This window comes from Pinus tabuliformis, chromosome 7 (assembly GCF_031772625.1).
Source record: "Pinus tabuliformis cultivar Carrire ecotype Pingquan chromosome 7, CPIR1, whole genome shotgun sequence".
Lineage (NCBI taxonomy): Eukaryota > Viridiplantae > Streptophyta > Pinopsida > Pinales > Pinaceae > Pinus > Pinus tabuliformis.
Genome location: NC_142293.1, coordinates 1,530,678,841 through 1,530,750,929, shown reverse-complemented (window position 1 = coordinate 1,530,750,929; position 72,089 = coordinate 1,530,678,841).

Here is a 72,089-nt window from a genome sequence, read left to right as displayed (position 1 = left end):
TGTTGCCCCATCTAAGTTGGTCATGCCCCTCTGAAACAAGAATCTTCCTTTGGTCCAAAATTGTCAGTAGTGCATCTGCTTTTGCTTTCAAGGGGTTGTCATCCCCGAATTCTATATTCTTCCAGGTTCTCCATTTGTCTTCTATACTTGTTTGTTCCCAAAAATCTTTAACCCTGAAAAGTCCTTTGGTATTCGTTTCTTTCTTGAGGTCCAGAAATTTCTCTCTTAATTGTTTCTCATTAATTATCACTTCCCAGTTTTCATTGGAGATTGAACAAATACAAATGGAATACAAGACCATAGCAATCTCAATTCTGGATTTGAACATTTAGAACTCACTCTTTTTGTTTTTTTCTCACCAATTATTCCAAAGCCATTAGATTTCTATGTTGAAGTTTTAAATATCCCATAGCTTCCATGAGAGAAAATAGATTTATGTACTGAATTTGCCTATGGATTTTAAAAATTGACGCCGCCTCGTCTTATCAGGCAACCTAGCCATATCTTCCACCTCATCCCCTTCTCAGGTAACACTCAATTTAGGTGATTTCTTCAGTCTCATAATGCAACAACAAATGTCTCTCTCTTCTCAGGAAACAAACACCTAATTTAGGCAATTTTGTGAGTCTCATAATGCAGCAATAGAAATAGATGTCTCTCTTTCACCAAGTTAAATCAATAAAGAGGTAATCCAATTTGTCCAAATGTCTAACTTCAAAATTCAGGGATTAACTCAGAGTGTGTCATCCTTATCTCTTCACATACGCTTCGTTGCAGTTAAATCAAACCAGTCTCAAGCCATCTGGGAGATCCTGGAGACACACCTCCACCCACTGATCCCTTCGGAATTCCACATGCTTTGCGAAAAAAAAGTGTTTCCTCCATCCACTATCATGATTCATGGGTTTTGGCAAGCAGGAACCTAGGAGAGGACATATGTAATAACAACCCATTTACCACACAATAAACCATGGAAAGAGTACTATGATCAAGCTTCACAATTTTTTGGTGCTAGCAGAGGAGGTTTCCCATAGTCTACTACAACTCAAAGTGCATTAGAAAATTTGATATATGAATGAATCTATGCTTTATAAATTTGCATACATACATAATCAATTATAGGCATGAGGTATACAAATCAATTTACAACAACTCAATTTTGGATACATAAATTATTATCTTTGGATATTCAAACAAATTTATAATTCCTTGTGTATATGTTTTCATAGTTATTCATGTTCTTACTTCAATTTTTTAAAATATTTTTGGATGTTCCAACGAAGTTACAATGTAAGTTTTCACAATTATTCATATTCTTACTCAGACTTTCTCAAAACAAACTATATAAAAAAAATTGAAACATCAATATTTATAGTGAACACTCCACTTTGTCAAAAACAGATAAACAAAATATCTTACCCTTTCCTACAGGATCGGAGGGTGGGGTACTTTCAAACTTTGTTACATGGGAAAAAATGACATCATACTGCACATGGGTACATATTCAGTTTAAACCTGGCTAGTTATTCACATCACCCTGGTTAAATGCAAAGCCTAATCAACAAGAAATGTTGCATCAAAAGTAAGTGCAAAAACCCAATCTAGATTCTATTATATGAGGAGAGATAGAATCGTTCCAAGTTAGGAAGAAACGATAGCATTGTTGATCCAACAAGTGGTACACTAAGCCCAAGATAAATACCATTACTTGGAAATTGATGGTGACAATAAACTTCAAAGGGGGAGGTTTAAATCTCTAAGATCAAGTTCAAATATTTGCATTACAAAGGAAGCTACAGTACAAGACATTGTGACCTTGGGGGTCAGTTTGCAAGTTGTATAAATCAACTTCTGAAAAAAAAGATAGTCCTGTAGGGTGTTACTGCAGGTTTGGAGAGTAAATTTTTGAAGGTACAAGGTGATGGTTTGCAAGTGGAAAATGTGTGATTTGTTTCAACTCTTGGAGAAGGGTTTCTTGCAAATCTTCTGCATATTCTCAACTTCTTACTTTTTGCATTCAATTGCATCTTCACATATATGATATGTCCATAGAAACAACCTCAAAACCCCGTGAAAATGTTCATACTAATGGTGAATATCATATTTAAAAGCATGTTACAAGTTTAGGATCCATTGCACGAGGAGATAGTGGGGATTGGGGCTGCAATAAGTATAACGATGTCTACTAAGGGCCTTACACCTATACAAGGGAAAATTGTTTGCATATACAAGGTAATGGTCTAAACATGTGAATCACATTTGACCCCCATGTCCCCCTGTTGTGTAACACAACCCTCCCCCTCGCCCCAGTTTTTTTATGTAGTTTGACCGAGTCAAAATGATTTGAGGACAGGATAAGACAAGACATTAAAACATCTCTACGATACTGGTCTAGAGAGCGGCTCTTAAAGCAACTAGAAATATCAAGGTTCATGTGAAGCACATCTTAGCAAAAATAGGGCTTTCCCAAAACCCAACTTCCCAATCCCATACATTTACAATGATTATCCAAATTTTCATATACTTTTCACACATATATATTCACATCAAAAGTTATGGCATTCTTATGTAGACCTTGCACATATATAACAACAATGTACTTTCTATATCTAAGATTTCTGCTCTGACTTCTCTGTAATTTCAACCTATAACAATTAAACTTTCCCCTTCCTGAACGTAACAAGTATCCCCTTATTTGGATCTACTAGTGGAGGTATGCTCAATTTGCCAAGCTCTGTTGCTTTTAGTCTCTCCCGCAGAGGGAATTTGAATTGGCTGAATCTCTGTGAATTTTGCATCAACTGAAATGAAAATTGGACCCATAATCTTCCTAGAAGTCTAATTTGCTATGGACTAGGTTCACTTTAATTTTATCTTGGCATCCCCTAATAGTTTTAGCACTAGGTAGTAACACTAACTTGTATTGATTGCACCTCCATTGATCTTATGCCAACTCTGAAGAAAGTTTAACCAAAGATTGTCAACGGTATCTTCTATCCAAAATTGTAAGAAACACCTAAACCTGGAGGTGGTCCCTATAAAAAGTTCACTTATTTCTTGAAGGTGTCAAAACAAGAAACCCCTGCCACAAATTATCAAAAATGGAGCATGCATTGATAGAACAACATAATAAACACAAAATAACACATATATTTATGAAATAGCAATAAAATGGCATTATTCGTGAAAGAACAAGTGAGATAAATAATGATTAAATAAACAATGGGAGGTGCCACTTCCAAAAGAGATGTGTTGCATGCTTCTTGCCTTGGGAATGTAAAGAGGCACCCTACCATAGAAAATAGGTGTGATCCTATGATAACAGTTTTCAAGAAACTAAAGCATCAGTGTCCATCATTTTATTGCACATATGATGGCACTCAATGTAACAAAAGGGTTGCCCTGTCCCAACAATTTGGATAACCACATATAAAACACGTAGATTTAGATTGACTCTAAATAAACCTGTTGAAACAGTACCCGTGTATGGCACATATCATGGACAGTTTGATTAATGCCCAAGATTCACCATGTTGACTTCAGGAGTTCAAGGATTCCAAATAGACAACTTTTAAGCAAACTAGATAGAGAGACTGATCAAATACAATTCATCCTATGTAATGTCTATTAAGAGAGATTAGTGAACAATGTATGAGATTTCAAAAAATATATGTTTATATCACATCCAATAGCATGTCAAGTCTTTGCACAATACAAAATAAATAGAAAGCATCGAACACAATATGGTGCCTAGGTCAACAGGAGTTGGACAGGAACTCACTCATCTTTACTAGTACTAAGAAACTGCTAAGGTCTATTGACATTCTCCAGCTTATATATATATCTACATATATATATATGGGACCTAACAAGCCCTATAAGTAGTTACTAATCTGTAGAACATGATTCTCCATAGAATCATAAGTTCTAGACCTCACAGGAAAATAACCAATCATTTCATAGCAGCGACCCAAAACATTTGTCACAAAAGTATGTCTGTGTAACCTCAACTACCTTAAAAGTTAAAACCATCTAGTATGGGTTATATGTTATCAAGCTCGCCATGAGTAATATTACACCAATTTATCACTACCATAAGAGAAAAGGTCATACTTCTTGCTAATATGAAGCAGAGTTTTGAGAATTCAGAACAACAAGATAGAGCAAAGCACACACTCAGAGATATATTGTCACCAACATACACATCAATACAACAACACCCATAGATGTATTCATATATGCTATATCACACAGTTGTATACATTTTTTTAAGAAATCTAAGTGTCATCAAGACGTGATCATCCTTGCACATTAAGAAGATGTGTCTCATGCAGTCATTGGACACAGTAACAATTTCAAGAATTATAACATAAGGTCAGCTAGAGTGATAGACACGTATCTCTGGGTGACTGAGCTGGAGACTGCAACTCTCCTCCCAACCTTAGATTGGACTGCACAGTGGTCCTCCTTGCAGTCCAATAACCCCCAATCCAGATGCTAGAGCATTGTGAGAAACTTGCTGATGGTTTGCTTGGCTAGAACCAGGTCTCGATAGGGCTGACCCCCTCCACCCTCCAATTACATCATGATACTTAATTTATTCAATCTCACATCCATTTTTGAGACCTTATAAAAGCTTCTACACTCCCAAGAGCTATATGTCTAAGTGTCATCCAAACCAGGCTTGGATATACTGTCATGTCAAGATGAATGGGCTTGCCACTGTATTTTCTATTAATTTTTGTTATGTTATCTCTGCATTCAAATACTTGCCAGTGAAAGTAATGTGGGTTGACTGCAATTTTAACCCAGACTAGGAAAATGGCTATAAGGCTGCATTTATTTTCCATATTCGAGTACATGGAGGCAAGGCTTGACCCTACCCTCCTCCTTCAGGGCTCCTGATATTTCTCAACAAAATATGGTAGTGAAAGTTTGCTACATGTGAATAATGAATGAAACCAATATCTAGTGGTAACAACAACCTCCAAACACGTTAGAAGGCAGTGAAGTTACAGGGCTAACCTGGTCATGACAAGGGTCTCTAAGATGCGTTTGGTGTGGTGAGACTCCCACAACACGTGGAGATATTTCCTTAACAGAGGCTGATCATGATGCTAGCTTGGTTCAAGGTTCATATACTTACTCTGCCTGTTTTGCTGCTAGGTATGCATGTATATATGCTCTTAGGTATACTACTAGATATACTACTAGAACTAGAACTGCTAGTGCTGCTTCAAAAAAAATTAGTGAATTAGAAATAACAAAGTAGTGAGCTTGAGTGGACCCTCAGGGGGACTCTACAACAGCTAGGATCCGTCCAAGTTAGATATCAAGCACACTTTCACAACCCAACACTGGATATTCACTGAGTTTGGAAGGAAATAAACTTTAAATAGATTACAGATCTATTTGATTGAGAAATCTTCGGAAAAACATGCAGATTTAATTACAGTACAACACATTCCTTGTTGAAAAATGATCCTTTAAATAGAATGCAGATCTATCCTATTCCCCACTATTTTCACCATCTTCGCATACACTATCAACAACTCAAAAAACAACAAGGAGATCAATACTTTTCATTTCCAGAGAAATACCACCTACCACATTATCAATAGTTTCAAAAGGGAATCAGTTTATTTATACCATAGATGGCAAAGTTCCTTTAAGGGGTACTCCTTTGAGGATCCTATTATTAGACTTTGTGGGTGGTCCATTTATTGGAAACACCGAATGAACCCTATCAAACTTACAATCTGTGCCTCCTCCTTGTAGAGTTATATAAAGTGTTGTAGAACCTTTCTTATAGTTCAACCTAGCTAGTTGTCTGCCACTGCATTTTTACCTCAAGATATCACTTCTTTGGAAATGGCTCTAAGGTTTGCATTAAATTATGAACCCATAGTTAAATAGGAACCTCCTATATCTCCTAATGACTTCGCAGTAATACATGTATCCCATTGGATTGGGAGCACCACTGAATTGTAGGGGCTGGTTGACAGAACTGGATTCCAAAATGTCATTACCTAGTGGAGCCCCAATTTCTGGTAGGCCTTTATCATTAAGTACCTCTATCATATCATGCCATGAGTGAAACTTGATTTGATGTGCTTACCCACCATTACATGCGGATCTTTTCCAAATTCATATACATTCGTGCAACCCTTTGCTCAGGCACAATCTACTCCACCACTTGTTCCAAAGATTCTTTCATGGTGTCAGTTGTGTCATTAAACTCAATATCTTCTTAAGCTCTGCACTAATCCACCTAACTATTTTCAACATCATGCAATGCCAATAAATTTTTATAGTCTATTCAAGAGTGATTAAAATCTATATTTATCTTTTTCCATAGATCAGACATTGACACACAATACAGAGTTTCGAGTCGTCATTGTGCTCATACAAAATAAAAATTCAACCTTTCTTAGACAAAGGCACAAAATGAGTTGACAATCGCAGGCATAGTAGAAAACATATTCACATTTAGGATCACTTTTGACAAATGAGGTCCATTTGCAGAGTTTAGTTACTATCCATAAAGGAGTACACTGGTGATAAAGCTCGGTATAAGGTCATACTGAGTCATTAGCAAAAGCCTTACGGCTATCTCTCTGGAAGGAAGTACTTTTGACTACATCCTTACCAGCACTGGAAACTTCTGCATCATATGTAGGTCCATATTTTATAAGTGCCTTTGTACATTTTCTAGATGGAAAGAAACAATTTGAAACTCAAGGCTATGTGCTAGTTTGTGAATTTTTTTTGGAAAAGGTATTAGGATCCTTGTCACAATGACAAGGGCATTAAAAACAACACCAGTTAGCTTCACGAGCTAAAGCAACATTAATAACTATTATATACAAGAAGAGATTGTTGCTCTCCAGTCAGTCAAGACAAAAGCTTACACGTGGACAAATTATCAACTACAAGAGTACAAATGTTCAAAATGTTCGAGCTTTTTGTTGGCATATGCATGGTATTTGGATTTTACCTCTTCAAGTTGTTATGACCTTCATTATTCTACATCAAAACCTGGGCTTGACAACATTTTCAGGGTTGGCAGCCTCATTGGCAGTTATGTTGCCAAATTTCCCAGTTACAAAATTGCAACAAAAATTTCAAAACAGAATCATGGAATAAAAAGACAAAAGTACGAAGGCCACATCGGAGACATTAAAAATTAGGAGGATCTTAAAATTGTAGGCTTGGGAGACAAGATTTCTTTGGAATCTAGAAATTTTGAGGCAAGCATAATGTAGTTGGCTATAAAAATACGTTTACGCATCAACTATCACAACATTTATTTTCTCTGTTACACCCACATTTGTCTCTGTTTCAACTTTTGGTACATGTATGCTTATAGGAGTGCCTTTGATAGCAGGGAGAATTCTTTCTGCACTTCAAACCTTTGAGAATTCTTGAGTTGACTGATATGTATATGAGATATAATTAGATATGTATACTTCAGAAAACTACAAAAATAAATATACTTCCAAAAGCTACAGAAAGAATTCTCCCTGCTGAATTGACTGATACGTATACTAGATCTACTCTCCACAATGTTGGTGCCTATGAGTGGCTTGGTATTTGGATGGATTTTCTACAAATCTACAAGTCAGGAGCATTCATGTTCTAAATGCTAATAAAACTAATAGCATGGAAGGGGCTAGTGAACCAGGCAGATAGTAAACCCCGTAGGTCCAATGTTAAATGTTTGGTATGTTCTATGCTTAAGAGAAATTTACCTCAATTTTCTTGTTAGCCCAATATCAATATCCAGTTTAGCAATCACATTAGCATGATAGTAAAATGCAGATAGAACATAAACACAAACATTAGAATACATGCCAAGACAAGAGGACACAAGATGTGGCACTAGCCAGGGACAAACCCCAATGTGGGGAAACCCTTGATCAATTTTTCTTATATTCTTCAATAGTTCGGCACAAAGAAAGATAGTACTAATATACAAATCTGATATTTTATGACAACAGCAGTAAAGCCTTGACCAGAGAAGTCAATGTTGGTCAAACAGGACAGAATCTTCCTCTGAAGATCATTCATATGGCACCAACAGGATTCTCATTAAACTGAGCCAAACATGGTCAAACCTTGACCCAATACATCTCCCAGAACGTTGTTGTCTTTGTGATGCACTTGTTGTCACTTCTTCAAGAGTTAGGGAATCAACCTTCAACCCTCATTCTCCACACAATCAATAATGCAGGCCTTCTTAGGTTGCGGTGTATCAAGGTGAAACTCCACCACTGCCACGCTGTCCAAGTATGGTTTGATTACCCTTAATGCAACCCTTAGAACAAGATTTGTTGCTGGCTATGGCCTGCGGCCTAGCCCAGCAGCAAGTTAGGCCTATGATCCTCCATCAAACAACTTACCAACACCATCAATGCAGTAGTATCTAGCCTACAAGAACTCGACTTGCTGTCAGCACATTCTAGCCCCAATCTGCATATGTATCTAGCCCTGCGCTGATTTGTTCTGAACCTATAGGGAAGATCTCTTCAATGTACTACCTCGCCTTATTCCTACAGCTCCCCTACCTTGCAAACAATCCTGAAACCATGCCTAGGAACAACCTATATCACTATGCTATAACCCGAAATTCACGTGCTTCTTTCAGGCTTCTTCTTGCTGCGACTAGGGTCTCTCCTTTTGTTGCGGCTAGGGCTCCTTCTCTCGCTGCAGCTAGGGCTCCTTTTGTTGTGGCTTAGGGCTCCTCCTCTAGCTTCGTATTAGGGATCCTTAGATCTGTGGCTAGGGCTTCTCTTCAACTGCGACTAGATCTCCTTCATGACTGAGGTTAGGGCTCTCTTAGATGACTCTTTCCACTACGTTCTCCTTAATAGAAGACAAACCCAAACAAGTGGAGAGAGATCATGAGATGATGTGTGCCTTAGATGACTCGAGGTCTCCTCTAATTAAATGCAACGTTGAGGTTGAGCTGGGGGTAATTTGCTTGTTGGCTGACCTTGACAAATTGTCAATAATACAAATAAATTCATATCTCCATAAATACATGTCGGAATCGAATGATCTTTAGATCAATCATACACCTCTTGGAGAGACAAATCCAAGAAAAAATATCAGCTGCCATAAATAAGGTGACCCACATGGAGTTTGGCCCTAGTTTCCAATTTTAACACTCCCTCTCAACTAGGGAGAACTCCATTTGCTAATCCATCTCTCAATCAGTACTATCTTTGCCATCAATGCACTCCTCTGCACCGCTCTGCTCTTCTCTGCTATGTTGAACTATGAAGAAGAAGCAATGATCGAGAATGTATCATTCCATTCTCTACTAACCTGAAGTCAGTCCCATATAAAGAGAGTGTCTCATACCACTATTACTGACCCGAAGTCAGTTCCAATTGATCACAGATCAATATAGGTCATCCTAGCATAAGGAGTATGGTAGTACACGATGCGTCCATCGATAGTACTATGGTCCCTATCCTCATTTCCCTACTCATTGGCCAGATGAGAGGTACTTCCCATCAGTCCTAGACTGCATGGGTAGGATGTCTCAGCAAGAGAAGGATGAACCACTCATCCTGCCTACATGTCGCCATGGGGTATCATAGGGGAAGGCTGAACCACTCACCCTGTACACAACAAATCACTAGGGGAAGGCTGGACCACTCACCCTATGATTGTGTCTCAACAGGAGAAGGATGAACCACTAATATACAAATCTAATATTTTATGACAACAATAGTAAATCCTTGACCAGAGAAGTCAATGTTGGTCAAACAAGACAGAATCTTTCTCTGAAGATCATTCATATGGCACCAATAGGATGCTCATTAAACTGAGCCAAACATGGTCAAACCTTGACCCAATACATCTCCCAGAACGTTGTTGTCTTCTTGTTGCACTTGTTGTCATTGCTTCAAGAGTTAGGGCATCAACCTTCAGCCCTCATTCTCCACACAGTCAATAATGCACGCCTTCTTAGGTTGCGGTTGATGAACACCAGTATTGCAGCAAGAATGTTGCAACTCCTGGGGCTACCAACTTTACTTTATCAACCCGGGGTTTGTACAAAATTGGAGGTGACAGTGTTGTATACACAAGTAGATGCGATGGGTCCACTCTTTGTCACTGTTGAGCTGGCGATAGACCACTATGGTTTCTCAAACCAGCCTTCTCATTAAGAAAAATATAATTAAAACATGTAAGGAATTATGAGAAGAGTTGATTTTAATAAGCTTGGACGTGTATTAAGGCCCACATCATTACCCAATGATTAGGCTCATGAGTGGTGTACCAAGGTGAGTCTCCACCACTGCCACACTATCCAAGTTTGGTTTGATTACCCTTAATGCAACCCTTAGAACAACCTTTCTTGCTGGCTATGGCCTGCGACCTAGCCAAGCAGCAAGTTAGGCCTACGGTCCTCCATCAAACAACTTACAAACACCATCAATGGAGTAATATCTAGCCTACAAGAACTCGCCTTGTTGTCAACACTTTCTAGCACCCAATCTGCATATGTATCTAGCCCTACGTTGATCTGTTCTGAGCCTATAGGACAGATCTCTTCAACGTACTACCTCACCTTATTGTTGTGGCTCCCCCGCCTTTCAAACAGTCCTTAACCCATTCCTAGGAACAACCTCTATCACTACATTGTAACCTGAAATTCTCATGCTTATTTCAGGCTTCTTCTTACTGCGTTAGGGCTCCCTTTGCTGCAACTCGGGTCTCTCCTTTAGTCGCGGCTAGGGCTCCTTCTCTTGTTGTGGCTAGGGCTCCTTTTGATGTGGCTTAGGGCTCCTCCTCTAGCTGCGCATTAGGGCTCCTTAGATCTACAACTAGGGCTTCTCTTCAACTACGACTAGATCTCCTTCATGACTGAGGTTAGGACTCTCTTAGATGACTATTTCCACTACGTCCTCCTTGATAGAAGATAAACCCAAACAAATGGAGAGAGATCATGAGATCATGTGTGCCTGAAATGACTTGAGGTATCCTCTATTTAAATGCAACATTGAGGTTGAGCTGGGGGTAATTTTCTTGCTGGCCGGCCTTAACAAATTGTCAATAATACAAATAAATTCATATCTCCATAAATACATGTCGGAATCTGTTAATTTTAGGTATGTTCTATGTTGATAGAAAATTTACTTCAATTTTCCATATTAGTTCAATATCAATTCCAGATTAGCAATCACATGTAGCATGATAGTAAAATGCAGATAGAACATAAACATAAATCGCAGAAGAAAAACCAAGACAAGAGGACACAAGATGTGGTGCCAGCCAGGGACAAATCCCAATGTCGGGATCAATTCTTCTTATATGTTCTTCAATAGTTCACCAGAGAGAGACATAGTACATATACATCAGAAGTCAACATTTTGACTTATCAAAATAAGAGCAGAGATCTTCTCAAAGAAGATGTCACATGAGGTAGCTGATCTGGACTCAGGTGAAGGCATACTGCTTCAACTGATCATCCAAGGTGACTCCATCACCATGTTGCACCTCACTGTGATGCACCTCATCATCATGTTGCACCCGTCACTGTGCTGCACCCATTCACTAAGTTTCTCTTATCACTGAGCTGCACCGAATCACGGTTGTACCCATCACTGTGCACTATGCTACACCACTCCATCATTGTTGTACCCATCACTATGCACTATGTTGCACCACTCCATCATTGTTGTACCCATCACTGTGCACTATGTTGCACCATTCCATCACTGTGCACTATGATGCACCACTCCATCACTGTTGTACCCATCACTGTGCACTATGATGCACCATTCCATCACTGTGCACTATGCTACACCACTCCATCACTGTTGTACCCATCAATGTGCACTATGTTGCACCATTCCATCACTGTGCACTATGTTTCACCACTCCATCACTGTTGTAGCCATCAGTGTGCACTATGTTGCACCATTCCATCACTGTGCATTGTGTTGCACCACTCCATCACTGTGCACTATGCTGCACCATTTACACTCACCAACCTTATCTACTTGCTATGGCTTGCCACATAACAGAGCAGCTAGGCTATAATTTCAGATCCCTTCAACTGGTCTTCAATGCAGTGATTACTTTCATTGTTTATTGCCTTTACCCCTTTCTCTATCCATCTAAACCAAAGTCTGAAACATACAACAATTTGTGCACTTGCATTTATGTCAACACAGTCCTAATCATATGTTGTCCAATCTTGCTGACCACACATCTTTCAGCACTCTACTTCATGTCATATGCTTGAAGCTGGACACTGTCCCTGTCCAAAACAACGTTCAGATTAGGCATCATATGGCTCTCCTCTTTCCAACTTATAGGAATCCTCTTCTTGCAGCAGATTATATCTCCTTGGTTAGGGCAGCATGGAGCCTTTCTTTTGCTGCGGAATACGACCAACATTTAAAGTGCATTCGGACTGTGACTAGGGCATACACAAAACTACTGTGAAGCCTCTTTTAGACCAGTGTGTAGACTTCTCTTTAACTGCGTTAATGTTTTCCTCCTTCATGATTGCATTAGGCCTAAGGGTAATCTCCATAGGGAATTTAGGCAACATCTTAGTATTTCTATGATTAGGGTATGACATCATTTATGGTAGCGTACTTAAGCTTCTTATTGTTGTGTAGAAAGGTCCCATTTAGGACAACGTAGAACCTTGTGTAGATCCAACATAATAGTTGTCCTCCATGTTATGCTTCTACCATATTAGAAAACCGTAGAGCCTTCTCTCCCTTGGCTACATCTAGATTTAGGGCATGCCTTCTCCATGACAGCATAGAGCTAGGGCATCTTCTTCTTAGGGCTGTGTAGTCTCTTAGGATCTCTCCTCCCACCAAAACCTAAAGACAAGTGGAGAGGAAGAGATCACAAGAAGAGTGTGTGTCCAAATGACTAGCAAGCCACCTCTTTTTATACTAAAACGTTGAGCACAAGTGGGGGCAATTTGCTTGTTGGTTGACCTTGACGAATTGTCCCATAACACAAATAAATTCATATCTCCATGAATACATGTCAGAATTGGATGATCTTTAGATCAATCCTACACCTCTCGACGAGAGGAATCCAATAAAAAATATCATCTGTCATTAATAAGATGACCCATATGGAGTTTGGCCTAGTTGCCAATTTTAACAAAATCGGATCATCTTTAGATCAAATCCTACACCTCTCGGAGAGAGGAATCCAAGAAAAATATCAGCTACCATAAATAAGGTGACCCACATGGGGTTTGGCCCTAGTTGCCAATTTTAACAGACCCTCATCTCCTAGATAGCCCTGAGATGATAAACATGGAAGCATTTACCTGCCTTCCACATTTTGTTTCCTCCCTCATTTTTGCCTACCTGGCTAAGCTCTCTTTAGACTGTGAAATCATGCAAGTTGCCCCTTGTCTCTCTGATTTTCTTCTTGTTAGTTTTTGTTTTGTCATTCTTAGTTTACTTTGTGTCTACCTACCAGAATATGCCACACAAGTCCACATTCCAAGCAGTTTTCCCCTTCCACCTCATCTCTGGAATCCGTGTACCCCAACTCGGCCCATTTAATTTACTTAAACTTTTAATGCTTAAAATAAGCAGGGAAATGCAACCAGGGTTATTACACCTTGCTAAGAAATATCTCATAGTGATGGCCCCTTTACATAAAGTAATTACAACACTCAATAGCATTATTACTTTATCAACCACATATGCTTTTTATTACAAAGATAAGTAAAACCATGATAATAGACTAAAAAGCAAAATATAATTATGAAAAAACATGGTCTCACATAAAATCAATAGTGATACCTAATACCATTAGATGTTCATATAAATTTCCAATTAATGCATAATATGAACATTGTGTCAATATTTCATAAAGCTAAAACCTCAAAAGTTATAAACAAGCATAATTAACAATATCTAAATTAAACAAGATGGTCATACCCCGTATAATAATTTTTGGGAAGATAAACATATTTTACTGGTCCAAACCTTTCAAATGGGATGCAAAGATCCTCATGCCTGTGAAACAAAAACAAACATTGTTACCCAAAACAAATTACTAGTAAGATAAAATGATCTAAAAAAACATTGATATCAAGTACGATACTGAAATATAAGGCAATAGATTTTCATAAAAATTCATAAATAGTTGTATAACATCTGGTTAAGTACAATTGAATTTTCAATCAAGTTGTAGGAAAAACTCTAATAGAACTCCTTAGCCATGTAAATACCTGACCTCATTTCCTCCTTTTCTCTTGTCAATTTTGCTTATGACGTTGAGATTTAGTATATTTCTACTTAAACATATCCTTTTATACTTTTTCACATACTTTCACATTTTTAGATTGTGATACTTATATGTTTCCTTATGTTCAATGCATCTTTTTTCTTAATAGACACAATATCTATGTTTTTAACTATAATAAATCATGTCGGTGTAGGTCACTACCATCGTGAGCATAGGTTTCTCCTCTAGAAGGAGATAATTTTTTCAGATGGCATTAGAAACCATTGATGAGTTAGTAGAATATTCACTAGATCATCTAGAGGAAGATGACAAAACCCAAACTATTTATGATCCCTCTAATTCCATTGTCGTCTTAAATGTATCTTGCTATATATTTTCACATACTTTCACATTTTTAGATTGTGATACTTGTATGTTTCCTTGTTTTAAATGCATCTTTTTTCTTAATATACACAATGTCTATCTTTTTAACTATAATAAATCATGTTGATGTAGGTCACTACAATTGTGATCGTAGGTTTCTCCTCTAGAATGAGATAATTTTTTCAGATGGTGTTAGAAATCATTGGTGAGTGTTAAAATTGGAAACTAGGGCCAAACTCCATATGGGTCACCTTATTTATGACAGCTGATATTTTTCTTAGATTCCTCTCTCCGAGAGGTGTAGTATTGATCTAAATATCATTCGATTTCGACATGTAAAAATGAAGATATGAATTTATTTGTATTATTGACAAGTTGCCAAGGTCGGCCAGCAAACAGAACAAGCATTTTAACCCCCATTTCATCCTCAAAATTGCATATAAAATGAGGAGACCTCAAGGAATTATTTCATCATCTCATCTTATCACATCTCTCTCTCCTCACTTGACTAGGTACGCTAATCTAGGCAGCGATCTCTCACACGTGCAAAGGAAGGACACTTTTTGTTTGACTGCATTGACCAAATTTCAGAAGGTTGTTTTTTGGGCTGCGTTGAACAACGTTGACCTCCCTTTGACTGCTCTTTTGGTGAGGCATCTCCCCCTTGGTAGGCCGCAAATCTGGGCACAAAAACCAAGGTGATCTGACTTCTGGTTTGACCTGCGTTGACTGCCCTAGTTGCTGGCTACAGTTTGACTTTAGTTGACCAGACTTTGACTGAGTTTTTCAAACTGTTTTGGAATGTTTGGGTTTGTTGTTGGAGGCCGAAGTTGACTGGTTTTGACTGAGCTACTTAGAGGAAGAATTCTGCATTGTTTAACCAGCGTTGACTTTTCTGGTTAGGGCTTTTCTGCTGCTGTCATAAAATATCAAATTTATAAATTTGTACTATCTCTCTCTGCTGAACTGTTGAAGAATATAAGAAGAATTGATCAAGAGTTTCCCCACATTAGGGTTTGTCCCTAGTTGGTGCCACATCTTGTGTCCTCTTGTCTTGGCTTGTCTTCTACTGTTTATGTTTATGTTCTATCTGCAATTCACTATCATGATGATATGATTGCTAAACTGGATATTGATATTGGGCTAATAAAGAAATTGTAGTAAATTGCTCTTAAGCATAGAACATACCAAAAATTAACATGATACCAGAGTTGAGGTGAAGACAAAGCCCAAGCAAGAGTGAAAGAGCAATCACCAAAGACAATTGGACAAGGACCAAAGGCTCAATGGGTTCCTCATCCCACTTCCCAGCTGAAGACAAGCTCCGTGAAAAGTCTGACTATCATGGATGGAAGATGTCTCTTGATTTGACATTGGAAGAACAAGAAGTGTTGGATTATGTGAAGGGGAAAATCCCTAAGCCTTCTTCAAATGCATCGTTTGCTGTGAGGAAAAATTACAATAACGCTGAAGTCAAAGCGAAGACGATTATCAGAGATTCCATTGATAAGCGTCTGGTTGCCTACGTATCCGATTTGAACACCTCCAAGGAGATCTACAACAGGTTGGTCAGCATGTTCAAGGTTAGTGATGCAAATCAAAATTTATTTCTCAAGAATAAGTTGAAGGATATTAAGAAGGTCAAGGATGAGGATATTCAATCCTACTTCTTAAGGATCACTGAGATCAAGAATGATCTTCTGTCAATTGGAGAGGTCATTCCTAGCAGGGAACTTACTGTCACGATCCTTGGAGGACTCCCACCCGAGTGGTATATATTTAGAACCACTATTCTCAATAATGATCAAATTCCAGGGTTTGAAGAATTAATGTCGAGATGCATTCAAGAAGAAACAAGAATTGTGGAGTAAGAAATTCCTTCTAATAGAGGCAACCCCACTGCTTTCTCTTCTCATGCCAAAAGGAGAAATAATGTAGGGTCTAAAGGTCATTTCAATGGAAAGCCTAGATCTAAGGGTGGAAGGAAGGGCAGGTGCTTTGTTTGTAATAAGTTTGGCCACTATGCAAGGGAGTGTCGAAATAGAAGGGACACATCACATGATGATGATCACAACCATTCCAGGGGAAACTTCAACAACAACAATCAAAGGAATGGTAGGTTCAATGGCAAAAGCAATGCAGAACATCAAGGAAATAGTCAACCCTCCATGAAAGCAAGGAACTCCAGGTATGAAGAATCAAATGTTGTTAACAATAAGGAAAAGGAATACTATCTTATATCAGCCCTATCCACTACCTATCCTCCAGACTCTTTGGGGAATTGGCTAATTGATAGTGGTGCCTCAAGGCACTTCACCGGATACAAGGAAGCTTTCTCTAATCTGATAGAGAAGGAGAAAAAATTGGAAATTATTCTTGGAGACGATGCCACCTATCCCATGAAGGGAGTAGGAAATGTTACCCTTCAATTGAATCAAGGTAACACGATTCATTTACAAGAAGTTCTATATGTACCTGATCTCAAAAAGAACCTTGTGCCCATTTCGACAATGGAAGACAAAGGATACAAGGTGGCATTCATCGATGGAAAGGTATGCGTTTGGAAAATGAATTTTAAAGATGATTTTACTCTTGGGTTCCAGGTTGACACTTCGTATCAAGTTGGAGGAAGTACATTGGGAGCCATGTCTTGTGACAAATCTCTACAATCTAAACTATGGCACCAAAGGTTTGCCCATCTTCATTATAAGGCTCTACCCGATGTGAGACAGATGGTGACAAGTATGCTCGAGTTCAAAGTAGAGCATGAAGGATGCTTGACATAAATCTAGATGAGGTTTTAGCACTCAACTTTTCATTCCAACTGCATCACATGTTCGATGAAAGTGTGTCTACAAAGAACCCACGTGACCGACTTCTTAGGATGGCGAAGTCTCTCAACCATAAAGAACAAGACATTAACACTAATACTACACCTTTCTTGGTCATAGTGGTAGAACAGCAAATTAACACTAATACTACAGCTTTCTTGTTCTGGTTCATGGAAGCATTAAACTGTTACTCATCAGTGTTTGAGTCTCTAGATGCTACACTTAAAAGGAATATCATAGATCGTATGAATATCGACAAATAATGCCTTGCCCGAGACATAGTGAACATAATTTCTTGTGAGGGGGAAGAAATTATTGAGAGGTATGAAGCCGCACGAAAACGGGGCGCTAGAATGACTATGGCAGGCTTTAGTGTGTATCCTCTTAGTGCTAATGTTAAGGACACAGTTAAATCTTTGCTCCATCAATCATACTGCAATAGCTAAAAGACTAAGGAAGAAGGAACTATGTATTTTGGATGGTTGGACATCTGCTTGGAATTGAGAAGCAAGGACTGTAAGAAGGTTCTTATACAATAATTTCTTACCAATTGTCAATACCATTGTAGAAACTGCATATGACTTTCATGTGTGTCAGGGAAGAGTTCAAAAATTTGCTTCCTTACGAAGGTAGAGAGGAAAAATGCTAAGGTTTGCTAAAATCAGCGATATGCCTATTTGCACAGTGGGAAACAAGATAGAGATAGTTACTATTTAACTTTCAGGAATTTATGCTTGACTAGCTAAAAAATATTGGATTTTTTTTCTCATGATCTTGAGTACAGAGTCTCATAATCAACTAGATGAAAAATCAAGTCTATCTTTCAAATGTTTGAACCAAGACTGTATCACTGATATTACAGCAATAAAATAAATAATTTCAGTTTATAGAAAGGTAGCACAGTGGCAACATACTTGAATTTTTGGGGTGCTTCGAACAATGTTGTCCTGAATATATGAATCCAGGTTGTTTGCAATTTTTAATTGGCACGGTTAGTTCTAATTTTGAAACTTTGTTGGCTCTGTTGCAGGTATCATTTTGCATCAATTCTTCGCCAGGAATTTTTCTTGGACTCGCTAAACAAGTCTCATTTTCTGCATCCTTCATATGAGTAAACCTTTGATCCAGCACTGGTTTTCCATACAAACTTTCAAAAAGAGAAACTGGAAGTTCAAAGCAGGTTACAAGACGTCCTTATATAACAGATACAGGTGATCCCGGAATGTGGCAAAAGTTCTCAACTTCAGCTGACGCTAAAGAAAACAAAGAGCTTATGTTTGAAATCTCTAACGACGTGCTTGGGCAACTTATTCCTCTACGTTGCTATTTTGTGAAGGATAGTGTTTCCCTCCATTAATGACCGTTCCGATAGCCCCTGCTTCCTGGTCCATTGATTTTGGCTTCTCCAGACACTAAAGAGCATTAGAGATTGTATTCCATTACGCAAAGATGCGTTGAAAGGGAAAATCTACCAGAGCATAGTATTTCATGTTGAGGTCTCAAATTCTTGGTTCCATACAAATAGAAACTACCAAAAGATATCTACGAACCAGCTGAACATTACAAATTTTCAGTCTCAGAACGTTCAAGTAAATATGTAAAGAATGTAGCATTAGATTTCTTAGCTTAGTGAAAGCCCTAATGTTCTATCCTATTTTTCAGTCATAAAAATCTCACAAAAACCTGTAAAGTTTGTGCCATTATGTATGCTTAGCCTCTAAAAGCCCTAGCTTTCTATCTTCTTCTGTGTAATTTGAACATAACACCATCAAATACCATAATAATCAATGTCCATTCTCAAATAACTTTGAAATGTAGAGAACTGAGACATAAATCATTCAATAAAATTACAAAATCATGATCCTTAACTCAATGCACTTCTTCCCAAACTCTGTTGTTCTTTTAAACAAAATTGAGCACAGCCTCCTCTAGTCCATTTATAGAGAGCCTTAATTTATGAAATCTTGCATGTAAGCCAAAATAGAGTCAAACATTTCCATTGAAAGCTCAGAATAACTGAACTGGAAAGAACCCTTGAATATATCTTAATGATATTTTTTTATCTCTAATTCTTCCGCTTAAAACACTGTTTTGAGCATGGCCTCTTTCGACAGATTTAGTTCAGAGAATACAATGGATTATTTAATGAAATATTTCCAGAAATCCGAAATATAGCCAATTTTTCCAATCAAGAACTGAAAATAATTGCATCAGGAGAAAGCTTATACGATTCATGACGACGACATGAAAAATAATGGCGCTTTGCGACTTTAGCACCCTTTTGCAGAAAATTACCTTTTCTGAACTCGTTTTGACGGTGAAGAAACACGAATGAATTGTTTGAAGCCATGCACGAAGAGATCTAGTCGCTCAGGGATCGATTCTGAGCAATTCTTATGCGATTGCAAACCAATATTGTTCAGATGTGGGCTTGCGAGGTCGAGGGATACATGAAATGGTGGCAAACTACCAAGAGGCTTTGAATCTAAGGGCAGGATAGGTTGTTTACTGTCTGATCATGTCATCGATGACCATAGATTTGTCTTTTAATCAAATGGATTTTCAAAGAATTTGGAATATTTTACAAATTTTATTATTTAAGCGGAATAATTTGTTTAGATGGATGTTTTTTGTTAGGGCATTGGACATTGCACATTATATAAGGAGAAAGACCATTGCCATTTTAGGGTTTACAAGTGGTTTTTAAGGTTCAGTAATAATATAGACTATGAAGATGTACAAAACCACCACCAAGTGCTTTTAAGGTGAATAGTTGGCTTAGTGATACTCGTGAAGACCATTTAAGGGATGGTTTTTAGGGCCTTAAACATTGTTCAGGTATGAAAACTAGTTCATGAGGGCCCAAAAGAGGTGTAACATAATGTTCATCGTCCATGTATAAGTTCCCAAGGCACTTCAATACAACCCCTAAAAAGAAAATATTTTTCCTAGATATGTTGTATGGAAAATGTTTAATATTTTCCTTTACTGACTAATTCATATTGACTGCTACTATAGATTTTGGAATATCTAGCATGAAAAAGTGTTCAAAAATTTTCATGTTATATGTTGATGCCTATTGCTACACTTGTTATCTTGCAGCCTTTATTCTTCTAGAAATATATAGTTTTCTCATATAAAACCTCAAGCCATAGGCTTGGTAACACCCTTTAAATAATCTTTACTCCCATTTATTAAATATTTTGTATTTCCACTTTTCAACTTCATTCACAAAGAAATAAAAATCTAGTTAACAATGAGTAAAATCCATCAAAAGTGCTACCTAAAGTCGTGGTTATTTTATCTATTAGACATGATGAAACTATTTATGAAATAAAAGATATCAATATGTGACATAGTAATCATGACCATTTATGGGAATTATTACCTATAATTATTCATCTCATACATTAGTTTGTTTCAATTACAAGAGATATTGAATAATCAACCCATGTTCATTTACCAATGATATAAAAAATAAGATGAGATTCTAGTTTCTTCTTTAGAAATTCTCATTTTGGATAGTCTAAGTAGTGGTGTTTTATTTGAACTTTGGTATTGTTTAATTTTATATTGTAACTTCTCTCCTATACATATTTATTTCTCCTAAAATTGCAAAGAGGATCTTTGGACTACATGCACATATAATTGAAATGGATGAAGGTGTCAATTGGGAGGTTGGTGAAGAACTTGCACTTGCGACTCTAATAGTGGATATTAACCATGCAAGATTGAGTGGTTAATATGTTGAGAAGTGTCTTTAGTCATTGGAATTTAATCTTCAAGTCAGAGGGGCCATATAAGAGCTCTACCATTTTCTATTGCACATGTTTATAGATATTAAATTCTACATGAATTGAAAATTTTAGATATTTGTGTCCAAGAGATCTTCAAATAGAAGAAAATGATATAGTTTCTTTGCAATGTGAGCATTTATTCATCTATAATTAGGCTAGGTTGACATAAGATTTGTAGGGAGGATATCGCAGAGGAAAATGTTGTCAAAAAGGTCTACAAAGAACTTCAAAAGAGGGTCTTGTTAAGCTTATGGATCCCAAACTTCAAAACCCCCCAAAGAGAAATTTTAATCTCCCTCGATAGTAGTGTGACCCAAGTGAATGGAGGGAAGCTTTACAAAAGAGAGCTAGAAATATTATCTATTCAAGTAAAGCTTGTAAAGGTTTAATCAACAGAAAGACATGTCCAGGACCTCAGATTAAATATCAACAAAGGTTCCTGAGTGAATAGACTAATCATTTTTTTGGCTAATGAAACCAACATTTCATCCTATGACAAGGCCCCAAAATGACCAATAACATCATTAGATAAAAACTCCCAATGAGGGAGAGAATTCTATAGTAATTGGATCCCCTTTTCCCCATCCTCCATTGATTCTTGTATAATGACAATATGAGGGTAGTGAACTTGACTAAATTGTTTATAGCGAAGTTTTTTATAGGGTTGGCTAATGCCTTGCAATTCAAGGATAAGATTTTCAGTTTGAAAGAGATTCAACGCTTGAATCTCTAAGGGGAAAAATGATATATCTATATATATATATATATATATGGAGAAAATTTCAAAGTTTGCATATTTATGTTCCATTGACAAAAAGGATTTTCCACTTCTCTTGGGGACATTTAGATGATAATCGCTATGAGGCCTCAACCCTCTACCAGAGTCTAAAAAGGGAATGTTTGATGAGTCAAAAAAGGGGGAAACAAAAAGGAGAGCAGAGCATCATAGACTGTAACAAGGGGGGAGGCTAAAGAGGAGGAGGGTAGGAAGGAAACAAAAGTAATAGGGGGAGAAGGGGGAATATAGGGGAGGGAAGGGATGAAGGAGAACATCAAGGAGGAAATAGCAAAGGAGAGTCCTGGGAGAAAAATTAGGTTGTCCCTAAGATCCAAGGGGGGGAAGTGATTCATGGAAGGACACTAAAGCACAAAAACACAATAAGAGATAGACAAGGAACTAGAAAAAGGAGGTTGTTTCTTGGGGAGGGAGGGCCCTACTATGAGGTTGGAGGAGCTTGTCTGATAGTGTATAGCAAAATCGATTGAAGTTGAAGATCAGGAGCACTATTCCGTGCATGACACAAGGGAGAAAAAGAGGCTCGAGATTATGATATTCGAGGAGTCACTTGAATGTGTGGAGTGTTGAGAGGTTTGTCATTGATGCCAAAGAAAGGGCCATTGATGAATTAGAAGTAACCCTTAATATGTTGCATGTATCATGAGTTTTCTTGAGAAATGTTCAAGCCTTCTTAAAAGACTGCCACCAAGGAATTCACTATCCCCTGAAGTTGACTATAATCCCTTGCCTAAAAGAATTCAGGATCGCATAATGTGCTGAGCAAAAGCTTCAAGGCTCTCATAATTTGTACCTTATATGAGTCATCTACAAATTTGTGAGCATACTTTTCAAATTTATGCATAAACCATGTGAGGGACATTGGTTTGCTGCAAAAAGAGTCATGAGATACTTAAAGGGGACTCAAGATTATGGGCTTAAGTACACCAAGGTGGATGACTTCTGTGTTATTGCACATTCTAATTCATACTTCAATTGGAGACAAGGAAAACATAGTATCAACTTCAGCATATCTCATGAGTCTTGGATCAACAATGGTCTCCTGCATGGGGCTTCACTCAATGAACCTCTCACATATCACATGCGTTCGTGGCATACTAAATGATACCCCTAATTTGATTACATATTGAAAAACACCTCTATAAATCACATTATATAACCCCATTATGAATGAACGTGGTATGGTATTGCTCCCCAAATGAAGCCCTCCTGGTCTCTTAGAGGTCATGCAAACAATCAATTTCGATAGATTCAACAACAAAAGCAGAATATGTGGCATTTGCAGAAGCGACAAAGGAAATTGTGTGGCTCAGGAAAATAATTGAGGGCTTGCAAGAGAAACAAGTGAACTCAACTCCTTTACATTTAGATAATACTTCTGCAATCAATTTGCCCAAGAACCCGAGATTTTAATCGAACCAAGCACATCATTATGAAATATCATTTGATTCGATATCATGTAGAGGCCAAAACTATTCATCCAATACATTGTTCTACGACTAAGAAAATTGTAGACATATTCACCAAAGCTCTAGGAAGAGAAAAATTCGAAAAGTTCAAAATGATGCTTGGGCTAACAAAAACTCCTTCAAATTAAAGGGGAGAATGTTAGACATTGCAATCCTTCAAGATTATAGTTTAAAATAATTAGATGTAAAATTAGGTGAGGTAACGAATAATGGGTTGGGTTTTAATAACCGTATTTTTATGTGATAAATTTGTTTTCATTTCTCAATGAATGACCATTAGAACTATTCAATCTTCAAAGAGTACAACCTTTCAAATCCATTTCCTTTTTATCTTTCCTAAAAAAATATCCTTGCTTAAATGACAATGAGCTTGAAAATAAATAAATAAAGCACTCTTTAATAGTCAAAAACTTAAAAAATAAAATAAAAAATACACATAATTTTTTCAAAATTCAAATTTTAAAATTTTACATTCTCTTGCACCTTCCTTGTGTGACCACAATATCTCCACAATTTGAGTAAAAGAAAAATAAAATCTAGCTATGAAAAATAGAGAGTATAATGATTCTAAATTATTTCCTCCAAATTTACTAATTTGAATTATTGCCTCCAAATTTATGAATTTGGTCAAATTTTCACAAATCACTAAATCATTGTGCAATCTGAATTAAACCATGTGAAGAGTTTCAGATTTTTCCCCAATGAGGGAGAGCATTCTATAGTAATTGGATCCCCTTTTCCCCCTCTGCCATTAATTCTTGTATAATCACAATATGAGGGTAGTGAACTTGATTAATCTGTTTATAGCTAAGTTTTTTATAGGGTTGGCTAAGGAATTGCAATTCAAGGATACAACTTTCATTTTGAAAGAGATTCAACGTTTGAAGCTCTAAGGTGAAAAACGATATATATATATATATATATATATATATATATATATATATATATATATATATATATATATATATCTATATATATATATATATATATAGATATATATATATATATCTTCATGGAGAAAATTTAAAAATTTGCATATTTATGTTCCATCGAAAAAAAGGATTTCCCCCTCCCTTGGGGACATTTAGATGATCATTGCTATGAGGCCCCAACCCTCTACCAGAGTCTAAAAAAAGGATGTTTGACGAGTCAAAGAAGGGGGAAACAAAAAGGCGAGTAGAGCATCATAAACTGTAACAAGGGGGGAGGCTAAAGTGGAGGAGGGTAGTAGGGAAACAAAAGTAATAGGGAGAGAAGGGGGAATAGAGGGGAGGGAAGGGACGAAGGAGAACATCAAGGAGGAAAGAGAAAAGGAGAGTCTTGGGAGAAAAATTAGGTTGTCCCTAAGATCCAAGGGGGAGGAAGTGATTCATGGAAGGACACTAAAGCACAAAAACACAATAAGAGATAGGCAAGGAACTAGAAAAAGGAGGTTGTCACTTGGGGAGGGACGACCCTACTATGAGGTTGTAGGAGCCTGTCTGATAGTGTCTAGCAAACTCAATTGAAGTTGAAGATTAGGAGCACTCTTCCATGCATGACACAAGGGAGAAAAAGAGGCTCTAAATTATGATATTCAAGGAGACGCTTGAATGTGTGGAGTTTTGAGAGGTTTGCCATTGATGCCAAAGAAAGGGTCATTGCTGAATTGGAGGTAACCCTTAATATGTTGCATGTCTCATGAGTCTTATTGAGAAATGTTCAAGCCTTCTTAAAATATTGCCACCAAGGAATTCACTATCCCCTGAAGTTGACTATAATCCCTTGCCTAAAAGAATTCAGGATCACACAATGTGCTAAGCAAAAGCTTCAAGGCTCTCATAATGCGAGGAAGCAATTGCATAATAAAAATGCAATAGAGTATGAATAGTGTAAACATGTGTGTAGATCAATAAATAATAAACATATGTATGTCTATGTGTTGATTGTATGCATATGGTATCACAATCTCAAAGATGTATATGGTGAACTCTTATCTAGTGGGTATTTGATCCGACCTAGTGAAGGTAGAGGAGAATTAGTCATCATGGTTGATCACATGACTTAGAGGCTTCAAGTGTCCTTGAAACACTTTGTACCTTACATGAGTCATCTACATTCTTTGCATAGAAGATGAGAATTGAGGTAGCGAACACATTATCCGATGATGGTTGGATGTCATTGTCCAAACATGGGTTGGGGGATGTCATTATTTGTATAAAGTCTTTGTCAAATTACATAAACCATATATCATCGTTAAATAGCCTATGTTCAATAGACATGAGCATCTTGAGTGTAAAATCTTCCTTGCTTTTACAAGAGGTTTATATGGTAGACATTTTGAAGTATTTTGATAAAGTTTTTTTCTTTTCTTTTTTGTAAGTATAGTTAAAGGCTTCAACCTAAGAGGATTTATGTCCTCATATTGACCAGGTTGGTGCCTGGATTGGCCTAAGAGGCTTTTTGTCCTCATTCAAGGTTGGTGCCTCGAAGAATTAAAGAACTTATATTACAAGTTGGAGCCCATATTTATAAATGAGAATCAAAGTCCTCACTATATTTAATAAAATTATTATTTTTGTTCTACTTCTTATGTCCCGGCTTAACCTTTTAACTAACATAATATAACAATTGTAAGAAGTAGCAACTCACCCCCGTAGTATTTCCAGCAAGGGTTGAGACATATTTGGACATACCAAAGCCCATGATTATGTTGTTTATGTGATAGATAAGTATTTTCCACCCGCGTGTCCATTGAGACCCTCTCTCTGGCACTGTAATTCTATAATGGTTAGAAATGGCAGCAAAACTACATGTACAAACTACTTGCAATATGTTTCAACATATATTTTTCTAAGTTGATATTCAAATATGTCATTAGGTAATGGAGAGATTTGGCATTGATTTTTCAAACTATTTATAATTCATAATTTCAAACCCTCATCATATAGCCTATATCAACAAGCTCATCTCCTCTCCAAGGTCACCTTCAAATAATTAGGAGGTTGAGAATAAGGGAGTGTTCTCCAAATAGATTTGTCGACCTCAGAGCGCAATGTACCAATTGTTCTTTCCACATACTCTCGAGGTGGGACATTCCTTCAACCAATCTAACAAACTCTTCAAAATAGAAGCATGTGCCAAGATGGTAGCTCTCATTTAATAAATCCATATCTATTTATAATGAGGTCATGATAAGCTCATTAGATTCTACTTATAATGGTTGTTCCAACTTACACCTCAAGCCTTGAAAATTCTCTTTCTAAATTCAACTCAGCTCGTAATCCTCTCAACATTGCCTCAATTATGGTGGATGTTTAAGGGTTTAAAACATGTCTAGATTGGTGCATTTCTATTCTCAACTGCTTGATTCATCTTCCAACTTATGCTGAATCCAATGATAAATATTAGCATAAATGATTCCCTCCAAGAGACTCCCATAAAAGCACTTAAAGCTGGGCTAGTGCTTTCATTCCCTCCAAAAATCTAACAATTTTGAAAATACATCTCAATTTTTTAATTTATATATTTTACTAAAAATATATTTATATTATCAAGATAATTTTTTTTAAATATATATAATTAATATATATTGAATCAATAAATTTTGATTAACACATTAAATTAAACAAAATAAAATAATTAATAAATATTAAATCAATAGATCCTAATTAACACATTAAAATTATGTAATTATTACCTAAATCAAAATCGATTGGGCACTTTTCAAACAATTTGGTGGGAAAATTTCAAATTTCAAGCGCTTCCGAAACAATTTGGTGTTGAAGCATTTTGGGACACTTTTCAGCTGACAAATAAACCGTTCGATGAGCATTAGCTGGTGTACACATTTACAGATAGATGATTAACTCCACTATCTTCGGGGAGTATCGTGGAGAATTAACAGGTGAGGTGCTTCTGGCAATAACCCCTCCACACGATAAGACATGTTTACAAGCTATCAGTTACAACCATTCCTTCTACGAGGCCCGATTTTCCATGGATTTGTCAAGGCTTGATCTTCCATGGTTTTTTTCCTAAAACAAGTATTTTTTTCTTCTTCTCACAAATTAGCTTGTTGAATAACTTATCATCTCCAGTAGGTGAAAATGGAAAACATTTCTTCGGTCTCTCCTTAATAAGGATTACGCTTTTTCCCTGCATAAAAGATAGGCAGTAGAACTGCAGGGCACTTCAATCAACAAATTTTCCTTTAAGTTAGATTGAATACACAACCAATTGCTCCTAGTAATGGGAAATGTAATGCTTCAGACAATAACAGGGGTCAAACTAATTGACCCGGAGTTTAACCTTCAAAACTAGGACTCCAGACAACCTAAACTTTAACCCTACTTTCGGAACAGGACACCACGCAGAAGGCACACCGGTCTAGATATGCTCTTTAGTAGTCCATGCCACCATACCGTCTCTCATACCTGGGACTTCCTTCTTATCCTTCAGAATCACAACAATGATGCACTCTGTTGTGGTTAACAATGAAGACACACTTGCAGCATCAACCAAAATAGCTCCAATCACTTTCAGGTGATCAATAATCCATGCCTTCACCTTATCAATGTATTCACCTTAGTCAGCATCGTAGCCAAGGTCAAGATTATATTGCTCAGTAATTTCCCAATAACCACTACACCTTCCACACCAACATTTGCAACAATTGTACATGAAAACATCTTCAATCGTATATGCAGTTTGACCTTCCTGAGACAGAGTTCGTCATTTTTTCCTGAGGCAGGGTTTGGACCCTTTCCTGAGGTAATTTGGGCCTTCACTTCCTTATTTTTATGTGATGCCAATTCATGCAAATCTATAGACTAAATTATAACATCCTTGACAATATCTTAGAGATCATTTTCTTTCAAAAAGAATGTTACCTTGGCTTTTGATGACAACTATCTGGAGGCACCATCTAATTTGTCCTCAAATCTGAGACTTGATGCTACCATATATGAGATCTATTTTACAAATGTTTCAGATATGAAAATAAAACAACAAAAATATACCCGCAAGAGTGGTTAGTCCTTCAAGCAATAATAATGAAACCCTTTAACTGCTGGTCTTTGATTCTGGTAGTTGATCTATTGTTGTAAACCCTTGAGGATCTCAATTAGAGATGATCCTCTTATACCATGTAAAATTCTTCTAATTCAAGAGGATAATTGTCCTGTGTTTCTTTCTCAAATAACTCAGATCTTGAATTACTTTAATAACTGAATAAAATTCTGAACATGCAACAGTCACACATATAACTAGAAAACCTAAACAGTGGACTCAGAATAGCTTTTCAAGTACACACATAATTTTGTCCTTCAAAGCAACTTATCATTAATGATCGAAACTTACAAGGACATGTCAAAACTAAGGTTTCCAGCTTCCTGGACACTAAGATCTGCTCTATCTCCTTGTTGGATACTCAAACCCACACTTTACTGAATTGTTGTACAACATTGTTCAATATGGATTCTGATCTGACCTTGGCTCCTCTCTTGTGCTTTGAATCTGCTCAACTGATCTTTCTCTGATCTCTTGTCTTTTTGATGTCCAAAAATGTTTGCATACAACTTCTCTCATCTTGTTCTATTTATGCTCTCAGACTCTAATTGAGAAAATTAATCTCCCTTATCTTAGCAACTAATCTCTTTAATCCGAGCAACCACCTTTTCTCAACAATTATGTGTATAGCTAAGATTAGATCAAATACAAATCAATAATATTTTGAAAATATCTAGAAAATTTCATTTAGATTTTCAAGAGTTAGGAGATCTAGTCAAATTGATCTTTCACTTTTATTTACTAAGTGAAATTACAAGATGGTATTATTTCACAGTTTTACTAGGTGGTCACCAAAAGTTGTCTTGGACCACTTCTCACACATTCACACCTTACATGTGTAAGAAGTTCCTACATGAGTTACACTTATCGACATACCCTATATACCTTGTTCCAAATCAAAGTAAAGGTCTTAGCAGAATGCCATTTCTCACATGCTGCTAGTCACATTGGCTTCTTTAAGACATATAACAACAAGAGTAATTTCTTTTAGAATGGTCTCTAATAAGAGGTGAAAAATTTTTGTTGCTTCATGTGAGACTTATTAGAGGAATAAAAGAGAGACTGTGAGAAGTCTAGGACTAATGTATGCCTTGCCCATTTCGAATAAAAGGTGATAATCCATTAACATTGTCTTTAGAAGTTTGCCTAAGGCCAGAGGGAGAATCTCCATCTTTGTTATTTCTAGGGTGCTACTGACAAATTCTCACACGTTGTTGAACTATTCATGCCACATGTTTATAGGCTTCATGGATTTAAGAAAAATCAGTTTGGAGTTAGAAGAGCCAACTAGGTTTAAAGAAAAATTTAAGGCTGAATGGCAGCTTTAGGGTAACAAAAGTTAGTGGTATTAATTTGAAATTTAAAAAAAATAAAGTTTATTGTGTAAAATTGGTTATCCCACATGCAAGAGATAAGTGAGTCTGCCTGAAGGCTTTAGATGGGCTCTTAAGCTTGATACAAAAGTATGTTTGGGAATGTTTTCATTTGGGTAATTTGTGAGAAACAGATTCCTAGGTCAAGTGCAGTGTCCATATTCCTCTTGGACAAGCATGGATTCACATCTAAACCTATCTAGGAAAGCATTTTGGGGTAATGCTTCAAAAAATGTGCCTCGAGTGGCTGCACCATGGAGCAAACTTTCATTGGCTTAAGGTGTGAATTTTGAGGGGTATTTGTTGGCGCAAGGTGTGAAATCTAAGGGATATTTATTCTGTGAACTCTGAGGGGTATTTATTCTGCCAAATTGCTCAAGACATTCACCATGGAGTAGAGTTTCATTGGCATAAGGTGTGAACTTGACGGGTATTTATTCTGCCAAAATTGCTCAGGACATACACCCAATCTAATCCCTTTAGATCAAAGTGAGAATGGAACCCTGGTGGACAACAAAACACTTGTTCACCTCACCAGTGAGTCAATCGTCCATTTGCAGGAAAAGCCATTTTATCCTATATATTGTTGAAGCATTTTCTTTTTCATATTAATAAAGGCTCTGCTTTGAGGGTTTTCCACAACTATTTGAATGTTGTTCTTCTTTATTGTCAAATATAAAACGTTTTATTCCAAAATTCAGAATTTGTTTTAGATTTCAGGCATTTCAAAACATTTTTTTTTCCTGGGGAAAAGTATCATAATTTTCAAAATCAAGGAAAATTACATGTTGTAAATGCCATAGGCATATGCAGAAAAGTGGCCGTGGTCATCTAAGAAATGTTTTTTATTGTAGAAATATATACAAAAAACCCAGAGAATGGTGTGCTGATAGTATCTGACCATATACATTATTATTTACATATTCAAATTTTTTCAAAATTTCACCCATGGTGATTACTGTTCTGTAGACAAAAAATAAATAACATAAATAGATATGTTAGGGCTTGTCAACCTTCTGTAGTTCCTGATCCATGTATGGTCTATGGAAATACTGGTAGATTTGTTCTAGTGTGTGCTCCCTAATCAACCATTCCCTCTAGGATGATGCGTTGCTGCTTTTGAAATCCGGTCCACAGGTTCATTGCGCTCCCTGTAGATATGAGCACATGAAACATGATAAAAATGTGTTTTTAAAAACAAAACATCATCCAATATGGTTCTTAGTGTATATGCATGGCATGTAGAAATGCAATTGAACCAGTTAATAAAAATCTTGGAGTCCCCATAAACTTGTAAATATCTACAGTTTTTGTTTATATCAAAATATAAAAGATGACGAAGTGTAAGGAGCTCTGCAAAGTTATTTGTGCCATCTCCCAACCCCATACAAATATGGAAATAATGTGTCTCAGATATATGGAGGATAATGCCACCGCCACAACCCTGTTCCTGTGCTGATCCGTCGAAATAGGCCTGTTACAAGGAAAAGTGTCTACACAGAACTGCTTATCCCACTAAGGTGTGGTAGCCACCTTAGAAACAAACAGTAATGCTACTTTCGTTTTTCCTTTATGAAATATAGATGAGAGAAGAACAAAGGAGACCAACCTCTATCTTGCGCTTATCTCCTAGTTCGATTCCTCTCTCTCCTGATAGTCCTTCGCTACTTGCTTCCTCGTACACCCAGCGTCACAGAGTACCTGTAGGATCAGAGTAGCATAACACTATACAAGAACATGGATCTATAATCATAAAAAATCTAGGATCAGATGTAAATTGACCATACAAATGCATAAAACATAAATGACACAAGAGTATGGAGGAAAACTTGAATAGCTTTTATTGATAATCAAGAAGAACGAAGGGAGTTACAACCAGTTGTTCTGACCCAGCATCATCCTCTCAGCAAGTAAGCCCTTCTTCACCTCATACAAAGCTTAGATCACCCAACACTATGATGTTGTCTCAAGAAACCAACAGCAATTCCTTACAAGATGCAAAAGTCCAGCCTCTGGATCTCTGGGATGAGGGATCCATATATAGATATCTGTAAGGGAGATGAGTCAGCTTGTGATTTGATTAGTGTCTTCCCTCTGATAGTTCTTGCTTCCACTTGGAGATTGATGATCTCTTACTCATCCTTGGTCGAATTCAAAGAGGCAAGTGTCACAAGAGAAGTTTCTGGAAGATTCCATGCCTCTCCACCTCGCGGATTGACACTGCCATTTGTCACTTCTCGCCCATTTCACCCCATAGAAGGGATTTTTGAAATGCAACGCACCCACATAGTTTACTTAGGTGAGATGGACCGCACTTTGCCTATGGAACAGCTGAAATGATCCTGTTTTGACCAGTTCTGAGCAATTTTTCATGGAGAACTTCTGGGAGAAGCTGTAATCAGTTGACCTTGTTCCTTTAGGGGTTAGAACAACACTTTTAGGGACTTAGGAGCCCTTGGTTTATGGACATTTTATGCTTGGGGTTGCAGTGCCCAAAAATTTCTATAACAGTTGCCCCCTAAAGCATGAGGTCGTTAATCTTTTGATGTCGGGTGAAATGCTTTATTATGAGGATCCGAAGTTCTTTCAAGCCAGGAGGAGACCTGTAATAAGATACAATACAATACATTATCTTCATAAATTTTTTTTCATGATCTAGCTGAGGCGGGCATTCCCATGCTCAGCTTTATAAATTCATTTTCATGTACATAGGACAGACAATTGTCTGAGTGTAGACTGATGATTCTGGTAGAGCCATCATCCCTTTGATTGGATGATTATCTGTGCAGCAATGATGTACATTTGATGTCTTTATTTCCCTGAATATATATCGCAGCCCGGATGGATGAAACTAGATCCAGGGTCTTCAAACCTCGTTCGATCTTCACTCGAAGTACAAGTCTATCCATGTGAGAGATGTTCTGGAGTCGAACATGGAAAGACATCACCTGATTACTAGCCAATGATGTAAGCTATTAACAGGCGCGAGAGGGATCACCGATAATGATAATGACCCTCAAGGTACTGTTGTACAATTTACATGGTGTGAATAAAGGACTTGGCATCGAACACCATGCAAAATCTTTCGGTCAAAGGTCATTGATGTAAACCTGTCGCCGAAAGTGAGAAACTTGCCATTGAGGCATGCAAGCTTCAAAGTACTGAACGGGGTGTTCCTAGATCGACTTCTTGGATAATGAGCTGATGTCGACAAGAAGCGATCCGTCATAGGAGGGCCTTAATGAATCCCACATCAATGACACGGAACGGAGCAAATGATTTTAATCGAGGTGAAAACGATTTGGTGATATAAGGTTCAGGGTGGTGATCATGAAAGAATGGAGTGTAAATGTATTGTAGCGGGTGAGACACAGGTGAATTCTCTGAATGACTTCTCTTGAACATATCGGCGACACTGACGCGATGGATTGGTAGCATTAACCCCAAATGTGGATGGTGTGATGGGACCATGGTGATGTGACCGGTGAATGAAACAACCCAACCTGACTTGGATGCGAAGTGAAAGTGTCATGTTCAAGAGCGACTTGCTACCAACAAAGTTTCTTCAAGTTTTCTTCCCAATTTTTCCCCAGTCATTGCTAACCAATACCTCTTTATTTTTGTCAAGCTTGAGGAGGATAACATATGCTTCTTCTATAATTTTCCCTTCGGGCAAACCCATCGCTATGTTTTAACGAGCCTAGCGATAGTGAAACTCGTTCTTGTCTGCTATGGACAAGTTTGTCGCTATTAAGTTTTAACGAGTTTAACGAATAGTTGGAAGATTTCAGGCAGATCCAAAGGAATCTCATCTTCAGGCAGTTAAGAGAATCTTCAAGTATCTTCAAGGAACCCAAAAATATGGCTTATGGTATCCTAGAGGTACAGATCTCACACTTCATGCATTCACAGATGCGGATTGGGCAGGAAGCGTAGATGACAGGAAACGCACTAGTGGTGGTGCATTCTTCATGGGTTCTAGATTAGTATATTGGTTCAACAAGAAACAAAGCTCCATTGCATTATCTACAGCTGAAGCAGAATATGTAGCTGCTGCATCTTGCTGCACACAACTCCTTTGGATGATGCAAACATTGCAAGACATGCAAATCACTTGTACTCCGCCTATCTCCATTTTCTTTGATAATACAAGTGCAATCAGCATTTCAAAGAATCCTGTCATGCATTCAAAGACTAAGCACATACCAATCAAGTATCATTTTCTTTGGGAACAAGTGCTTGAACAAAAGGTCAAATTGTAGTATGTTCCCTCTAAGGAACAAGTTGTTGATATTCTCACCAAACCACTGCCTAGGGAGACCTTTGAATACCTCAGACAAAAGCTGGGGGTAGTTGATGCATCATCTTGCTGTTGAATCTTATCTGTTTCATAAATTTTTGGTTGTACGCGAGTTTCATATGGGGTATACGCGTAAATTCGTTGGTTTATGGATCTGTCAGAGACCAGCTGGCACAGGTTCAGGGGGAGCATATATTCTTCTAATATTGTTGGCATTATTATGCTACTGATGTTTTGTCTCTATGTCTTATATTTCTTTTGTCAAGGTCATGTAATGGCCTATCTTGGTTGCCCCACTATGCCTGGGATGGATAATGTAATGTGCTTATCATGTATCCCCACTTGGTTGGGTGGATGAGTCAATGTTGATATATTCCCACTTGGTTGGGAGTTGTATGTATGAGTCTTTGGTGATAGGAAGGTCTGTTATGGTGTATAATGTTAGATTTCTTTTGCAGAATATCTTCTTGCAGATCTTGCCTATATGTCAGGGGGAGCTTGGACAACACAGCAGAGCAGAGATTTCAGCATGTACTCAGGGGGACCATAACCCTTTTCCCTTGATGTCAAAGGGGGAGAAAAAACTTTGAGTGACTTTGGGTTGCCATCAAGTCCAAAGGGGGACATTGTTGGCATTATGACACAGGATTGGCACAGGTTTGGCTCGATGACTTCAGTGTTTTCCTTGATGGAAACTCACTCAAAGAGCATATCACAGTTCAGGATCTCAAAATGATAGAAAATGAGATACCCACAAGTGTGCCGAACAAAAGGTGCGGACATATACGCAGGTTCTCCGAACAAAAAGTGTGGACGTAAAGTTCACACACTTTCATGCAGAGAAACGCGCGCACGTGGGAAATTTTATGGTTGGTCCATGGTATTTAGTCCGACTTTTTGATCCTATGGTTTTGGTCCGTGGTTTTGCATCTAAAGTATTGAACCCAGGTTTTGGGTCCCTAGTTTTGGATCCTTATGGTTTTGGACCATGGTTTGAGTAAGGCCTAGACTATAAAAAGGAAAGGAGATCATTTGGCTGGGTAACTAATGTGTTGAATATCTTGAGATGAACAAGATCTGAAATATTGGTGATCGGTTGGTGAGCTAGATCTAAATCAAGGAGAAACCTGAGCATTACAAGGCGAATCTACTGAGGGGTCAAGATCTCTTTGGCGCGTGATCAGATCTGTAAATCCGATAATCAGGGTGTAATTGAAGTCTGATAAATCTCTATACCTGCAGGCTCGACACAGCTCAGGTGCGGATACTCGCAGCTCCGGCACAGAGCAGGTGTGAATACCCGCAGCTCCGGCACAGTGCAGGTGTGGATACCGAAAGATCGACACGGCGGAGGTGCGAATACCCGCATCTCTAGCACAACGCAGGTGCGGATACTGCAGGATAGACACAAAGAAGGTGTAGATACATGCAGGGTAAAGAAGGGAATACTGCGGACGTGCGCAGGTTTCTATTGGTGAAGTTGCGGACTTTTTCTTTGAAATATGTTTTAGCTGCCTTTGTCTATTTCTGCTGTGATCTGGGTTCTGAATTGGTGTCTGGTTACTGGTACTGTGTTCTGAGAAGTTATTGTTTCAGTATTTGTACAAGGAAGTTGGTTGATTGCAGATCTATTTGATGTTTGATTGATATTCATGGATCCAGTTTGAAAATTTATGAAACGTGGTCCCTGGAAGAAAAGAGAAGTCTTCTATAGGTCAGCACCTACGTACTAGTACCTTAGCTAGTACAAGAGCTAAGGGGGTTGTAGCTCCCTTCCAGAAGAGTCTGGAGAACGAGAGAAGGTTGTAGCCTTCTACAGGTTGAAGCCTGCGTGCTGGTATAAGACTGCACCAGCACAGAATCATTGTAAAAGGAAGTTTCTAATTGAAAGAAGATAGAGACATATTGCAGCAGGTGGTTTTAACCCACATTAGGTTTCCACCTTATATCTTGTGTTCCTTTGTGTGATTGTCCGCTCTACTTTTCTCTTCCTGCTTACTGTTATATGGTTCTAACACACAGATTAATGATCAATATCTGAAGAATGAATTAAATTATAAGTCAGGAAGGTATTCACAAGTTTCATTAGTCAGATCTGCAAATATTTGTATAAGTTGAAAATAAGTTGATAATATTGATTCACCACCCCCTCTCAGTATTATTTCCAACAAGCTATGCATTTTGACTCCTTTACGTTGGGTTGCATTTAATTTTTTGGTCCTTTTATGTAATTTTTAGGCTCTTATATTTTATTGGAAGCTTCTGGTATCTTTATTCTTGTGAGCTTGTTGTGAAATCCTTCGTAAAAAATCATGTAAAAAATTATATAAGACCAAGGTCATGAGACACATGTTCCATGTCGAATGGTTGGTAAAAAATCCTAGAGGGGCTGTTCATTTTGGTTATTATGGCTAAAGGAAATTGGCAAAGGCAATGGAAAAGGATTTGGAAAGGTAAAGTGGCATTAATTGATGTTTTATTTATGAAAACAATGGAAATTAGGAGAAAAGGAAGGTGAAAGGTTAGAGGTTGCCTGTGAGCAGTAAAATGAAGGAAAAAAATGGAAAATTGATGAAATTAGAGGCCCCATTAATAAAAAGGCTTCTGAGGATCGTTGGGAAATATTTTTGATAGGTTTTCAAGGAGCTCTGTTCTATCATGTCTCTCTCTCTCATACTCTTGGAAACTTCGAGTTTCTTAGAGCACTCTTGCAGGAGTGTGGCATAATTGGGATTTGGAGAAAGAAGGCAAAGGAAAGTAGGAAAGTGTAAGAGGATAGTGGGATCAACAACTACGACTAGATTTCTTTTCAGGTATCGAGTTGCATGTATGGGTTCCTTATTAGTTTTGACATGCATGGCATATGCATGTGGTTTTTTGGATATGAGATGTCATTGGCATGGAGGATTGCCTCGATTGACAATGGTTTTTCCTAGCCTTTCAATTTCCTAGATAGACATGGTGTTGTGGTTTATATATATATTTATTTTTATTTTTATTTTTTTTCTAGTTGGTGCTCATGCTCCTTTATTTATGGGTTGAGTTATTGGGTCCTAGAGCCTTGGTTGGACAAACGCTTTGGAATTTTTGTAACAACTTGGGTTGAGTTACTAGTCCTATAAGACTTTGTTGGAAAAACGCTCTAGAAGCCTTGTAACAACGTGGGTTAAGTTACTAGTCCTGGAAGCATTGGTTGGACAAACACTCTGGAGCCCTTGGTGGGTTTAGTTACTAATCCTGAAGCCTTGGTTGGAAAAATTCTCTCGAGCCCGACAACAACTATGGGTTGAGTTACTAGTCGTGGAGCCTTGGTTGGAAAAACACTCTCGAGCCCGGTATTAGTACTCCTGGAAGCCAGGTTGGAACAAACGCTCTAGACCCCTAAACAACTTAGGTAGAGACTGATCTAGTGATGGTTAGTGATGTTTGACCATGAGGTGGAATCACTGGTTAAGGGTTGAGGTGGTTTGGCCTCTCTAAGCCCTGGTTTGATTTATGTTGGTTTATTCCATAAGATCCCACGTTCATGCTTGGAATATGGAACAGGGGTGACTGGCTAAAAGAGAGATTTGGTTCAACCTAGTCTATGATCGGGTGGTACATGGAAAACCTAGACCTAGTTTCATTTTTCATATGTTAATAAGATATGCTTCTCTTGGTATATTCATGGGTAAAGGTAGTTAATATTATTTGGCTTTAATGGTTATTTCCTCATTGATATATCTATGGATATTTGCTGGTTATAAGCATGTTTTATGATAGTGATGATGTATGGATCTCATCATGTTTTGATTTGTAAATAAATGAAAAATGAATATGTGGCCTAATAGATGATAATGCAACTAATGTGATAAGACATCAATTCTTCTTAGTGATTCTCATATAAGTATGACACCCATATGCTCAGATTTGTTATTATGACTGGTAGAATGCATATTTGTGATATGTTTTACAAAATTCATGTCATGGTTGGGCTTGGTTAAGTGAAGTACTTGATCAATTTTTGTCTTAGATCTTTGACTTGGTGTCATTTATTATCTTGGAAAGTCTCATAAAGTCCCGGGTAGTGGTTGGGGACTAGCCTTGAAAACGTGACTTAAATCTCACAGTCTCTGGGCCGCATAGAACTGGCTGAAAATGATTGCACTTTCTCCCTTGCAGGTATTGTCACATGCATGCACATGTCATGGGAGCGACTAGGGGTTTTTTCAGTGGAAAGGAAATTTGACTCAGGGCTTTAGCACCTGGAGGGGTGGTTTAGCTTGTGTATCGTAGTGGTATATCATTGCTTATTTTCATATATGAATTATGTGATTTTAGTTTATTTAGTTGAAATAATATATGTGAAAATAGAATTATTTGAAATAAAACGAGTTTTTATTAATAAAATTTATTAACAATATATTTATTAAAAAAATAATACCATTTTAATGTTTTTAATAAAAGCTATTTATTTCAAGTTTTTTAATAAAGGTTTTTTTTCTTTTTAATTATTAGTTAATAAAAATTTATTTTTCAAATATCCTAAAACTTTAACAAAAAAAATATTAATTCTTTTGCTTTTAAATTAATAAACAAAAATTGCATCTTATTTTTTTTAACTTCTCCAAATCAGTTACTTAAAAGTTCTAATAATGTTATAAAACTAACGGTTCATTCATTACTTCTAGTTATTAGTTTTGTTGTATTTGACTTATTTAACAATATTTCATGCTTATCCTAAAATATTTAATTTTTTTTTTTTTTTTTCTCGGTAAAGACTATTCTATTAAAAAAGTGAAAAGATATGTACAAAGTTCAGAGCCTCAAAGGAGGCCGAGGCCATTCCTCGAACACAAACTCAGGGATTTTACAGTTGATCCTGTTCACTGGATTTACAATGCAGACCTTGAGAAGTTGATTACTATCCCTGACATTCTGACAAAAAATATCTAGACTGTGATACTCCGACCCTTCAGTAATTTCAAAAATACATTGATTTCTATCAAGGCTGACTTTATAACAGAAGAAGAAGTCTGAATTGTCTAAGACTACCACTACCATCTGAAGTCTAAGACTAAAACAGACACAAGACTTAAACTGTAAGACCATAGACACAGAGTCAAAAAACATATCGTGCACCCGGAGGAGAATCAATCTGCTTGGCTTGGAGAGGCGTGCTTTTCCTCCTTCACCGGGCTTGGAGAGGCTACCCAGGTGACATATCCTTCTTCATCCAGCAGTGGCTCTCCAGCTGAGTCCGTGACCAAGTGAAAATTTCCAGAATGGAAATGAGCTGGTTCGCTATCTTTGTCGTCTTCCTTGGCAGGAGTTGGTTGCTGAGGAACATTCGGAGCAGGGGCTCCCTCGTTGATGCAGTCCGGGTGATAAACCAGCCCCATCATATCTCCGAGCAGAACGCCTTCATCCTGGGAACTGGAGGAAACCAGAGGTGTCGAGCTGGGATGGTGGGTTTCCTCCTCAGAGACAAACACAGAAAAATTCACTGTAACCGTCGGTCTATTGAGCCGACTCTGGAAAACAAATCTGGAAGACTGGTAGGAGCTGTTTGGATTGGCTCTCTCCTGGTCAGATTGCGGAGAAGAGGGCTGGACCAAGGCAATTGGGGTTATTTGCTGGGCCTCTGAAGGCGAGGGGCTTACTCTGATGCCAGATCGACCCCCCCTTCACGGAATGCCTCGACTACGAGGCATTGAAGCAGCGCCAGAGAAACTGAGATAACGGCCAAAACAGAGGAGACCCGATGAGATAAGGATGTTATTGAAGCCCGAACTATTGCAGAGCCAATCCACTGAGGTAACAGGAGATATATGATGAACTAACTGAGACCATATGATAATATAAAGAGCGAATGCAATAACCGCAGCGGGAGAATGGAGGCGCGCCATGCTGATGAGCTTGAACCAGGACGGAGGAGCCATGCGCGCATTGAATTGCAGCGCAATTCGAGACTGAGCCAGCATTAAATCACTTGCTTTGAACCTTAAAATGGCGTCGATCATGCGTACCGGATGATCGCCCTCCTGCTTGCTGTCAAGCCAGATGTCTGGACGGAAGGCCATATCATTAATTGCCAAGGTTAACACCCGCATCCGGGTGCTTATTCTTTCCCTGAGAATTGTCCTGAGTGACAATTTCCTGTATCTTGGCAATTTGTTCCCTGGAGTCTAAGTTGTCTATAGTACCCTCATAGTACCCATCCATAGCATCCACGCCAATGTTGGCAAGTAGATCAGCAAGCTTATTTCCTTCCCTTCTGGTATGTCTGAAAGCAATTGCTTGGTGCTGGGAAAGCCAATGATTTATTAGCTCAAGCCTCTGGGCCATCCTCCAGCTGTTGCTTACTTTGTGAATGGATGAACCATGTTGGAGCTTTGTGATCATTCTGATTATTATTTGTGAATCGCCTTCTATGATGAGAGGAAAATAGTCCTTTTCATGAGCTAGTTTGAGACCTCGCCATAAACCTTCCAATTCTGCTGAATTGTTGGTGTCCCATCCTATCGATCCCATGAAGATACATTGAGGGTTACCCATGTGATCCCTGAAGGCCCCCCCATATCCGGCTTTCCCTGGATTTCCCTTGGAAGCTCCGTCGAAGTTGAGCTTGAGCATGTCTGAGGGCGGCGGAGACCAAGTGGTTGCTTCCTGGCTGTGCATATTGGTGTTCTTCTTATTGATTGAGTTTTGCTTTATTTGAAGTTCCCAGTTGCCCCAGATTGTTTTTTCCAGAGGTGTATTGGGAAGGTCTTCTGAGTGCCATTCTCTGATTGAAAGAGTCTCCATGATGTTTTGATGTAATGTGTTCCAGATTTTGTCTAGAGGCATCGTTTGATCTTTGAATATTCTTCTGTTACGCTCTTTCCATATATTCCACATAAGAAGGCCAGGTATAAGTTGCCACAAGGTATTGAGAAGGTTGCTTTGAAAAGGCTTTTGACTCCATTCTCGTAAGGTGGCTTTGAGGTCTCCTTGCACTCTTCCCTCTCTTTGACAGCGGAAGGCAGCCTTCTCCCAAAGTTTCCTCCCTGTTTGACAATTTTGCATAAGATGAAGTGTTGTTTCCTCATCTTGCCTGCACATGTAACATATAGAGGGTCCCGAGAAGCTTCTCTTCCTGAGATTATCCCACGTTAAAATTCTGTTGTGACCTAGGAGCCATAGAAATGTAGAAACTTTCGGCCAGTTGGATGTGTGCCAGATTTTTTCCCATAGGTTGTCTCTGTTTATCTGCTCTTGTATTATGATATTGTAAGCTTCCTTTGTGGTGAAGATTCCTTTCTCTCCATAACCCCATCTTAAGATGTCCACTCCTTCTGAGACTGCTATTTGCCTTTTTTGTAATTCTACGTTGAGAAGATGCTGAATTTGTGCTGAGCTGTTGGGTAGAATTTGACTTGCGTTTTGCCAATGCCTATATCCTTGTGCTGTGTCTGTGGTCCAGAATTGATTGACTTTGGTTAGTTCATTTGTCTCCCTCTCAGCGATAGGAATGTCCTGGAGAATGTCTTTTATCTTTGGAAGTTGCTGCCAGGAGTCCTCCCAAAAACGAGCTGTAGAGCCATTTTTTATTTCCCAGAAGCAATGAGCTTGGATGAGATTTCTGTGTTGTATGGCTGAGTTCCAGATGACTGATCCCGTGCTCATCTCAGTCATGCGTATTCTTTCTTCCATAGGGCAGTTGTTGGCATACTTGGCTGTCCAAAGGGAGGCCCATGGAGTATTAGGGTGGGCGAGCCATCTCCACCAGATTTTTGCGCCCATTGCTTTGTTGCTATTCTCAGGATCTCTCAGACCAATACCTCCGGCTTTTTTAGGAAGACAGACTTTGTCCCATTTGATCAAAGCCCATTTGCGGTTTTGGCCAGAGCCTCCCCACAGAAAGTTGCGTTGGAGATTTTTGATTTCTTTTAGAACCCATTTGGGAGCAGCCAGAATGGAGAAAAGATAGAGGGGCATGGAGTGAAGGACTGCCTTGATAAGAACAATTCTACTTGCCATATTTAGAGCTCGATTAGTCCATAGAAATAATCTAGACTCTAGCTTTTCCAGCAGTTGTTTCCAGGATGAATGCTTGAGGGCGGAGGCCATAAGCGGGGCTCCAAGATACTTGGAGGGAAGGGAGGCACAGGTAAAACCCAAAATTCGACTTATAGCTCTCTGAGTAGGGACAGGGGTATTGAAGAAAAAGATTTGGGATTTGACTCGATTGATTAGGGCTCCAGAAGCATCAGAGAAAGTAGACAGAATGGATTTGAGGAGACTGGCTTCCTGCACCGAAGGATGGCCAAAGAGCATGTTGTCGTCTACAAATTGCTGGTGAGAGTGTGCAGGGGAGTTGTTAAAAGAGAGACCTCTTAACCGATTTTCGAGCCTAGCTGCGGTTATGCTTCTCCCCAAGCCCTCAGCCATGATTACAAAGAGAAAAGGAGACAAAGGGTCTCCTTGCCTGATCCCTCTGGAGGGACGGAAGGTAGCTGAGGGAATGCCATTAATTAACACAGAGAAGAAAGCTGAAGATAAAAGGTTAAAAATCCATCTGACCCATGAGTGAGCAAATCCAAAGGCAAGAAGAATTTTTTGAATGTAGACCCAACTGAGACTGTCAAAAGCTTTGGAAAGATCTAGCTTAAGCAACATACCTGGCTTCTTGGTTTGCTTTAGGGAGTGGATTATCTCATGAGTTAAGATTATCCCGTCCGTTATTTGTCGACCTTCAACATATCCAGACTGCTCAGGCGAGATGATGAGAGGGAGGAGCGGCTTTAATCTCGTTGCTATTACTTTTGAGGTAATTTTATAAATGAGATTGCACAGAGCGATAGGTCTGTATTTGTCAGGGGTATTGGAATCTTCCCCCTTAGGAATTAAGGCTATGAAGGTGGCATTTAAGCCTGGATACATCCATCTGAGAGTTCTGGATTCCTCCACAACCTGCCAAACCTCATTTTTTATCAAATCCCAGAATTTATGGAAAAAAATCGATGTAAAGCCGTCCGGACCTGGCGCTTTCCCCTCCTTCATTTGTTGAACAGCTTCTTCAACTTCCTGTGGGCTAATGGGCTTGATGAGAAGACTGTTATGTTCCTCTGTTATTATTTTGGGTATATTCTTTAGAAGTTTGTTGATAGCCGGCATTCTGTTGATGTTGGGTTCCTGAAGGGCTTTCTTGAAGTAGTTGAGAAATTCCCCTTCAATACCGTCATGAGTTTCAATTTTCTCCCCCTGAACATTCTTAATGTGAGTGATGCAATTTGTCATGCGGCGCTGCACAGTTGTTTTGTGAAAAAAATTTGTGTTTTTTTCACCATTCTTTAACCATCTGATTCTTGATTTTTGCCTCCATAATATTTCCTCCTGTTTGTCCCTTTCTAGGATTTTTGATTCTGTGACCTGTTCCTGTTTGGTTAGTTCCTCCGTTCGCCCAGAAGTGATGATGGTTTGCTGAATTTTCTTCATCTCTTCGTTGAGCATGGCTTGGGCTTTGAAGATGTTTCCAAACGTTTTGTGATTCCATTTTTTGATAACCCCTTTTAAATGTTTGAGTTTTTGTTGGAATCGAGACATGCAGGTCCCTTCGGGCGGAATGAAGTTAGTCCAGGATGATTTGACTAGCTCTTCAAAATCCGGGTGAGAGAACCAAAATTCCTCAAACCGAAAGGGTCATTTGAGATTATTGCCTGGCCTATTCCATTGAAGCTCTATAGGCCAATGATCGGATCCAGAGAAGGGGAGAATGGAGGCTGTGAATTCCCCTCCTAAGTGAGTTGCATTATCTGAGATGAGGAATCTGTCGAGACGTGAGGCAATCTGCTGCGAACCTTCCCTTTTGTTGGTCCACGTGAAGAGGCCATTGCTGGTAGGAATATCTATCAGCCAGTTATTATTAATGAAATTTTTTAGAATGTTGCCATCACTGTTCGCTTTGCTTCTGCCTCCTTGTTTTTCTTCCATGCTGGCTATCATATTGTAGTCACCTCCAGAGATCCATAGAGGGAATGGCCTATCTTTATTGAGTTCCGACAATGAGGTCAGGATTTGAGCTTTTTGAGCAGTGTCCTGAGGAAAATATACATTAGTTAGCAGTCCATGAGTATTAGTACCTGAGAGGTGGAAGGTAGCCTGGATGAAACTTTTATTAGCTTGCATATTGTTGAGATGGATGGCTCGGGCATCCCAAAGGATTGCTAGGCCTCCCGAAGCTCCTTGAGCGTCGACAGCTGCAACTAGTCCACCTGGCCAAGCTTTCGCTGCAATTTTTTCCAAAATTATTGAGCTGCATTTCGTTTCCTGCAAAAATAGGATACTTGGTTTTTCTTGCATCAGCATATTTTTTAATAGTCTGCCTTTCCGAGGGCCATTAAGGCCTCTGATGTTCCATGATATCAATTTCATTGGGAGGGGTGGGGGTTTGCATTAAAATATTTGGTCAGTTTGGCATACCTCCCTGACTCCACTAGTATCTCTCCAATCTTGATAGTTCTTTCCAGTGTAGTTTTTCTTCCTCTCTTTTTGTTGTCCTTGGTGATGAATTTACCATCCCATGGACTTCCTATTTGGACTCCTAGAGAATATTTTTTCTGTGCCCTGTTCAGAACTTCTACTAGGTTGTCCACTTGTGTCTCCGGTATTTTTTCAAAATTCCCTGTCTTGCATGCTAGTTCCAAGCCTAGAATGTCCAGCTCCCCAATGTCTATTGGTTCCGTGTCCTCTTCCATGTTTTGTGGTGCTTGAGAGTTATCCTCTCGCTCCTGTGAGTCTTTTTTGTTTGACTGCGAGTATTCAACCTCCATACCTTGAGATTGCCCTGGCGGGGTTTTGGTTGGCGTAATCAGGCTTGCTGGCTCGTGGGATTTCTTCCCTGCTTGCCTTGATGTCTCGGCTGAATGTTCCTGATGTTTCTCTTTTTCCTTCGCTTTTTCTTTCTCCGGATTCTGCTCATCATCTGTGTCCAGAGCTTCAAACCTATTACTGATTGTGGGCGTTGCCTTGGTGACTGGATTTGTCCGGGGGTTGCCTGTAGCTTTCTTGTTTCCCCTCCTTCGATTTATTACTTTGGTAAATCCATCTGAAGTTTGATTATCAGGGCTTCCTTGGGGAGGGGGTTGCTTGTTTTGAGGACAGTCTCTGTAGAGATGCCCTATTTCATGACATTTTCTACATCTAAAAGGCACATGTTCATAATCTATAACTTGAGTCCATTCAGAGTCTTCATGGAAGAAACTTACCGTGTCTGGTAGCGGTTGCTTGAGATCCATGTAAACACAGATCCGAGCGTAGGATGTATATCTGCATAGTTTTGTATCTTCAGCAATCTTGACAAACTCGCCTATGGCATTCCCAATCTCTTGCAGAGACTTTTCTTCCCAGTATTCCCACGGTAGTGAATAAAGCCTTATCCACACTGGCGCATAGCTCAGATCCTCCTTGTCTGGGTTGAATCTTTCTACCCAGCCTTTGAGGTATAGTCCCGCGGAGTTGAAAAAATAAGGGCCTTGATCCAGTATCCTATTGCGGTCTTCCAGGCAGTTAAAAACTACAGTGAAGAAGCCCTTGGCTCCTAGATGCAGCGAGAGGTGCCCCTTTGGGTGCCATTTGGTGCTTATCCAGCTTCTCAGCGCCCTTTCCGTCGGCCATATTCCTATGAATTTACCGATCAGCGCGTGATCTCTCATGTATTGTATTCTCGCGTTGATGCGTTCACTCGGGAAGTCCACTCTTGGTTTAATCGCTGCTACAGGCTTACAAGTTGAAGAACTTGCCTTGTTTCTTTCGTCTGCATCAATGTCCTTTCCCTTCTGCTGTCTGTTGTCCAAGTCGTCGCTGCTCATCTCATTTTCAGTCTCTTTGTCGGTCGTGTGCCTAAATCCGTTATCCGGATTGGGGGGAGGCCCCTGGCCCTCCCCCTGAGGGGGTTTCATGTTGCCCTGTTCCGTATGGGCTCTTTTCCCTGATTGCTGAAGCGCCAGACTCTGCTTTGCAGTACCACGATTGACAGTTCTGCAGATTGCAGGGTTCTCAGAAACCCTAGGGTTTGCAGCAGTCCCGCTCCTCTTGGGAAAGTATTAATTACAATAACCCCCTAAAATATTTAATTTTACTATATATAAAGAAAAATATTAATTTACCGTGTAATAATAAAATTTTAATATTCTAAAATATTTAGACTAAAAATTTTGGAATAACATAATTATACATTTTTTAATTAAATTTTAATATTATTCAATAGTGAGACTAAATTTTATATATTAAAAATTATATATATATATATATATATATAAAGCGGTTGAAATTTAAAAGTTTTTCAAATATGTGAGATGTGTAATTATTTTTCGATTCAACATGAAGTTAATACATGACATTTAATAAAAATATTAACTTAAATATAAATAAATTTAGTATTTTTATTAAATGTCATATATTAACTTCATGTTGAATGGAAAAATAGTTATACATGATTCAATTCTTAAAACTAACATCACGGACACAATTATTTAAATTTGTTAAAAAAAAATATAAAATTAGAAAAATCCACTAAGAAATTACATTTTTGTATAAAATTATATTGTTTATAATTTAGAATCCATATAAATGATTTATTTTATCGAATTTTATATTATCTTAAATAAAATTTAGATCTTATTTTTTTAATAATTTTAAATTATTGAAATAGATTAATAAAAATAAAATAATAAAAAATATATACCTAATACGCTAGTGTTCATATTTTTAAAATAATAAGTGAAGAAGTCAAAAAGGCATGGCTAACTAGTACATTATCAAAGACGAGTTCAGGTCTGGGTCTTACATCCTGATACAAACACGATCAACAGAGTTAAGAGGCCCGATTTCCAACTAGTCGTGGTCAGGAGTCTCATGTCCTCATGCAAACAATGAGCCCGACTTTCTTGAACCTGACTAGTCCTACGGCACAACATTTGGCCCGAAGGACCGACTCTGGACTTTCACATTTCACTTCCAAACGCCGATCTTGGAGAACTTCTAACATGCATATATAATGTTGAATAGATGAACTATATGAAAGTATATTAATTCATGTGTGTCCAATCATATATAAACAGAAGATCTTGGTATTTCTTGATATAACTCCAAAACCCAGGGAAGGGAGAATAGCTATGTGTTCACAAGTGTATGCCATATTCCATAAAGTTTTACCTGCCAAAAATTATTTCTTATTAAAAACGTCACTAGTTCGAACAAATATTTGTATTGAGACTATCCCCATTACGATGGGCATGTAATATTTTTTTTTTTTTTGGGAGAAAGCCCCCATTATATCCCCGTGCTTCCATAATGTTGGGAATGGGATCCCCCAAGGAGAGTTTTGGGGCTAAAAGCCCATGTTTTGGGTTGAATTTTGTAATAAAATTGTAAAGTCTCCGCATTTTGTGGTCATGGAGCGTGAAGGTGTCATGAGTCATAAATGGTTGTCTGCCCTTAATTTTGTAAAGTAAAGTGGGCTGTAAAGGTCTACACATGGTCCACAGACCATGGGATTCTATAAAAAGAGCTAAGCAAATAAGCTCTAAGTAGTAGAGATGAGTCATAGGTGGTAAAAGAAGTCTTGAGTGATAAGGAGAGAAGTCTAAGTTTCGAGTCTTAGTGTAGGTAGAGGCTCTGTAGCTGAGTGTGCAGAGGCCTAGGGTAGAATTCCACAGCTGAGTGCGTGGACCCCTGCAGTTGTGTGCACAAGGCGGATAGAGTCTGTAATCATTTAAAGATATCAATAAAGAGAAGCATTCTACAAATTCTGTGTTGTATTTCATGTTAATGCATCTTTTCATATCGTGTATGAATTTGATTTATATTGTTTATGTGATGTGCGAATGTATGTAATTACGTTGGATAATTGAACAAAAATAAGGATATTTGTTTACACGGTGCTAGTTGTGGTTGTTTAATATGATAAGTAAGGCACTTAAGGATAACTTGGAAACCTATTCTATACGTTGCTTTATCCGCACGAAATTACCTGTACTGCAGGTTAAGGCTGCGTGAAGGCCAATCATACCCCTTCATGGAGGTACTGAACAGCGGAATAAAGGGCTAGGCAAGCAGAGTCCTAGAACCTAACAACCAGTGCGAAAGTAGGAATAGGAGGAATAAACCAACATCACAACCATCTTAGGGTGCAAAAACTTGGTTCTAGCATCCCTCCATACTACTTCGAGTGAGACTTTGGTCCGTGCTCCGCACGCTAATGCTGAAAGGGCCAACAGTATAGGGATTTGTTTAGCTGACTAACACTGAACCTAGGTCAGGCCCCACCAATCCAACAAACGGTTCCATTGTCGAGACCAAAATTTTCATAAGAGATGTGTGATGTCGTATCACTGGAATCCAACTAAGAATGAGATCAGATATTGGTTGGATAGGAATATCCACGAATTCGCAGTGCAGGAGAATAGAAATTCGCGACTGACAAAGGAATAGTGGCTAGACAAGTACCTATACATAGAGATCCACGAGATCTTTTTTTGTTCCTTTCCAGTTGAGCTATACGAGTGGATCACGAAGCTAGTGGATAGTTAAGGAAGGTGGAGACTTGACATTCCTATATTTCGGACCCTGGATTTAGTACAAATATTGGAAGCCTCTGAGGATAATATCGCCTGTGCTGTCAATCATTGGCTCGATCGCATCATAGGAGGATTTGTGACTGAATTCACAGTTGATACCTCAATCAGCTACAACGAGGCGGAGTGACACTCTTTCAAGGGTCCGCGAGGTAAGTACTTGAAGTCTTTGAATACCTAGATTAAAATGTTATTGTGCGAAAAATGGGTTATGCAGCAACTTTGATTTTCGGAGCTACGCGAAGCAGAAAGACTTAGAGGAATGAAGAAAGAAAGGGTCATGAATATAGTCCATTGATTTCACCTCCATTGGGTCGCAAAGAGGGAGTAGCGCAGGCTTCTCCATGAAGTGCTATTCAGTTCATGATACAACATTACCTGTGACTGCCACCTCCACGCACACCACCTCCAAACTCACCACCATCACCTGCGACTTCACCCATACCACCTCCACCTCCACCGCAGTTCAACATGGAAAATTCAGTGAAACTAAATTTGTTTAAACACTTGGGAAATGAGGACCCGGACTAGTTCTGGTTCATTGTGAAAGTTGTACGGGAAGCTCAGGGCATTACAAATGATCATTTGAAGAAGGAAACACTGGTTAGTGCTTTGCAAGATAGTGCGCTAACCTGGTACATCAAGTACTCTAATGATAACCCAAACGCTAGTGTGGCAGACATCCAGACTGCACTAAATAAAGAGTTTAGTAGGCCTAATTCTAACACATAGTTGATTGTGGGGTTCAAGGAAATCACGATGAAACCAAGTGAGACACCTTGGGAATTAGATCAGAGGTTGAAGTGTAAAATCCGTGAAGCTAATATGAACTTAACAAATGGAAAACACCGCGAATGGTTTGTGGCTTCACTCCTACCACACATAAGGATTGCGCTGTCATAACAAAAGATAACAACTTAGGCAGAGGCCTTGGAGATTGCAATGAGACTGCATGAGATGCCAATGGAGGATTTGAATCTGGGGGTTCATCAGATCCATGTGCAGTTGCAAAATCTTTGCATTGAAATGAAGAGCTTGAAGCAGGATAGGATTGTTCGACTGCAGGTGCACGAAGAGGTATGGTGCCTGCAATGCAAGGGTTAGGGGCATGACAAGGACAATTGCTCGGTCTTTGCGAATTACATTGCAGGAGACAGACTAATGCCTTTGAGACCGGAAGCTCAAGCAGGACCAAGCGCGGGGCTTGCGTTGTGGTGTGCTATATATCAGGTAGCAAGAAAACATACGATGCATAACTGTCATTTACTACAGAAGTTGGAGAAACCCCACAGCAACTATTCTGCAACTTTTGTAGGTCAGTAGGGCATGATGAGTGCAACTGCAAAATTTATGAATTAATGGTTGTTAGGCCCCTATACTACTAGTGTAACCCCTAATTATTATTAGTACAACACCCTTATTATATTGTTGTGCCCATGTAGTCCCCATATTGTTATTACTATGCCCCATAGAAGCCCACTATTGTTATTATTGTGACCTTACATTATTATTGTTATGTCGGATCTAATTATATTATGACCCCTTAGACTCCTATATATAGAAAGGAGGTTTTGTCATTTGTATCATCTAAGAATTGTTCATTTGTGTAATGTAAAGGAGTTTGGCCCCTCGAAGAGCCATATTTCTAAGGCGTTCATCTATCTTTTCTATCTTTTTTTGACATGGTTTCCTAACATTTGTTATCACAACATTGGATTCTAGAGTTTCGCTGCTCCAAACATTTCATCGTGGCATTTTTGCCATAAATTTTTTCTACGACGTTTCAGAAGCGAAAAAAAAAGCCCATTTGAGAAAAAATCACACTGAACCTCGGGTCCAAATTTCAAATATTGTCTCGCTATATTTTCGAAGATATGATCTAAGGAAGTTAGGGTTTTTGCAAGCTCCAGAATTTCATCTAAAACAAGTCATCATGGAATTTTTGCTATAACGGTTTCGCTACAAATTTTCAGAAGCTAACAAAAAACCCATTTGTGAAGAAATCAGTCTAAACCTTGGTTCCTAATTTTAGATCTTGGCTTGCTATATTTTTGGATATATGATCTGAGGAAGTTAGGGTTTTGCAGACTCCCGAATTACATCCTTAAAAGGTGACCTTGGGAAAATCATCATAAATTTTTCTCTGAGCATCAAATTGAAATTTCGTAAGAAATTACAGAAAGAGGACGGACTATATTTGGTTTTGGTATAATGTTCCAAACCTAAGGTTGAAACAGTGACATGTGGCATGTTGTACAAGTTCACTCTACTGAACTAGTCTATAATTAGGTCATCGCGGGAGATTGGGAATAGATCTTTCTTCAAGAATCAAATTTCGATCAGGTTTGCGGGGCTAGAAAGAGGACTTATAGGGATATTACAGAGCAAAATTTTAAAACTTAAAGATCCAAAAGTATAGATTTACAGTCATTTCAAGATCGAGCTCCTAAAACCAAGAAAAAGCAAGATGAGGAAGTTTGATGGCAAGGATCTGGTAAACTGGATACTACGAATGGAGAAATATTTTGATCTACATGGTGTACCACTATTACAAAAGGTACGTATTGCATCTAATTATTTAGAACCGAATCAATTTTTATGGTAGAAAGGCCCCTGTTCTCATAAACCACTGGTAACATGGTAAATTTTCATGGAGGAAATGATAACACATTATGAGGATACAAAGAGAAACACCTTCTTTAGCCAATTGATAAATCTCAAACAAAAGGGTTCAATGGTAGAGCACATTGAGGACTTCCAAAAATTGAATGTAAGGGTAAATGATATTCTAGAGAAGAAAATGGTTGATGTATTCATAGGGACTTTAAAGGATAACATTCAACACGAGGTTCGTCTTTCGGAACCTGATTCATTGGAGAAGGCATTCAGGTTGGCAAGACAAATTGAAAGCAAAATTATGGAAACAAGGAATCCCACCACTCACAACTATAATTATGGAAGTGTTTTTTCTCCTAACCTTCCACAACCTACAAGGTTTACACCACAACAATTGGAAGAAAAAAAGAAAAAGGGCTTTGTTACAATTGTGATAGAAAATACACTAAAGGTCATAAGTGTGCTGAGAAGAAATTATTTTACATAGATTATGAAGAGGAGGAAGAAAATGATCAAGAAACATGAAAAGAAGATGATATACACCAGGAACCCACCCCAGAGAAAGAAGAAATGAATCCAACCATATCTTGTAAAGCATTGGAAAGGATTACCACTCCTCAAACTCTTAAGATAGAAGGACATACCAAGAAGAAAAAGGTTCAAGAAGTGAAAGATCACATCAAGAAAGAAGAAATGAATCCGACCATATCTTGTAATTCATTGGCCGGAATTACCACTCCTCAAGCTATCAATATAGAAGGACATATCAAGAAGAAAAATGTTTAAGAATTGAAAGATCACATCGAGCATCAAGAAATGAATCCAACCATATCTTGTAATGCATTGGAAGAAATTACCACTCCTCAAACTATTAAGACAAAAGGACATATCAAGACAAAAATGGTAATAGTGTTGATTGATTCGGGCAGTACCCATAATTTTATTCATTGTAAGATAGCCAAGGAATGGAATTGCTTCCTATATCCAGCACCAGAGTGTCAAGTGATGGTTGCAAGTGGAGGAACCATAAATTTCTCTAGAAAGTGCCATAATATCAAGCTATCCATGGGAGAATATGTATTGAATAGCCCAATTCTTTCCATTCCAATGGGTGGTGCTAATTTTTACTAGGAGTCCAATGGCTACAATCTTTGGGTATGATAGCTTTTAATTTTAAAGAACTTTTCTTGAATTTTTTTGGGAAGGCAAGGAAGTTGAATTGAGGGGTATCGAAGGGAAACATGAAAAGATAATCAACTCTAACAGCCTGACAAAGCTTCTAAATAAAGAACAGTGAGGTGTAATTGCACAATAATGTTCATTAAAGGATCCCACATCGAAGTCATGTATTTCTCTAGATCTCCAAAACGTTTTGGAAAATCATTCCCAGGTATTTGAGACTCCCAAAGGCCTCCCACCTATTCATGATCATGATCATGCTATTCATTTGATTCCAGGAAGTGTTCCTCCAAACATCAGGCCTTACAGATATCCATATGCCCAAAGGAGTGAGAACTCATTCAAAAGTTGTAGAAGATCCCAGTTCAAATATTATTGAGAGAACTTGACAAGGAAGGAAAAATCATATTGGAACCTGAAGAAGTCACAGAACCAAGAAATTGACAGCTATCGAATAGATCAGCTTCAGAGTATCTCATAAAGTGGAAGAACTTACCCGCTGAAGATTCCACATGGGAGGACAAGAATTTATACAGAAGCATCAAGAACTACTCAAGCGTAGAGGAAAACACTTTTTGAAGAAGAGGGGCATGTTAGGTCCTTGTACTACTAGTGTAACCCGTTATTGTTATTAGTACAACCCCTTTATTATATTGTTGTGCCCATGTAGTCCCCATATTGTTATTATTGTGCCCCATTGAAGCCCATTATTGTTATTATTGTGCCCTTACATTATTATTGTTATGTCGGCTCTGATTATATTATGACCCCTTAGACTCCTATATATAGAAAGGAGGTCTTGTCATTTGTATCATCTAAGAATTTTTCATTTATGTAATGTAAAGGAGGTTGCCCCCTTGAAGAGGCTTATATCTAAGGTGTTCATCTATCTTTTCTATCTTTTTGTGAGCTGGTTTCTTAACAATGATGGATAGAACACCCGCCTATAGGGTTCAGGTAGAAACACGACCCCCTGACCAGAGCACAGGGATGGTGCGAACAGGCTTTCAAGGGCGCAAATGAGGCCGAGGCAGAGGAGAACCTTACAGAGGTCGAGGACAGCTAATCTGCTACAATTGCGGAGGACCAAGACACTATGCCCATGATTGCACTAACCCAAAACGTCTGTCGTGCAAATATTGCACTCTGTTTGATCATGAAACGGAGGACTATCCTATGCTGATAGTGTGGATACGTGAAAGAGGGGCGCTACCACCTCAACTAACTCAAAACCTATAGATGATGAGGTCTAAGCCTCGCGACGAGGATCCGAACGTTAATATAGTACTTTCAAGTGGAATTGCTACAGGGGATGATAAGGGGAAACACCCCAATGCATGGGTTCACAATGCTCTGGTGAAGGAGGCTAACTTCAATTTGGAGTGCGCACATGAAACATTCATGGAAGCGAAGAAGAGCTTTGATGAGGCCTCCACCCGAGGGAGCAAGGATAAGCCTGATTAGGAAATGGACCCTTCTATGTTTATGACCTTTCTGGAAACCTGCATGAAGTTGTTGCGTGATAGCAAGGCTGCGAAGGGCTTACAAGAGCTTATAAATAGATGTGCCAGAAACACTCGAGGTGAACTGCGCATGGTATGAAATATTGGTAGGGATAAAACAAGAACAAGACGAGACATGAGGCTAATCACGTAGATAGGAGATTATGAGATGGATTAGCTTATTTTGGACCTGGGGTTAGATGCGAACGTCCAACCGAAACAGGGTTGGGAATGGATGGGAAGACTCATGCTGCACTAGTATCTGATTCAGTTAAGGATGGAAAATCAACAGAAGATCGTCCCCATGGGGCAGCTGCAAGGAGTGACTGTAGATATTGAAGGCGCGAGGGCGCTGGCTAACTTTGAGGTAATAGAAATTATGGATGATAGTATCCCCTATCCTGTGCTCCTTGGCATTGATTGGGCTACTGATATGAACGAGGTAATCAACCTAAAGAACTAGAAGATGATATTTGAGAAGAAATCGCTCCGCGTAATAGTACCCGTAGATCCTGCTAAAGGATCGTGTTATACTAAACCAGTCAGCGATTATGAGAGTGATGACGATCTGGACTTCATCTATAAGATAACAGCGCGAGACCAAGATTGGGTGAATCCAACAATAGATGGACGAATTACATGGGATCACGAGAGTTCCTATACCTCGGACTCTGATGAAGAAATAGAGCGCTAGTAGAATCAGTTACATGAAGTAACCACACTAAGCTGTAACATGATGACCTGGTCGCTACGCTATGTGTCATCAAAAGTAAGAAATCTGCCCACTTATGATGGCCTGAATGATGTAGATATATTTTTGGATGTGTTCGAAAGGGAGGTACTAGAAAATCAGTGCTTCCAGGCTTTGGACTGGGCACTACGTGCTATGCCCACAAGATGGTGGGGTACACATAGCAATAGCTTTTATGATTGGTGCGAATGTAGGAGGATAATGAGAACATGCTTTGGGAAGCTGAAGGTGCAAATGACAAATGAATATGATGGGTAGGATGATCCTCACACACACTTGGCCAAATGGGCTCAGGCTTATAGAGAGAAGCCCCAACCTGAATGGGTGCACTTGTTTTGTCACACCCTGGATGTCATGTCGATGAGCTGTTACATAGAAACAGAGCTTCGCCATGGTACAGGTGAATGGGATATTTTGTGCGAATGATTCATAATGACATTCAGATTTGAAGACGAGTTTGACTGTATTGACGAAGTGCTGCAAGAGGTGAAAGCAACGATCTTTAGGATACCGCAATATCCTTTGGACCTTATTCAACCTGATTGGACCACACAGCTGAGTCACGCGCTGGAATGCTATAACATGACCACTGAAGAAGAATATGAAGATCCGTGAAAGATTAACATCCCTGAAATAGAAGTTCACCGTGAGGTTGAAGGACCGTAGATTGAGAATCCATATATAACTCCGCCACTGAAAACGAATCAGGTAAATATTGGTACGGAGGCAGAACCCAAATTATCAAAGATTGGAGACTACTAGGACGATGCGACGATGGATAAGGTTGCTGAATTGCTTTGATAATACCAATATTTGGTAGCTACCAAGTTTACGGATCTAAAAGGGATAATCGGGGACCTGGGTGTTAAGAAGATCACATTGAAGACCGACGGGAAGTTGGTTAAGAAAATACTTTACTGTCTCAATCAAAAGTATAAAGAGAAGGTCCACTTAGAGCTAGACAAGGTGCTCATGGCAGGCATCATTGAGCCCATGGAAGAATCTGATTGGGTGAGCCCAATGGTGGTACAGGAAAAGAAGCAGAAGGATGAAATACGGATATGCGTAGATCTCTTGAAGTTGAATGATGCTTGTGTACATGATCGTTTCTCGACTCCATTCACTGATGAGGTGTTGGACAATGTAGGCGGCTAGGAAGCATATTCCTTCACTGATGGGTTCTCTGGGTACCATGAGATGAAAATCACGTCAGAAGGTAGGAGCAAGATGACCTTTGAGACTAAGTGGGGGTGTTTCCAGTACACTATAATGCCTTTTGGATTGAAGAATGCACCTGCGATTTTTTCGCGCGAAGCTGCTATGGCGTTCAAGCAATTTATTCATAAGCTCCTGGAAGTGTACTTTGATGATTAGGCTGTGCTTGGGCTGGTGCAATGCCATGTCGCCAGTTTACGCCTGATGCTAGATACTTGTCGAAGATACCAAATTGTGCTCAATCTGAAGAAGTGCCTGTATTGTGTTCCTTTTGGGACTGTGCTGAGTCGTGGTTTGTAGGCAGGGACTGATGGTAGATCCCACAAAGATCGTGGTGATACTTAACTTGGAAGCGCCAAGGAGTGTGAAACAGTTGGACGCTACACTAGGACATATTGGATATTACAAAAAGTTCATCAAAAGCTATGCCCAGATCACTGCACCTATGGAGAAGTTGTTGAAAGAGCATGTCACATTCTATTGGAACGAGGACTTTAAGAAAATCTTGGATGTATTGAAGGAAAAGATGGTCACCGTGCTGATTTTAGTCTTCCTGGATTGGAAGAAGGAGTTTCATGTACATTTTGACGCGTAATCTATAACATTGGGAGCAATAATGACACAATCTCACAGAGGAGACTTGGACCATCCTATATTGTTCACAAGCAGAAGGTTATCCAAGGCAGAGAAGAACTATTTCACCACTGAGCGTGAAGGGTTAGCCATGGTATACGTGCTTCATAAGTTTAGACACTACTTGCTGGGTGGCCATTTTAAGATGTATACAGATCATTCCGCGCTGAAATACCTGGTCAACAAGCTTGTGTTGGGGGGGGAATCTGCATATGGTTGTTATTGTTCCAAGAGTATGATTTTGAAGTTATTGTGCAGCCTAGATGACTGAAAGCGGGACCAGACCATCTGTCGTGCATTGAAATAGGGGAAGAGCCCACTAATTTGGAGGAGGGATTGCCTGACGTACAACTATTTGCAGTGCACATTGCGGATGGTCATTTTGAAGATATCATACACTTCCTAACAACAGGAACTACCCTGGAAGGATAAACCATCCAGTAGAAGAAGAAGTTAGTGGTGCGCGCGATAGACATTTCTGTCATTGTCGAGCATCTATATAAAATAGGGTCTGATGAGATATTGCGGTGATATGTACCAGAGCTTGAAAGGAGCAGTATCCTCACGGACGCTCATGGGGGCTCCGCGAGAAGACATTATGCAGGGAGAGCAACTACGTAGAAGATTCCATGCGCAGGGTTGTGGTGGCCCACCCACAATCAGATTCAAAAGCTTACTACAAAGCGTGTGATGTATGTCAAAGGACTGGTAGGCCATTGTGGAGGGATGAGCTGCCTTTGAATCCACAGATGAAATTACAACCCTTTGAGAAATGGGCGATAGATTTTTTGGGACCCATCCAGCCCCAAGGAAAGATTGGAGAAAGGTACATTATCACTGCGACAGAGTATCTGACTCGATGGGTGGAGGCATAGCCTGTAAAGGATTGTATAGGCATGACTACTATGAAGTTCCTCTTTGAGTATATACTAACACGATTTGGGTTTCCAAATATTTTGATGAGTGATCGTGGTATGCACTTTTTGAATGAGACGATCAACGCATTGATGGAGGAATTTTAGGCATATCACCAGAAGAGCACCCCTTATCACCCACAGGCTAACGGGATGGTGGAAGCACTCAATAAAGTTTTAGATAATGTATTGACCAAGGTTTGCAATGCTTAGTGAAGTGATTGGGACCTATGCATACCCGTAGTACTATGGGCCTATCTGACGACATGCAAGAAGTTGAATCGAAAAACACCCTTTAGGCTTGTATATGGTGTTAAAGTAGTAATGCCCATGGAATACATTGTGCCTAGTCTGCGCATAGCGGCACTCATGGGTATGATGGATCACAAAGCCCTGGAAGAGAGGCTTGCGTAGCTGGACGAGCTTTGAGGAAGAAAGATTTCTAGCTGCATTTCACCAACAGGTCCAAAAGCAATGCGAAAAAGCATGGCATGGTCGGCACATTAAGTTGCGCACCTTTAAGGTAAATGACCTAGTTTTGTTATATCACATCAATTTTGATAAATTTCCAGGGAAATTTAGAATGCATTGGTTAGGGCCCTATGTCATTAAGAAGATTACCGACAGAGGAGTGGTGCATCTGGTCAAATTGAATGGAGATCCCTTCCTAGGAAAGGTAAATGGAAGTCACTTGAAGCCATACACTGATGGCCCGTCCATGTGACTATATGAAAGTAACATAGCCTTAGTGCTCCAGGCAGCTGAACGAAGGTGCGGGACTATAAACTACACTGCCCGGGTTGGGGTGCTGCGCAATTGGAGGATTGTGTGAAGTAAGGAAATGTCACAAGGTTTGCAGCAGTGCAAAGGGAGCTGTGCTATAGAGGGAGAAATCGCCCAGGTTAGTTGGAAAGTAACCGTTAAATTCACTATTCATGCTTTTACTGTAGAAATGTGGCCAAATGGAGTGGGCGGCTAGCATTTAAGATAGAATTTATTTATCAGATCCTTGAAAATCTGCCACCAATCTAGCATTAATGAACTGAATTTGGGGGGAATGGTCGGATTTGAATTCAAAATGCCTTATAAATTACAGGTGGCTGTCCAACGAAAAACACAACCCTAAAGGGAGCAGGGTTGAATCTGGCAGTGCTTCATGGCGAAGTGCTCCACCTATTGCGGGATGGGGTGATTGCAGAATTGAGGGCCCGTGAGCACTGTACCCTACATGTGATCAGTGAGCAGCGGATTAACAATGAGCAGATGGAACTACAGCGAGATTCTTCCATCACCACTGTGATCGCAACAACCAACCAAAACAAGCGTATAATGAAGGTCATCGAGGAGGCATGCCGAATGGTCCCAGAGTTGGTCATTCCTAAGGAAGAACTAGTTAAGGTGCACGTCGGCAAGCTGGCCACAGCGGTACACAATGCTTGTACAAAAATTGCGAGGGTTCAGTTGGAGTTGAACTTGTAGATCACAGAGTTACAATTGAAGGCACAGCGTTCAATTCCTCTAGAAGTAAAGGAGTAGTGAGCGACCACTGTCATAGAAGTAGTAGCAACAGTTCAAAATGCAGTAGCAGACTGCACGCAACTTTTTGAGCAGTCGTTTGACATCCTTACAAGCTTGCAGGAGGGCCCTAATGTACAACAGTTGTAGATATAATCACGTGAGGTACAACAGCTCTATGATGAGGTCAAAGGCACAGCGCGAACCGTCGTACTCACACAAAGATTAGCGAAGCTACAGGAGGCCAAATAGCTGAAGGAACAAGTGGGTGCAACGTTGCACAAGGAAGTAGTGATGAAGGTAGAACCAAAGCCCTGCACGATGAGGCTTACATGGTGATGGCCTCTATTAAAGGAAAGCTTGAAACTCTACAAAAAACTCAACAAAAGCTTCAGGCTGACAGTTCAGGAGCAGTGACCGAGCAAATGGTAGAAGACGCGAAGCAGGCGGCTGCACAGTGTATTATCGAGGTTGAAGTCATCAAAGTTGAGCTGGGAGGTCTTCACGCTAAGATCTCTGCATCTGCCGAGTGACTTGAGGGTGAGTCACGATGTTTGTGTTGGAGGCCTGTTGGGAACGGGATCCCCCAAGGACAGTTTTGGGGCTAAAAGCCTATATTTTGGGTTGAATTTTGTAATAAAGTTGTAAAGTCTTCACATTTTGTGGTCACGGAGTGTGAAGGTGTCATGAGTCACAAAGGGTTTTCCACCCTTAATTCTGTAAAGTAAAGTCAGCTATAAACACCTACCCATGGTCCTCAGACCATGGGATTGTAATAAAAGAGCTAAGTAAGCTCTAAGTAGTGAAGATGAGTCATAGGTGGTAAAATAAGTCTTGAGCGATAAGGAGAGAAGTCTAAGTTTCAAGTATTAGTGTAGTTAGAGGCTCTGCAACTGAGTGTGCAAAGGCCTAGGGTAGAAGTCCGCAGTTGAGTGAGTGGACCCCTCTAGTTGTGTCCACAGGGTAGATAGAGTCTGTAATCATTTGAAGATATCAATAAAGAGAAGCATTCTACAAATTTTGTGTCATATTTCCTATTAATACATCATGTCATATCGTGTATGAATTTCATTTATAATGTTTATGTGATGCGCAAATGTATATAATTACGTTGGATGATTGAACACAATTAAGGATATCTGTTTATGCAGCACTAACTATGGTTGTTTAATATGATAAGTAAGACACTTAAGGATAACTTGGAAACCTATTCTATACGCAGCTTTAGCAGCATGAAAGTACCTGAACCATAGTTTAGGGTTGTGCGAAGGCCAATCGTACCCCTTCACGGAGGTATTGAAGGGTGGAATAAAGGGATAGGCAGACAGAGCCCTAGAACTTAACGACCTGCATGAAAGCAGGAATAGGAGGAATAAACTGACATCACGACCATCTCAAGGTGCAGAAACTTGGTTCCAGCATACCCCATACTGCTTCGGGTTAGACTTCGGTCCACGCTCCGTGAGCTGATGCTAAAAGGGCCAGTAGTGCAGGGATTTTTTTGGCTAAATAATGCTAAACCTGGGTCAGGCCCCACCAAGACAAAACATAACAAAACGATGCTTATGAAATCCATGAGTTCATGCGAAGAGAAAGGATCAATACACAACTTGATAACTTTCATGACTTGATGTAGAGGGGCATGAATTAAAATTCAGCCAAGGGAAAAGTTATGAATGCAAAAATAGGAAGGAAATTCATGGAACGACATGTAGAAAGAACAATTATTTATTTTATTGAACAAAATTAATAATTTTTACGACTGATTTTTATATAGTTTTAATGAAGCTAAACACCTCACATAAACACGATCAATAGAGCTCAGAGGCTTGACTTTCAACTAGTCATAGTCAGGGGTCTCATGCCCTCACACAAACAAATTTCCGAAAGAGGCCCGACTTCCGACTAGTCATGGTTGAGAGTCAGATTTCCTCACACAAACAACAAGCCCAACCTCCTTGAACTTGACTAGCCCTATAGGCGAGTGCTTCACTCGAAGGCCAAGGAAAATTTTAAGGATGGAAAATTTTCTTGAAGTTTAAAAACATAGGCAAATCTCACTCCTTAATATGAAAACTATAAAATGTTTATTGATATATTTGTAAAATTATTCAAAATTTATAATGTTTTTATATATAGTCTCTATATAATGTTGGCAATTTTTAAGGTAAAATAATTTTATATCCTAAAATTTGGGCAAATCATCTTTTATAAAAAATGGAAATTGGCGAATTTTTTTGTGGAAAAATCATGGAAAATTAGCCCACTCGGAAAATATTAGCCCCTAAAATTTTCCATGCCAAAGGCCCGACTCCGGACTTGCATATTTCACTTCCAAAACTATGTTCATATTAAATTGATAGGGGCCAATGCAAGCTTCCTTTTTCTGGGAGCATCCTTAATGGAATGAAGAAACATGTTTGCCTTCGCTATTTGCAACTATGAAGGCAAAAAAAATATTTTCTTCATAATTTAGAATGCATACAAAATATGACGTGTTACAAAAAATTATGTAGAAAAAGTCTCATCGCTAACTACGATTATTCTTAACCAGGAAACTATTTGCTAGTAAATGTCTGGGAAAATTACAGACCTTGATCTTGGGGAACATCTAACATGTGTATCCAATGTTGAATAGAGAAACCATGTCAAATTGTATTAAGTCATGTGTGTCCAATCATATATAAATGTAATACCTTCATATTTATTCCTTCCATATGAGAAAAGTACATTAGCAACAGTGTCGCGCTTTCCAAATTCAAACAATCTATATATCCCAATACTTCCACAATAGAATGGAGCTACTAAAATCCCAAGGTTCATGTCAATGGAAAGCATCAATACACAATGATATAACTTTCATAGCTTGATGCAAAGGGGCGTGAAATAAAAATCAGTCGAGGTAAAAGTTATGAATGCAGTAATAGGAAGAAAATTGATGGAATGACATGTAGAAAGAACAATTATTTATTTTATTGAACAAAATTAACAATTTTATGACCAAATTTACTGGAATTTTAACAAAGATACACAAAATGGAGCAATGATTTCCCCTGTTGTCAATTAAACTACATCAAACATAATAATAATAATAAAGAGATTACAGATCGAAGCATGGGATTGGGGAAATAAATGGCATGGTTGTCTAATCGAATTCTAATTACAAATATGATTAATTCATTTTCATGTAAATTGACTTTAGTATTATTTATCCCACATTGTTTGCACGTGTTTATGTACAATTAAGTTCTTTGTATATAGAAATGTTACAATCATTTACCCTAGAGTTTAAATTATATTCAGTGTAAGGCATTCCTTGGGCATGGTCACTTGCATCCGTGACAGAAAAATTATTTACATAATGGGTCATAAAAAGTGAAAAAAAAAAAAAAAAAAATGTAAGAAAACATGCTAACATTAAATTTTCTCATAAAGTCTAAGAAATCTTCCTATTTAGAATTTTAAAAAATGAAATTTGAAGAACATATGATAAAAATATAATAGGTTTTCTTTACTGCACATTCTGAAAACTGAGCTACCCAAAACAAAGCAGTAATTTCCCCTTATTTCAATTATATGATAGAAAACATAAAAATAATAGAGAGATGGAAGATCAGCAAACACTCATACACAGACCAACCTTTGACCTCAAGTGGGCCATAGCCTTACACAACTAGTAGAGCCAGGTGAAAATTTACATTCTTCAATTCCCTTTGGCTCCATTATTCCCTTAGTTTCCATAAAATTCTCCAATCTCATGTTTTCATGCAACTTCATTAGCCTAGAAATTGATTTATTATCATTCTGGTGAGTGCAGTCGGGCCATATGTATTCAGAGTATGTGAAGTGGAAGGCACAAGAGAGAAAGTATGATCCCCAACTTCATAGTTGGAGCCCACCTCCAATTTATTTCCAGGTGATTTGAGAATGATGACTCCAAGGAAAATCTTAGCAATTAAATAATTAACGCCACAACATTCTAGTAGTACTATAAAGCATTGAAATGTACAATAGGGTCTGCAATATTTAATGGTGATGAAGTTCATCATCAAAATCAGTAGCCATGGATGCGGCTGCGCGCTGATGTCACCACTTATAAAAAGATCAAAAGCAATAGTTAGCTTAGCAAATTCGAACGAAAAATCATGGTATGGTCACTATACGGTCTAGATTAATAGGCTAGAGGCAATCATAGATGTCGTTGTGCAAGTGACATAATAATTATATATATATGATCGAATAATTCTTATTTGTAAATAATATTTAATATTTAAATTTTATAATGAGAAATTTAATGAGATAGAGAAAACATAAAAGCCTATTTATGATCCAGAAATTAAGAGGAATAAGTGAAAATATAGATGAAAATTTATTGAGAGTCATAGAGATACGATGAAGAAATTTCATAGATTGATTTGAACCAAAAATATAATTATTACTATTTGTCATAATTATTACTACATATGGTTTATGACTATATATGATTTTATATTGTGACCATGTGTACAATACCACAAGAAATTTTGTTTATATTATTTTTTTCCGTAATTTCTTCGGTACCATGCTTCATTAATATTTTTTAAAACTAAACAATTGGTATCATAGGTTTGGTGAAAGAAGCGCTAGTGTGCTATGTGGAAATATGAGCAAGAAATGTGAGCAATCTGTTGTGTGAGGACTACTCATAAGTGATTGAGTGCATGGAAGAGTGACCCTATGTGGGGGAGTGTATATCAACATGGAGAAATCAGATATGTGGTATCATTTGCAACCAAGTCTTGGTAGCATGAAATCGTGGCTTGTTCAACTCTGTGATATGTTAAGTACGTGTGATATGTCAAGGAGTGGAGCAACACACGTGGAGAAGCATGGAAAACATGTGACCCGTAGTGTGGATCTATAAAGTGGATCTATGGAGTGTAACAACGACATTTCAGAGTTGATATTGAAATCTTTCATGTTCAATGGAGAGAAAAAAATTACGAATAGAAGAAAAGGTTTTGATCAGTATGGTTGGTACATTAGCGTTGGCTTCATTTTAGTGGAAGTATTCAAGGGAAAAAATTATATATAAGAATCTATTCGAATATCTTATTCCTTCAATTGAAATATTCAGTGTCCATGATTACTTTATTAGTGGTGTGATGCCCACAGTGTAGGTATTTCTCTACATTATGACTTAAGTGTTTGCATAAAGCATATTCAAATGCAACATGACCATCTTGATTGCAGAGATGAAAATTGTTCAATGCATTTTTTAAGGAGTGTTTTGTTTTTTATAATATAGAAATGCTTCTTATTTGTTAAGAGATGAACAAAAAAATTTCATCTTCAAATGAAGGGTTGTTCCATTCAAATGTTGTTGAATTTACTAACTCATCTTCAAATGAGGAGCTATGCCATTAAAATGCTATTGAATTTACTAACTTTGTTATTTGTTAGATGATAATTAATCTTCCCGAAGAATCCTTTAGTGGTGGTCAACAATTTTAAGATGGAGCTATCTATGCTAAAATTATAGTTATTGAAAAATGCATGGACTCAATAATATCAAGCCTAAAAGGATACAATCATTCCTATTATGATGTCCAAGAAGAATATATTAGAGTTTATTTTTGCAAGGGTTTTGATTTGCGCAAAGTTGAATAGTAAGTGTTTTGACTTCAAAGACAGTGGGATGATGTCGTGTTATAGAGATGGGTCATGGCATGAGCTATGTTAGCTTATTTCATCGAGCTGGAGCATTTTGTAAAGCCATTGGTAGTTGCACCTTCGAATTGAAAGAACTCGAAGTACAAGTATGCTTGTTGTTGTGAGAAACGTTTTTTTCAAATTCCAATTTCAAGTAGTGCTACCAAAGGACTCCAATAGAATTCAATGTTCCAACCAAGGCTACATGGAGGAACATAAAATATTTTTCATATATGAGAAGCATCCTTGTTGTCATAGGTGTCTTATGAATGTCAACCATGTCTTGTGAAGTTTAGGAGGAAACTTGAGGTGATGACAATAAAGGTTTGGATTGAAAACTTGAGATTGTTGCAGAGGGTTGTGCATTGGTTTGGTTTGAAGTAATCAAATAGATAATGGTACAGTCTCATCATTACAGGAGGATCAAATGCAAAAATAGATGCAATAATAAAAGCAATCAAATTTGAAGGTATGTGCCTAAATGGGTGAAATTTGGGAAATACTTTGGTTTTCTTATGCTTAGGTGTTATTATTGCCACAATGTCTTACCCAATATCAAGATGCATGGAATTTATAATATCAAGCCTAAGAGGATATAGTCATTCATATTATAATGTCCAAGAAGAATACAGTAATGATTTTTTTTGGAACTATGCAAATTGCAAGGGTTTTGATTCATTCAAAGTTCAATAGAAAGTGTTTTGAGTTCAAAGACAGTACAATTTTTAGGGCCTCGAGTTGGAGAGCACCCAAGAGAGTAAAAAAACTAGGAAAGTGGGTGCAGGCGCACCCATGATGTGTGATGGGTGTGCAAAAAAGTGTTCAGTTAAAGCATTTGGTTAAAGGCAACTCAGGCGGAAGTGCATTCGATTAAAGGTAACGAGTGTGAGGAGATTCAGTTAAAATTTTCTCATTAAAGGTTTGTGTTGTTGGGAAGTTCGGTTTAAGGCATCGGGCGTGCTGTAGTGGGTAGGTGCCCACCCAACGCAACGGGCGTGTGGAAATTATACAAGTGCGAGAATGATGGAGCGAATAAGCAAACAAGTTGGATGAGTCGGGTAGAAGATGGACGAGTCGGGTGGGTGAACCAACAGGTCGGTTCATGTGGAGAAATAAAATATGGGCGCAGGCATGTTTGCATTCAAGTTGGATGGGCATATGTATGGGCGGGTCAATCCATGGGAAGTCCAAAGGTCATGACCCTTGGAGAAATTACAACGATGGGCAGCATATATATTAGAGCATGGGCAAGTTGTTGGAAGGCAAAAAGCAAGAAGAACTCACAAGTTAAGACCTGAATGAGGAGGGCGAGCGAACATAAAATGCAGACCAAGTGAGATGCAATGAAGGTGGTTAGAGCGGGGCTCAACAAGTCGATATGCAAGGCTCTAACATATCGTTGGTCAAGATTGGGGTTCCCCACAATCCAGGTCAAGTATACGTTTCACAATGAAGCGTTGGGTGGCTACAGTATGACAGACCGGCTGTCAGTAAAAAGTGAATGGTAGGACAATGCGGGTGGACCATAGCATAGACAGGTCATTGTCAGAATAAAAACATGACGACAGCTTGAGTGCTGCAGGAAGAGTTTGGTGTGGCACTGCATGACCGTAGTGCGGAGGTTGGGCCACAAGCTGATGGGTGGTGAATGATACTATGGGTCGTTATGAAATGAATGGTGGGATGCAATTAGTATTAGAGTGAATGTAGGCCATCGGTAGGCCTACACGAAGGAAGCGATCAGGCAGAACATGTAGGGGCCAAACAAGATTGTAAAAGACTTATATTTTTTCTAAATATAATGCTAGAATTGATTTAAGAGTTGGGTAGACCTATCTGTGCATTTCTCCTCCCATTTTATATGTGTGTACATTTTTTACTGATGATTTTTATTTCCACTATGTAAGAAGATAAATGTTTAAATATAATTGAAGTATATTTCACTGCATAAGACTTAGAAGAAAATTGGTTAAGTGTGAACGTTAGGCATAGTCCAAGAACCGTAGTAGTAAGAAAATGAAAATGTTTGTTGGTGTCGCACCTTGCCCACAAGTGGAAATTAAGTCCCCACTAGTGTGGGGGTGTGAAATTTGGTGTCAAAGTCCACTTTATAGAAAACAGGCTTTGAAAATTGAAGGAGGAATATGACAACAATGGTTGTAGTTGGTATTGAAGTATGGCATTGTATAGTTGGTCGCAGTGCAACATTAGGGAGTTTGGCATGGACAAGACAACATGTCAGGCCCAAAGGAAATGGTGAAGTGTATGGTCTTGACATGTTTACAAGAAAAACTAATGGTGGACAATGTAAAGGAACCAGTGACAAGTGAATCAAGCATGAATGCTGAAGCAATTTTCATTAAAAAAGTGTTGGTCCATATTGGTGAAATGTATTTAGATATCGATGCATTGAAAGTTGAGAATTATGGACTTGGATATAAGTTCCCAAATCAGGAAGAGGAACATGGCAACCATAAGGAACGATATGAGTAACTTGAGTGGATGTGTGCACAAAATGTGAATGAGGTCAAGGAATTTGAAGCTACGAAGGATCAAGAATTAGACAATACTACAAAGTTGCAGAAGAGTCTTGATGAGTCTCTCAATGATATTACAATATTGAAGAAAGGAGTTGGACATGGACCAATTAGTGGGATTTCCCATATTAAAATCAAGGAACCCAATTATTATGATGGTATGAGGAGTGCAAAGACACTTGGGAACTTTTTATGGGATATGGAGCAATACTGGGAATGCTTGGGTCTTCGTAATGAAGAGGACAAGGTGAAGGTGGTTTCTCAATTCCTTACAAAGGATGTCAATATGTGGTGGAGGAGGAGAGTGGATCGGATTTCTCATGGTGATGTTGAGGACATCTCTACTAGGAAGAAATGAAGGAAGCACCACAAACTCACTTTAGCCCACGAGATGAGACTTAGGATGCAAGGACGATGATCAAGTACATTAAGAAAATCGAGAGTCTACAAACATATCAACATGAATTTGTGAGTGTGGTCTTGGAGCTACCTAACATGGTGGATAAATACAAGGTCTTCAAATTCATCATTAGGTTGAAACCTTGGGCACACAATGAGGTGAAGAGGAAAAAGATCAAAACACTTAAGAAGGAATTTGTTGCAATTGATATATTAATGGACCACTATGATGAAGGGAATGAATAGAAGAAAAAGAAGTCTGACAAGTAGAAAGAGAAGTCTTCAAAGGAGGATAATGTGAAAGTAGGTGGAAAACTGAAGGCAAAGAAACCTTTGAAATGTTGGTTGTTCGGGAGGATCACATAGTGAAGAATTGTCCTTCAAAACCAGTAGTGGCAGCTCTTGTACAAACTGAAGGAAAGAAGAAGGATGAACCAATAGTTGTGATGATGTATATATTAGGTGCTATAACAGCTATGGAGGTTGTCCTAAAGTGCAATCCCGAGAGGAATAGATTGGAGTATCTAGACATGAAGTTAGGCAGGGAACATTCCTCACCATGGTGGACAACAGTGAATCCCATAACTTCATTAGAGAAGAGGCAGCAAGGAAATTTGGTTTAAAATGTGTGCCAACTCAAGCTCATCTTAAGGAGTGAATTCTCCACCAAACAAAGTTATTGGTGTTGTAGATAATGCAGAGGCGCACATTGGTGAGTGGCTTGGGAAAGTCAACTTCACAATTGTGCGGATGGATGATTATGAAGCAGTTCTAGGGAGGAATTTATGAAACAATATGAAGCTATGATGGTGTCACATTTTAAGAAGTTGTATATTTTGAATGGACGGGAGGATGAACGATTGGGTATTCCTACCATGGCTGCTATGACAGGTGGATATAAGTTGAAAACAATGGATGTTAAATAAATTAAGCAGGATGAAGAAGTATATGAGAGGTTAAACATTGTGGAGTCAAAACTCATAGAGAATGCAAAGATTATGTGAGAATTCTCTATCAACGTCATGAACTTGACACTTAGACTAGAGGCAATGGAGGATAACAGGGATGTGAGATCAAAGACTCAAGAGGACAGTCGGAAAGCATACATGAAAATTTTGGAAGATGAGGATCCCATCCCATGGATTGAGATGTTGGACAAGGAGAATGGAAGGCCTTCAACATTTCCATCCCCTCCCTCTTTCTAGACTTAGAATGGGGATAAAGATTGTTATCCCCTGCCCATGATAATGAGACCCTTTGAGATGATGAGACGACTTTGGAGGTGAGATAAATGCGATTGCAAGTAGGATGCGATGATATTCATGATGATGTGAGATGCATGCATTCTTGTGGAAGAGATGCTACGGTTGGAATAGCTACCCAACTAGTCACTATCACAGGGGGATCTAGCACATGAGATTCTTGCACAATTACGATGGGATATAGACATAGAGCAAGTAATGGTAAACACTCCCTGGGTGCCCATATATGGAGATGATTATCTTGAAAATAGATTTTGTTGAGCTGGTGTTGTCGAGGATGAAAACCTTTTTAAAATGGATGAGGATGGTAAGGACTTGAGTTGGCAAGCACCCAAGATAGTCAAAAAATTGAGAACATGGGTGCGGGTGCACCCATGATGTGTGACAGACATGCGGAAGAGCATTCGATTAAAGGTGACTTGGGTGGAGGCGTTCGATTAAATATGACGGGTGAAAGTGAATTTTGTTAAATGTGACAGGCATGCAAACATTTGATTAAAAGCGTCCGATTAAGGGTATGTGTAGTTGGGAATTTTTGTTAAAGGCATCAGGCATGCTGTAATGGGTGGCTGCCCACCTAACGTGATAGGAATACAAACATTACACAAGTGCAACGATGATGGAGACACCAGACGACAAGTCGGATTAGTCAAGTAGAGGATGGACAAGTTGACCAGGTGAGAGACATGGTGAAACGACAGGTTCGTTTTTGTGGAGAAATAATATACGTGTGCAGGCATGTTGGATTTTAGGTCAGCTGGGAATATATATGGGTGGCCCAACCCATGGATAGACCAAAAGAGGCGTTCCTTGGAGAAATCAAAATAATGGTAAGAATATATATTAGAGCGTGGGAAAGTTGTTGGAAGGCAGGAAGCAAGCCAAACTCATAATTTCAAAGCTAAACGAGGAGGGCGAGTGAACATATAATGAATACTAGGTGAAAGGAAACGAAGGCAGGTTGAGTGGGGCTCCATAGGCTGAGCAGCAAGGCTGTGACATATTGACATATTGATGGCTGATTTTGTGCTTCCCCATAGTCCAAGTCAGGTATACGCTACATGAAAAAGTGTTGGGTGGCCTCAGTGTGGAAGATTAACCGTCAGCAGAACATGAGATGGTAGGACAGTGCAAGAAGACCGCAATGCAGACAAATCGCTATGGGAAGAATGACATGACGATAGCTTGAGTTCTGTAGGCAGAGTTGGGTGTAGCACTACATGACCACAGTGTGGAGGTTGGATCATAGGCCATTAGGTGGTGAGCGAGATTGTGGGTCGCTTTGAACTGAACAGTGGGTTATGGGTAGTGTTAGAGTGAATGTAGGCCATGGGTAAGGCTGCAAAAAGGAAATGCTTAAGAAAAACATGCAAGGGTTGCACAAGACTGTAAAAGAATTTTAATTTTGTAAAATATAATGGCATAATTGATTTAAGAGTTGGGAAAACTTATATGTTAGTTTCCCCTCCCATTTTATATGTGTGTACATTGTTTATTGATGATGTTTATTTCTTCTGCATAAGAAACTAAATATTTAAATATAATTGAAGTAAATTTTGTTGCATAACACTTAGAAGAAAATAGGTTAAATGTGAAGGTTAGGCATAATTTGAGAACCATAGTAGTAATAAAACGAAAAGTTTTATCGGTGCCACACCCTGCCCACAAGTGGAAATTAAGTCACCACTAGAGCAAGGGTGTGACAAGGATGGTGTCATGTTATAGATATGGGTCATGGCATGAGCTATGTTCGTTTGTTGTTGTTTAGATAGAGCATTGTGTGGAGCCATTGGTAGCAATGCCTTTGAATTGTAAGAAGCCAAAATACAAGTAGGTTTTCCCTTGTGAGAAATGTTTTTTTCAAATTCCAATTTCAAGTAGTGTTACGTAACAAATTCCATACAATTCAATGTTCCTCACAAGACTACATGGAGGAACATGAAATATGTTTCATATATGAGAAGCATCCTTATCATCACAATTGTCTTATGAATTCCAACAATGCCTTGTGAAGTTGAGGAGGAAACTAGAGGCAATGGAAACAAAGGTTTGGGTTGAAAACTTGAGATTATTGCAGAGGTCTACGTATTGGTTCAAAGCAATCAAATAGATAATCATGCAGTCTCATCATTAGAGGAGGATCAAACAAAAATCAGCTATAAAAATAAAATTGATCAAATTTAAAGGTGTATGCCTAAATGTGTGAAATTTGGCAATACTTTCGTTATATTAGGCCTAGATGTTATTATTGACACATTCTCTTACCAAAGAAAAATATTGTCTGATTTAATGAGAGGCCATCATGGAGAATAAAAGTCTTGAAAAAGTCATCATTTGATAAAATTCATGTAAAGTTAAAGGCGAGAGATGAAATAAGTCAAGATTAACTCAAATTGGTGGTTTTCTTGCAAATTATAATAGAAATAGAAACTAAGGAGTCTATCTAGTTAAACTATGAATTTAAAATCCATGTCACATTAATTAAGTTCATTCAAAGTGTATGAATTAAAGTTATTCTTAAAAGTTTCGAGGATATTGAAGTTATAGTAAAAGTCAAAGTTATAAAGAAGTTGTTGATGTAAAAAAAAGGTGCATATTCAGTATTACCCAACAACCAAGGTCAAAATGTTTGATGTCAAGTAAAGTGAATATTAAGTCTTGCAAATCATGAAATATGTGCATCAAGTAAGTTTTCCGAAAGACGTGTTGACCAATTCAATTGTAGTAGAATTTCAGTACATTTAAATAATCAATATAGGTTGGCAAACTTGTAAAGTATAATGCATAGTATATGCAAGGTTTGGTTTTTAAAATATTCTATTAAACTCCAATATGAAATAAAAATCTAACTATCAAAAGTAAATACAATTTGACTAATTCAACACATTCATAGTGCTAAAACTTTATAAAGCTTCATAACCATGTGAATATTTTTCTTAAACCAATTACAAAATTTAATGTTTTTCAATTGAAGATGAACATATCTCTATTCAATTGCATGGTTCATATGAATAGACTACGCCATGTTGACATTCAAACTATAA